The following is a 58,364-nucleotide window of genomic DNA, read 5'->3' as shown; positions in this document are numbered from 1 at the left end:
GGTGCATTCCCCGTGGCAGCCCTGCTCGGCCCCAGCCTTCCAGATAACCCCTCGGCGGCACACGGGGACACCCCGGCGTGGGACACGCCGCTCAGCTTGGGGTGACTGGCTGGGGACGTGGGGTGCAGTCATCCCCGTAGCCGCCAGGCTGGGGCACAGCGCCCGAATGCCCCGCACCCGCGCTAGGCTGCTGGCAGAGCACCAGACGCCCACCGCTGAGGCAGGCAGCAGCCTGGGCAAATCCGCTTCTACTTCTTCCCTACAAAGCGCTGCCGCCTCACAGACATGAGCAGCACTGGCGCTCCCCTTTCCCACTGTTGGCTTCTCCCGGGAGTTGCTTGCTGCTTTGTGGGCTTCAGCTTCGGCAGCAGCTGACGAGTGGGTCTACGCTGTCCATCTGGTGCAGTCTCCGTTTTGCTGCTAGGAGTTGGCTTTGGCTGCTTAGACACACTGTAAGATCACGCCAGAGCACCGAGATGGAGAAAAGCAAATAATAAAAAACCCTGCAAAAACGTGAGAGGGAGGGACGGTTTGTGCGTTGTATATGGGTCAGGCACACACTGAGTACACTTGGTCCTGCACTGGTTTTCCTGGCAGGCTAAAAAAAGAGCCTCCGTGCCCCAAGGGACGCCATCCCTCACCAACACGCTGTAAAGCCCCAAGTCTCTCAGCCCCCAGAGTGGTTATCACTGTTTGTCACTTGTTTGTGCATTTAGCTACGCTTCTCCATAGCAACCACCCAGATCCCAGCTTGGCTTGCTACCAGCCAGGAGCAGGGTGTGCAGAGCGTGTCGCACGCACCACTGTCAAGAGTCGTGTTAGTATGCTCACAGGCTGGGCGCTGACACCCTGTCTGCTCTCCTGAGGCAGGGACCCATAGTGCTGGCACGGCATGATGCCGTTGGCATAGGGCTCAAAGCTGCGCTGCACAGGGATCTAGGTGCTTTTCCATGCAGGTACAGTTGCTTGAGCTAAAGAATGGATGCCAGCCCCTGCCACAGGGTTTTAAATGTTGTAAAACCCCAAAGTTCTGCTGTTCTTGCCTGTTGAAGCACTTTTTGAGCTATTTTCATCATCCCAATCCCTTCTGCAGCCTTTTAGGTCACTGCCATGACCAACCCACCTCTGCTAACATCCCAAGATAAGGTGCCTCATGCTCCTTTAAGTTAAGCTATTTGTATTTTCCCTTTTTCTGCATCCTTTATGCCAACCACAGAAACAAACATGATTGCATGCAGAGTCCCATCCGTCCTCCCTACTGAAGCTCCTGCTCATCCCAAAATCAGCAGTCTTGCTTGTAAGAGCTTTGGTTCATTCTTCTGAGCTTTGTTTACCTGTTTCTCCCATTTCTGCATACAATTCTGACCCCCTCATCTCAGAAAAGGTAAATGAGAACAGAAGAAAGTTCAAAGGCAGGTAGTAAGGATGTTCAGAGGTATGGGAACTGTGAACAACTGTGTAGGCTGGGACCCTTCAGCTTGGAAGAAAGACCTAAGGTGCAGGAAGAGGTCTACAAAGCTATGAGCAGCCCAGAGAACACGGGGAGGATCAGCTGTTAACTGTTTATTCCGATACAAACCTGTCAACTGCTTTTGCCTTGATTGGAACCTCAACACAAAACCACTGTGCTGCAGATATATGACCAAAGGTTTAGCGCTGTTTTTAGCCCACGCTTCTTGCAACACTGGGGACTAAGTTCATGGCAAGCCTTTGAGAGGCGTGCTTAGGAGAGTGCTGCCTCGGAAACATTTTGTAATTGTGTTTTCACGTGGAGAGCTCGTCCATAGCCAAGTGGACCTTTACCAAACTGTTCAACACAAAAATATTCAGAGCTGGGAGGAGAATAAGCTGGGCATATCCCAGCCCAGAGGGAGAGTCAGTCCTCCAGAAGGTTGTATCTTGTAGCAATGCAGAGAGAAAGCTTGCCACCGAGATTACTTTTGCTGCCACCAAGATTAATATTGCTGCTGCGCTGCCAACCCCACAGCAGCTTGTGAAGGCGAGTGATGTGGCCTCCTGGGCTGTTTGTCCTATTTCAAAAGGAGAAGAAATCCCTCTCCTCTGACCGCTCTGGAAAGTGAGGGGAATTGAGATGTCTTACATTTCGTAGGGCCACAAGAGGGCAACAGGGGAGCACCCTGCAGCAGCGCGGCCTGTGGCGCTGCTGGAGCGCGGAGGCACGGCCAGCTCTGCGCAGGCTGAGCATCACCCTGTCCAAGGCTACTCCTTGGGAGTCCTTTCCTTGCTCTTAGCCTCATACACATCCTCAGACGTGAGCGGTCAGCTCAGCCAGCTGCTGGCCTCGGCCAGGGAAAGAGGTGTTAAAGCCCCCAGGAGTATGAGTTTCTCAGCATCACTGTCCTTTTCCACTTCCTTCCGCCACCAAAAGACAGAAAATTAGAGAATCTCAATTCAGCTTTGGTTGTGAATGTAGAACTGGCCAGTGTCTCCAGCCCACACTGGCCTCTGCAGGTTGAAATCGCTCACAGCCATAGTTATGTGCACTACCATTTCTGCACATTTTTGCAATAGCCTGAATAGATACCATCTGAGGGCCAGTCTGCTCTGCTCTGCCAAGAACAGGCATGACAGAGAAACAGCTTCTGTTAGCAGGGAGGACTTACAAGAGTGTGTGTGCTGCTGGGGCTGAAAATGCTACTAGCATCTTGTAGCAGTGACAGAGATGAGGGATGACGTGCAGAATATTGCCCATGCAGTAGGGTGGTAGAGGCTGCTCACAAGAGATGAAGAGATGTTTCCGAAAGAGGAGAAGCAAGGGGATGTCTAGTGGACACTTTCTGGATGGGCTTGAGACATGGAGAGGAACAGTGTGCAACAGAGGGCTTGATGGAGGAAATTGGGATGACTTGCACAACCATGCACTGGGGCACATGGGTGAGACTGTTTATTCCTCTGGAGTTATTTATTTTCTAAGAAAAATGCTAGAAAGGCTTTTCCTGCATAAGATATTTTTACCATGGAAATAACCAGCTTTGTTTCTACTTTCGCTTCCACTCCAGACCTGCCCAGACAGCCTGAGCAGCCTTTTAAGGACCTCACCTCACTGAACTGTGGATCACGTCTTCCCTAACCCAATTACAACTCACAAGGCTTGTGCTGTCCAGCACAACTGCTGTGGAGCACACTGGGCAGCACACCGCTGGCATCAGGCACCCACACTTCCCCTGCTGCACACTGACAGGACCAAACTTCAGGGAATTTGTCTCAAAGGAATATCAAATCACCTGTCTTGCATTCCTAACCATCACCGGTTGTCAGACCTCACCTAGTTGCTTCTGCACTCAGACTAATAGTTTGTGTTGGCTAGAGCAGACCCTTCAGTGAGCCATCTGGTTTGGATCTGAAGACATAAGGAGACAGGATAATCCTCTGCTTTTGCCAGTATCGCTGCAGCCTGTCTGACTACAAATACTCTGAGTCAGTTATCAGAAAGTCCCATCTGCACATCAATGTAAATGTGACATCACTAGCCAGATGACCACCACCCCCCAGTGCTGCATTCCTACTTGTGGTGTTGCCAACCAGTGACAGCTGTGCTGTGTGGGACAAAATGGACACATCACGGACTGCTTTAAAACTGACCTCCCTCTAACTTGAGGGTCTAGAGGCAGCAACCATCCTTACCTGAGGGAGAAGCATGGCACTCTCACCCAGAGGACTAGTGCCAGGATCCAGATACCCAGCGTGTGAGTGCAGCAGGCACAGTTCAGGGCCTGGATTCATTCTCCCTGGTATGCAACAGTGTCTGGGCATCTCATATGAGCTGTGGCAACTAAGTCCAGGAATAAATGGTGCAGAGCTCTTCTGGATGGAGTGAGTGCAGGAGAAGAGCTCAGCAACTACAGACACACTTCCTGGGGAACCGCAGCCCAGACGCATTATGTTGTGAATGACTTCACGATTTGCTCAGGGATTAAATACTTCCTTGTTTTAATACCCTAATAATCTGGGCTAGTTTCATGCTGGACTGTTGGAAAGTTCACTGGCCGGAGTCGTCAGCCAGGCCTCATATCAACGGTTTCTCCCAGCTCTCAGCCAAGTGAGCTGTCCTCATCTTTGGGTCCCGCGACGAGTGGCTCTTGGCACTACCTTCTTCTGAAGGGCTTTGTTGTTTGTGCGTGTGCCTGAGGCTTTACGCTCAGGGGGCTTCCTCACCACATCTTGTTTGAGCTGGAAATGCACCTGGAGAAAGAACAAAAATAACTGTGTAACGTCCCATGGGTGCTCTGCTGGTGCAGGGGTCTGCAGGACCTGCCTCTGCTGCTAGCCTTCAAAGCTGGTTCTTGGGCCAAGACAAGCAATAAGGGGCCTCAGCCAGTGTCACGATACGATGGGAACTCAGTGCTTAAATCAGCTGGAAATATTTTTTTTTCCTATGGAAAATTTTGTATCAACAACCAGCTACATTTCTTATGCACAGAGTGGTTCCTGCAGCAATGTCATGTCCTAGGAGAGTTTGGAAGATGAGCTGTGAAAGGCAGGGGACGGAGCTATGTTCTTTCTTCATCTTTTCTTCCTAGAGATTAAAGAAGTAGTCTTCCTTTGCATCTCTGTGAATATTTAATACACAGCATACTTTAGGACAGTCTTTTTTCAGTTGCATTCTGTTAGCTGAACCCTGCATTCAGTAATGGTTGTTTACAGGAGAGCCAGGGAAAAAAATCACGCAAGAAAATTCCATCCAGTACCACCATGTGAGAGGAGAAGGGGACATGGAGCATGCATGACACAGCATCAGATAAACAGGGCATGGGGAGACCATACAGAAAGGTGAAACTGGAATGGGGCTGTGTGGGTGTCCTGGGGGAGGGATGGGGTGAATGGTGGCTCTGGGACGTGCTTCAGGGGCAGAGGAGATAGGGACAGGAGGACTTCTGTGAGGGGAGATCTGCAAAGATCAGGCCATCAGAGAACGGACCAGTCTTCTACAGTAACACGGTGAAAGCAAAATTTGTTTTACAAAGGAAAGCCAAAGAGCTGGGTCTTTAACCTAGCAAAATGAAGGCAAGAACTGGGCTTGACAGCCCTCTATAAATAAATCAGGGAATAAATACCAAGGCAGAAGAGGAGCTATTTAAAGCACAACGTTGGCATAAGAACAAATAGGGATAAACTGACCATAAATAAACTTAGGATGAAAATTAGAAGGTTTCTAATCTTGAGAAAAGGGCAGTTCTGGAAGAACTTCAGAGGCTGGGTAGGGTGGGACGAAGACTCAGAGAGTGGGAGAACAACCGCAGTGTATTTACAGCAGAGGCTGGCCAGTACCATGCACTGAAGCAAATGATGTGCCAGGATGCTGCAACTGGGGGATTCTTGGCTGTCCTTGGAGAAGGCAATCCTACCAGGTTCATAAAGCAACCACAGGGGCAGGAATCACCACCCACTGATTTTATAACTGATTTCCAGTTGCCCAGCCTGCCCTCAGATGGGTGTTGTAGGGGCCACACTGGTGTCAAGAGCACCTGGTTTCACTTCATTGCCCAAAGGTGCTTGGCTGTTCTTTGTTGGCACCCAGTTTCCATCTGTCTTGTGTGATCTCAGCAGAAAGAAAGGCAAACCTCACCCTCTTGCTAAGAGGCTGATGCATGTTTGGTCCCAGGCAGGATGCAGGCAATAGCGGAGCACTGGAACCCACAGAGCCAAGAGGATAACAGAGCCCCAGGGAACAGATGCTGTCCCCATATCATCATATCCTGGAGAATGGGGATGATGGAGGGAGAGCTGAAGAGCAGCAGTCCCAGCCAGCCAGGGGCTCTTCCAGTGGCCAAGAGGAGCTGGCGTGGCAGCCCAGTGCAGCTGCAAGTCCCTCAGTAAGGAACTGAGAGGCATGTGGAGTTGCCTTTGCTGTGTCTCTCTCTGCAACCTGTGGGGAACCCCATGTCTGCCAAAGCAGACAGCCTGTAGTCTCTGGTAATGCTTTGTGTCCCATCTCCTTTCTCTACTGCTCTCTAGACACCCCTCACTGTGTTTCTCCCTCCATGGAGTGAAGATATTTGGAGACACGCTTGTGACGATACAGCCTGACTCACCAGCGAAGGTGCAGCTGGGCCCACTGTTGTTGTCACTGTCTGGGGCTGGTACCCCTCTGCAGAGGCTGTGACAGTGTAAGTGCCAGGCAGCAGCAGACGGAAATAATCCCCCGTATCACCTGGAACACAAGGTGGGAAAGAGAAAGCACTCAGGATGCACAGGGAGCAGAGCAAAAGACATTCCAGTAGGTCTCACTGAGTGTACTTCCTCAAGGATGTGTAGCCTTCAAAACCCAGGCAATTTTTGGCCTGCCTTCCAAATCTGCTGGCTACTGTGATGCTGGATTCATGCTGGTAGACTGCAAAAGTGATGTTTCATTAGTGCCACAGGGCAGAGGCCAGTCTGCAAGTAAACACCAAACGAAAGGGGATGGTACAGCAGCGGTGGCTGGGTCTGTGCAGGCAGACTGCAAATCTGAGCGCTTGCCTGTCAGATGACAGCAGACGTGAGGGCAGCCGGTCTGACTCCTTATGTGTAAAGCAATGTCTAATTCCTGTCACATACAATTTTACCATGTTTGGGTTATTAGCAGGGTTTTAATCGCTCACCAGCTCAGCCAGTCCCCTGCCAGATTCTCCCTACATAAGGAAGCCCCAGGAACACGTCTGTGTACTGGTGTTGTGAGGGACAGGGGTCAGCCAACAGTGAGGAACCAGCACATTACGCTTGACTTCAACAATTTGAGTATATTCCCATCTATGGAACTTTTGGCTTCAGTGGGGCTAATTGGTATGAGTGAGACACGAGTCAGGGGCTTCTAAGAGAAAATAGGGAAGGTGACCAACAGGTCAAAGGGATAATTTTCTCCTTCTGTTCAGTCCGAAGGAGGCTGTACTTGGATACCATGCCCAGTTTTGGTGCTCCCAGGTCAAAAGGGAGATCAGAGAACCAGAGCAGCCAGCAGCTACTCGTAGCTGGCAGCTACAAAGGTGATGAAGCCAAATTCCTCTGAGCAGTGCAAGACAATACAACAAAGGAGTGGCCACATATGGCAGCTTGGGAGCTTCGTGGCCATCAGGGAGCACAACTTCATCTCCAAAGTAGTGCAGCCCTGGCACAGGTCAGCAGAGAGAACTGGCTGAAGGGAGCAGTGGCCAGTCAGAGCCAACTCTGGAAATAATACTGGTCCAGACAGGAGGCTGAACAAGAGACCTCAGAGGGCTCTTGGAGCCAGCACATCTGCGGTTTGGTGATCTCTTGTACACTCCCCTTTCCTATGCAGGTTGGCATATGAAGTGCCAAACAGGAGAGTGTTACTGACTCACAGAGCTAGGGCGGTGAGTTTTTATGGTTTCAATAGTTTGAGCTCTGAAAAGCTGAATATTGCCTATTTTCTGCAGCCAGTGTAATGTCTGGTCAGGTTGGAGAAGGGTATTTATGAAAAGGTTAAAATCAGCCAGTAAAGGAGAAACCACAACTTGGAGAAACTAAAGTGCCAGTTCATTCTCAGTCTAAATTTGTCTGTTTTGAGCTTTAAGTCTCTCATCTTGTTCTGCCATCATGTCCTTTGCTATCAGCTATTTCAGCTCTGTGTAGATACTTGGATGCTTGGGTAGGTTACTCCCTTCATTTTCCCTTTGGTTATATACAAATATATTTTCTTCTCTCAGATAAAATAGGAGCTGACTTTCTGAAGTCTGTAAAATAATGTTTGCATTCAGTTCTCACATTTCCTTCCTAAGCACTCCCTGGTCCAGCATGCACAGGCATAGTTCTCACAGTCAGTGTTTTCTGGAAGCAGAACAAGCTGGCCACAGATATTATAGCCTTGCCTGCTAACGCTCTCCCACATACCGAGATAGCCTTTGAGAGGCTGTATCCAAAAGGGACAGCACGCAAGGGGACCGACAACCCACCAGAGGTGATGTCATGGCTGATTCCCTGGACAGAAATCACTGCTCCTGCGATGCCATTGTTGTTCTCGTCGGAGACCACCCCTTTGATGCCCTGATGAACCTGTAGGGAGGGAGACAGGCTGCTGAGTCAAGGACCCTCCTTTTCTCAAGAGGGTATTGCTGGGCACTGGAAGAGGGCAGAGTTCTGGGGACACTCCCATCTTGCCTCATATCCTTGGCTGTCCTTATTCTCCCTAGCAGAAACACACTGGGACATAACAGCCCTTCCTGCAACTAGAGCACCCGGTGAGCTCCACGACCATCTCCCTTCCACCCCAGCGCTCCCAGGTCCTACTCGTCCCCTGCCATCAGGGGTGGGGCCCATGGGGCCCTGTAAAAGAAGGGTGTAGGTCCCAGGTCGTTAAGCTTAGCATAACGGCTGGCATAACTAGCTCAGCATAAGTAGCTAAATTTGTTGAAACCTTAGGCCACAAGCGAAGCCCCAGGTCTGTCCCCTTACCTCTTCGATGAAAGCAACAAGGGCCTCCCGGTTGGCCATCCACTGTCGCTCCAGGTCCTCCTCAGGGGGGAACTTATTGCAGCTCAGTTCCAGGGTGATTTCAAAGCAGTTGGTGTAGAGGTAATTGAAGTCCTGCATACCTGGAAGAGAAGAGCCCATGGCCAAGGGAATGCAAGGCCCTCTTCCCTCCCTGCTCCCATGTCCCAGGCATCCTGGCCCCTGTCTATCTTCTATCAGAACTCTCCCACTATCCTTCTTTGCTCTGCTGATGCATCCTCCTCTTTCCCTCCATCCAGCGTGACCAGAGCCTTCACCCCCCGGTGCAGCCCCCTGCCTTTGTGTCTGTCAACTCCCTCCTTCAGCCAGATCATTCACCACTCTGCCCTCAGAAGCTCAGGGTAGTACCACAGGGACTGTATGTCCCTTTCCAGTTTCTAGCCTAATTTGCTGATTTTTCAATTTATTCCTTGTGCCTTTTCTAATCTGATTTTTCAAGAGTCAGCACCTACAAGGAACATCTTCCCTTTGGTCAGTTTTGGATCTTGATGGAGTTACACTGTAGTGTGTTCCAATACAGTACCAGATTAATGCTCCTGTTGCCCAGCAGCACACAACAGGCTCCCAAGCCACTTCCAGTCTTCCCAAGCTACTTCCCAGTCTGAGATGGAGACATCAGAATGGTGTCTAGTAATGGGCACAGTGCTATTGCATTCACCAGCCCATCCTGTCCTGAGGTTTCTCCTCTGTAACTTCACCTCTCTTCAGCTCAACATCTAGCTGCAAGTGGCTCTCCCCTGCCCAGGCCTTACCTTTGCTGAGCGAGTACCATGATGCCCCATTTGTGATGCCATCAGCAAAATAGTCCCCGCAGTTCCAGCCACGGTGCATCCATCCATGGGCATATGAGTAGGTTTTGGCCAGCTAGAGAGAGCACAGCAATCAGTCACTGCTCCAGCACCATGCAGCTGGGGACCCTGCAAGGCTCCGGGCAACAGTCTCCCCTCTTCCACAGGCTTTGCTGGGGACCATGGGAGGGAAGTCAGACAGGAGACTGCTGTGAAACACAACATGAGGTAGCCAGGACCCCTACAACATGTAGGCAGGTGAAGGCAGAAGAGGAAGAGCAGAAATCTGGCAAGCTGGAGGCTTGCTCATGGCACAGGTGACTCCTGCCCTGCTCCTGCTCAGACAAGGGGGAGCAGAGGGTGCTGGGCCCATACAGGGGCACCCACCCCATCGGTGCTGGTCCCCACACAGCAAATGGCACTAACAGAGGGAGAAGATATGTGAGAAAAACTAACTGGTATCAGTCCTGATGCAAATATCATATATATCAGGACAATCTGAATTAGGAAAGAGCTTGGGTAATTTCTGGTTCTAGCAACCACTTGTTTATTGCCCTTATTAAGGTTACAGCTTATTTTTAGATGTGAAGGCAGGACTAAAATTGGGCCACTGCATCCAAAGCCTGTCCTTTGTGTAAGACACAGTTTACAAGAGATTGGTGTTCACAGTTTCTAAGGCAAACCCTGTACCCTTTTGTTGTGGTTCAGATACTGGTGTAATTTTGTGTTTTTTTCAGCAGGAAAACAGTTACTTCACTACATTTCTGACTTCTGAGGCTATAGGGGTATTGTTAGCCTACGCCCTAGACTGCATCCTCTCTACATCTGGGTCCGAGCACAGCCCTGATCCCAGCAGGTCCTGGCAAGCCCCCACACAGCCTCTGCTCCCAGAGAAGGCTGAACTCCAGCTCAGACTTATTTTTCTCATTAACTGTTCTAACGCAGGCATGCTTTTTCTTGTGTATTTCCTAATGGAAGCAGTGACTGAAGGCACTGTTTTCTGGGACATTTTAACAATGGAGGAAAAAAACCCCACAGGCTTCAGCTAGTGCTTGCAGGATCAGCAGCACATACTGATACATTCCCTGCAGTCTGCCTATGCTTGTGCTGCTCTTCCCATTGTATTCCTTACTCTTCACCATCCGCAAGCCCCTGCTGGGCACCCACCTACCTTATCCTGCTCTCGGCAGATCCCAGCCAGACTCTGCCACCTCTCTAGGGAAAAACCCATATATACATGCTGTGATGGTGAAGCAAGGCTGGAGGCAGGCTCCAGGTCCGGAAGAACAGGGTTGTATTGAAGACACTGGTGATACTGGGGCTACGGGGAACCCAAGAACAGCACAGACAAGGAAGGGGTTCTTAAGGGTAAAGATTGACCTCTCTGTGTGGTGGGATCAGCTCACAATGGGACTGTCCTGATCTGGCTCCTGAGCCTGTGGCTGGCAGAAATGCCATAGTCTGCTAACAGTTATTTCCAGCATGTTTCTTGTCTCAGCTCCTGGATGAAGCAGTGACCCAGAGACTCCCAGAAGAGCTCTCTTACACTGCACCCTGCCAGGGCTGTGGGAATGCCCTCACCTGCCTGGGCTGTGCTCACCTTCTGAAACAACTTGTCATCAGGGGTAGGTGTGTTGACCGTGCGCCAGTGGCTCCTGAACCGCTGGTCTTGGGACTTGTCATAGGGGTAATTTGCCACCACTGCTCCACCGTGCAGATTGGCTGAGAGCACAAAGTTGTAGCTGCTGATCCACTGGATCACAGCCAATGTCTCTGGCTCCACCTGTGAGGAGAAGACAGCCAGGGACAGGTCAAAGAGCTCAGTCACCTCTAGGCCAGTTGTTGCTTCATGCCAAGCTGCAGTGTGAACAGTCACAGCAGACTTTTGCAGCTTTCTCCATTCCCCACCACCCACCCTGGAGCACAGAGCTGGCTCCTCTGGTGCACACCCTGCTACAGCTTCCCAGCACAGCACCAAAACCTGAGGCACAGGCAACAAGCCAGCCCTCTGCCCTGTGCATTGCAACCTTCTCCCCACACTGGCTGGGATGCCAGCCTCTGCCCCTCATGGAGGTGGAAGCTGTGACACAGAACAGGATTACACTGTTTCTCTGCATGCAGAAGACATGGAGAAGACAAGCACTGAGCAAGCCAAAGGACAGCATATTTGCTTGCCTGAGTAGCTGAGCCACTCTAGGAAGATGTTGTAGCCGTCACAGCATCCCAGAGCAGTACCTGGCTTTTCCAGTTGTCGGGCAGTGGGATGTGGTGATTTGGCCCGCTGATTTCCCCGCTGTAGTACATGAAGGTGTTGAGGTCAGGGAAGTTGCGGTTCAAGTCCACTCCGTTGGCATTGTTCCTCCCTGTCAAGTACCCGTTGCTGTCTGGGCCCTGGGGAGTAAAGGTGCGTCATGGGGGTCAGTATAGGGTGGGTGTGGGCAGGCTGAGTGTCAGGGCAGCAGGGACTGGCCATCACAACATGCATGTTATTACCCTCCTGTGCCAAATAAGTTCTGGGAAGGGTAAGGCAGGTGTAGGAAGCCTCCTCCATCACCTGGCAGGGCCACCTTGGGCAAAACACACAGCACAAGCCTTTGGCAAGAGAGGTGAGAGCAGCGGCACCAGTTGAGTGGGACAAATTTGGCAGGGCATGGAAAGGAAGGATGCTCCCTCCCCATAGCTGTGGTGAAGAGGATCCCTCAGGGATCTGAAGGGCTTTCTGCCCCTACCCATCTGGAGGAAGCGATTGCTGCCTGGTACCTGCTTGGCAGCCACTTCGTACCCGTCGGGGTTCATGGAGGGCATGATGTGGATGCGCGTGTCGTGGATGAGGCGTGTGATGCGCTCGTTGCCCCGGCGATACTCCTCGCACAGGAACTCGGAGAGCTGCAGCAGCAGCTCACGGCCCAGCACCTCGTTCCCGTGCATGTTCCCAACATACTTGAACTCTGGCTCCACTGGAGAGAGCAAGAGAGTAATACCATCAGCCAGGGCTGGTACAGAGAGGAGGAGACACTTCCTACTGCAGGCAGCCTGGGCTGCCTGGTCCCTGCCAAGGGACCCCCAATAAATGGTGTGAAATGGCCCTTTCCCTTGGAAAATGCAAACCTTGGTGAGGGAGAATGGCACAGTTCTTGTATGGGGTCCCCTCCATTTTGCCACAGCATCCTTGAGACCAGATCAGGCTCTCCCCTGGGCTGCTACTTGCCTTTAGAGTACAGAAGAGGACATATTTGCAGGTGGTTTGGTCTCAGGCTGGGGACAGGCAGTACAGGGGACTGGGAAGTACGAGCAGGATCACTGGGCTCTCCTGTCTCTGCAATGAATGGAAATGGAGGGGACAGGCCATTTCTCCTGCCTCTTCCCTTCACAGTTTGCTCTCAGTGCCTCTCACCAGCACAGCACATTCCTGGCTCTGCATGCTTTAAGGAGCTTTTCACTGTTCTGCAGGATAAAATAGTCCCTGGCTTGGGGCAAGCTCTGCTCTTCACTGGAAGGGCATGGTCGCTTCTGGCTGTTGCCTGTCAGCCCCTGATCCCTGTGCTGGTGGGAGACATGAGTGGTTTCTCCTCTCCCTCCCCTTCACTTGCCTCCAAAGAAAAGGTTTAGGGGCTTTCTCACTCCCAAGAGATAGAGAAGAGCCTGGAGAAACCCTCAGTGGCTGAGCTGAATATGGATCAAACCATCCCTCCAGTGGCTTCATTAGGAGCAAAAGGGTCTTTTGCCACTGACTTTCCTAAAATGATGTCTTGGAATACAGATTTAGAGACTGCAGGCAGACAGTGCCTGGAGCAGGACTCACTGCTTTGCTGAAGGAGAGGCAGCACACATGAGGGATGGGCTCCATTTTCTCATAGAGGCTTTAAAAGCGGTTGCTTGTGGGAAAATAAAAACTCTCATTGCAGGCTGAAGTCAGCACTGGTAGGATGAGAGATACCAGAGGAATTCAGACAGAAAGGGAGGCTGGCTTTCACATGAAAGGGTCAGGGAAAAACAGGGTGTCATTACAAATTTTGGATTGCCAGAGCTTGTGATTCCCATTGCACTGTGAATTTTCCAGCCACCAGCAGCGGTCACTCACAGTGACATGCATGGTGTCAGGAGGATCCTTGGGACAAAAGCACCGAAGCCCCATGCATCAGACGTCTGCTGCTGCCAAAATCCCCCATGCCTTTGCCACGCAGGGAGGAGACATCTCTTCTGGATGTGCTAAAGACAGTTTCTTAAAAAAAATAAAATTTTGGCAAAAGATTTTGCTTTTCTGTATCTTTTGATCACTGTGCCTCAGCACAGCACACCACAGGTGGGCAATGTCTTTTGACTTGGTCAGATTTCAGTAGACATGAGAACTGATTTAATTAGGTAATCCAGTTATAAAAAGTATAAAAATGTCCTGGGGATATGTGCAGCTTTTATTTAAAAAAATAAGGTCTCAGCAGGGATTCTCCTTCTCTGCTTTGTTCAAGTCTGTGGCAGGACTTGTCAGCCTTTTCCAGTATGCTGACCCCTAAGCATTATCTGCGTGGCCATAAAAGCCCCAGGTACTGCATGGGAGCCCATTAGCTCTAGGCTTTCTTTTTGGATCTACTTTCCATGGCGTTCAAGGGAGTCAGTCTACAGATTCTCAAAGTCCTCATGCTACATGCTAAAAAGTGCCAGCCTGAGGGCTGCTACAAACAGGACCACTGGCCATGCTGCCTGTCTGGAGCAGGGGAGATCTCAGTCATCTCCTGTGGCCTTTCCAGCCGCTGTCCTGTAGTTCTGCAGGTATAAAATCCACTGGTGCATTGCCAGTGCCCTTTGGTCGCTCTTTGCTTTGTATCAGCCCCCAATGTACTGTGGAGGTGCCAAGGTGTTCCCAGCACCATGCAGGATTCCCCGTACTAAATGGGGCTGGCACAGAGGACGTCAGGGTAGGAAGCCTCCCATCCTGCCTCTGACAGCAGTGCTCTGGGCTGCAGGAGGGGAGCAGTGGGGTGTTTTGGGGGGGAGGGGGGGAATGCTGCTCTGCTTGGTGAGTACAGGTTTGGGTCCCGTTCACCCCTGCAGCACTGTCAGCTTTTTTCACATAACTAGGTAGCCTGGACTTGTCAGCCCCTGTGTTTAACCACACCAGCAAGCGAGCCAGGGTTTGGAAAGGCAAAAGATCCTGCAAAAAGTAGGCAGAGCCCTGTCTGCATCCATGGCCTAGGGACACAAGGCGGGAGCCCTCTGTGCACACTTCCAGCCTGGACAGCCAGCTGGGCCCCTCAGCCCCCCAGGGGCACCTGGCTGCCTGCAACGTCCGGCTAGGCAGCATCTCCATGCTGCACAGGCAGCAGCTCAGGGGCTGCCGCTGCCAAGGCTCTGCAGGCCACGTGGCAGCAGGTTGAGATCCCTGAGTCTTGCCTGTCTCAGGGGCTGCACAGCCTGCGGGGCCGGTGGGGCTGCAGGAGCCCAGCGCCCACTCTGACGGGGTCCCTCGCTCGCTGCCCCCCTTGTTTTGGGGTCTGGAGAAGGAAGGGCTGAACTCTTCCCTCCAGCCACTATTCAGGAGCAAAGGGTGGAGGGTGGGATCAGTATGTCCCTGCCTGTGCAGTGCTGTGTTTTGGGAAAGAGCGGGTGGCAGGGCAGGTGGGGTGCTGGGGTGTACTCATCTTAGTTCTCACGTTAACTGGCGCTGAAAAATCAGAGCTCTATCCAAAGTACGTGCCCGGGTGATGCTGCAGCCCATGCAAACATGGAGCACGCATGTGGGTTTTGCACGTGTGTCCCTGTGCTGGCTGTGAGGCCCCTTACCGAGCCAGCACTGCCTGACACCTGGGCATTGTTCGGAGTCCTACCTGGAGATACCCCCCACCCCGTGCCCCGACGGTGCTGCGTGGCAGTGAGAGCAGTGACGAAGCCCGGTCTCTCCAAACCGCTGTCCCCGTCCCCGGGTACTTACAGGACTCATGGATGCCGGGGTAGTCGCTGAACTCCAGCACGTAGAGGTGTCGACCCTCGACGCTGCGGCCGATGCTGTAGATGCGAGTGACGTAGGGACACTGGCTCTGCACGCGGAACAGGGCCTGCACCATCTCCTCGTAGCGATGGTGGAGAAAGCTGAGGGCGGCCGCCACCTCGAGCAGGAGCAGCGCTCCCACGAGGGGCCGCAGCCACCGAGACATCCTCCCGCGGCGCTGGGCGCCCAGACCAGCTCCGAGCCCCCGGCTCCCTCCCTGCCGGGAGCTTAAAGTGCAAACTCCAACCAGCTCTTTCCAGTTCCCGAGTGCCAGCCCCCTGCACCTGCGGGCGGGGGGCGGCGGGGGGCGGCGGGAGCGGGGCGCGCCGGGGCCCCGCGGCAGAGGAATGCTCCCCCCGCCCGCCCGCCGCGGCCGCCGGCGAGCCCGCTCTCCGCCGTCGGAGAAGTTTTCCCCCTGCTCCAGCTCACTTATTAACCGGATAGTAAACAGGCCCCCGCAGCCACTGGCTGTCACTGCAGAAGAAGCACAGGGCTGGAAAACTGGCTGCGGAGGGCGTCGGGGCTGCCAAGCGCACGGCAAGCGGCGGGGCCGGGGAGAGGGGGGGGGGGGGCGGCGGGTGATGCCAGTCGCCGAGCCCTTCCGTGGGGCTAGAGCCGAGCGGGCTGGCGATGGGCCCACGGCGGTCCCGGTGCCCCGCACGACTGCAGGGCCCGGCCACCGCCCGCCCGGCACGGGCAGCTCCCGCCGTTCCCCCTTCCCCGGGTCCCGGCCGCCAGCTCGGAGCCGGAGCCGTGACTGCTCTCCTGCCCCATCTCCTGGGGAAGCAGAGGGAGATGTCGCCGCAAGCTCTGCCGTTCTGCCGGCCCCTTTTGCGCGGCCCCTGTTCACCCGGCAGTCCCGCTGCTCCCGGGATTAGGAGACAGGGATCGCATCGCCCTCCCCACAGCTGCCTGCCCAAGCAGCTCAGCAAGGGAGTCGCAGGTAGAGAACAGGGCGACGTGGGGTCTGACCGAGGACTTGTCTGCTGAGCTGCTGTGCGCTGGACTGGACAAGACAGTGATCTCCGACAGGCACCAGGAACTGGCAGCACAAGGGAGCTCAGCAGCCCAGAGGCAGATGAAAATGCCCTGCTCTCTGTTAATTGAGTTACAGACCATTTCTGGATTTGGGAGGAGCTGGTTCCTCTCCATCCCTCTATGTCATACACCCTTACCCCAGTGGGCAGCAGTCACCTCAGGGTCCCTGAGCTCTGCCCATGGATGGGTGCAGGTGTGGGAAGCAGCTTTGTTTTGCAGCCTTACCCCGTGGGGCTAAAGCTCCAGCACCATAGCGTCTCTGTCAAGAGATATTTATTAGCACAAAGAGCCCAAACACAAGCACAAACAGCAGAAAAATTTACCATGGCACCTGGCTGTCTCAGAAGGAAGGCTCCCTTTGCTAACCTTAGCGTGCCATACTGCTCTGTCCTGGCCACCCTGGAAATTAGCTCCTCCTGCCACCAGCAATAGACTTCTCAGAATACTAAACATCTGCCTTCCCTTCAGCCTTGAGGAGGTCCATGCTGCATTACTCGAATCCTTGTGACAAGGGGTGCTGTAGCTGCTTTTTCCCCTAGCAATGCATCCTCTACCAGTGCTGCCCTGCACCACTGCTTTCCTACCTCTCCTCCATATCCACCTGGCTTGCCTTTCCACCTCAGTTTCCAAGGAAGTGCAATGGTAAAACCAAGGGACTGCTCTTTATAGCCTCTAATGCAAACAGCGCAGTCTAATGGGCAAAGCACACAGCCTCTCTGCTCCTGGATTAGCTTTGACTTTCCCACTTCCAACTTTCTTCTGCCCCTGGTCCTTTCTCACTTCCCTGTGCCTTCTTGGCCTCCTGCCCCATCTGCACAGCATCCTCCTCTCAGTTATGGCCCTTTAAAAAAGAGAAGTGTTGTGAAAATTCTGGTTTTGAGCAAATATCTTTTGAAGACCTAACAAGAAAAAAAATATAAGTAAAGATAGCAGCAATCACATTAATACCTTCTCCCAGTTAAACTCCATCCCACCACATCGCCACTTGTCAGTCAGTCTCAGAGCAACACACATTCAGGAGCAGGAATGGCATTGCACCCATCTTTAATCAGGTAGCAGGAAACTCTGCTGGAGGTGCCAACTTCTCACAGCACTCGTAGGAAACCAAGGAAAGGTAGCTGAGGCAGCAGCAGGGCATGGCAAGCATGGGTATGGCAAACATGGGTATGGCAGGGTAGCTCGTATCTCTACAGTCAGCCACATCTGTTGGCATTTTCCAGAGCTGGCAGGCTCAGACCAGCGGGAAATGCCCTCACCACCTTCACATCGCTGCTCCCAGGACTGTCCGTTCCTGTGGAGCTGCTCTCTCCCCAGCTTTCAGCAACCAAGGCGATCTGAAGGAGGTGGGCAGATTTCCAGCGCTAGCCGGTGTTACTTGGCAGCCAGAGAGCGCTAGGCAGGGCTATAGTAAAATAGCACAAACCCCATGTTTGGTCTGTCTCCCCCCTCCCCTTTCCCTTCCCAGGCTGTTTCCAGTGGCCTGCGACAGCAGTGAGAGAGTTGGAGCTGCAGTGCTGCCAAGGGACGCATGAGAAAAGCACTTGCTTTCCTATGGAGACAAGGAACACTGATGTGAGAAACAAGAGAAAAAGCCTGAAATGCCAGATCGTTGCATCCTAAAAAGGAGCCATGAGCAAAATCTGCGGTGGGCGGAGAACGCATCACACGCATTGCTAGCTCTGGAGAATTAGTCAGCCTTATCCCTAACGTAGGGATGGAGGCAGCCTGTTATCAGGCAGCCGGTTATCAGGCAGCAGGTTTAAATAAAAAAGAAGGGAATAGTTTTGCACACAAGGCACAATGTAATTACCTCGTCAAAGCTGAAAGTTAAATGAGTGCAAAAGCGAATAGGATGAACTCAGAACTGGGACATCCACAGCTATTAATTATGCAGATCTAGAAGCAATTGCGTGATCACAAGTTTCCTACACACCTGATGGCTAGAAGAGAAGGATCATGCCCCATCCCTAACTGTCCATCATGCAGCTGGAGATGAGCACCAAGGCACTGCCTGTCTGATCTGACCTGGCGTGGCTCTTACTACATTCTAGGAAAATAACATGTAATGAAGCTTTAAGCCAATAGGAAGTTTGGACATGTTAAAAAACACTGATGAAAGCAGAAACAAACAATACAGGACATCAGCTCTTACAAACAGTACAGGAAGTAAACAAAGACTTAATTTGGAAAATGCAGCTAATACATCTGGGATGGATCATGCACACACATCCCCCCCAGATGTTCGAAGATGGAGAAACCTTGCAGCAGTGGGAGAAAGAGGACGAGCAGAAACGTGCCATCCACAGTGGTGAGAGTGAGAGGAATGAGAATGTCAGCCCCGTCTGCCACATCACTCTGCAGAGAGGGTCACAGGCAGGAAGGAGCTGATCCCTCCAGAGCCAGCTGTGGAAAGGCTCCACCTGATGCATTTATTTTCATTCTGGTCATATTGTTACCAGAGGAAGACTGGAAAAATTGAGGAAAGTTCAAGCTAAGAGCCATAAGAATGAGCAAACTAGGGAAAGCGTGAGCTGAAAGAAAAATGATGAGCCATGACAAGTATGTTTGCCTTGGCAGAGCTACAGCTGTGGCTGCACGCAGAGGCAGGCAGCCGCACGGCCCTGCAAACAAGGGGCACAGGCCCCCATCCTTCACCTGTCTTAAGAGGGTTGAAGGGCCAGTATGGTGACAGTGATGCTGACTAGGGCAGGGAGAGGGAAAACGAGGGCAGAGGACTGGAGCCATCCAGTGAGTAGCAGGGCAAAACAAGCTGCTTCGGGGAAGTCAGGGAGAAGCTAAAGCAAGATGGATTTTGGGTGCTAGCAGCTTTCATGGGAGTGAGGTCACCCATGTGAGGTGCCTGGAGCCTGGGAAGGACCCCAGTGCCTTTCCTTGCAGGAAGGGATGCTGCCCATCCGCTGGGAACTTCAGTTCTGACGCAGGAGAACAGCAGGGAACTGTCCAGAGAGGAAATCCCATCTCAGGACTTTTCCATGTTTTGCGCCAGAACCTCTATTCCACTATTGGAGAGTTCCTATCTCCTGGAAAACAGTGCAAAAACGTTTCTGGCATCAGTTCAGAAGTCTTTATTGAGATAATGATACAGAGACTTGTGCGTGCATCAAAGCGAAGATCCATTTCTTCAGAGCTCAGCTGCAGAAACAAAGTGCATGGCCTGGGTGGCAGGGGATGTTGTCCTCTGTGTGTGTGTTGCCCAGCCCCTCCTGAACAGGCTCTTGAGCCCTGTGATACAGCTGTCAGCCCCACAGAGCCTGCACATTCCCCTGCCACAGAGCACAAGAGGAATTGGGACAGATGAGAAGGGGGCACGTGTCCAGCTGAGAGCTGCTCTTGGAGAAGCTGGGCTCAGCCAGCACCAACACTGCAAATCAGCCTCTCACTACAGAGGTGGTGGCCCCACTTCTGAGAGCTTTCTTCCAAGGGGAAGCTCCACTGCGCTTTGCTGGGTCAGAGAAATCAGCTGGAGCCTGTGCAGTGGAGAGCTGTCTGTACTGGGGAGGAGAGCAAAGGGTACTTATAGCCTGTGGTGGGGACCAGTTGTTTTCTGCAAGAGGTGAGCACGCTGCAGGCACTCAGGCTTTCTCTTCTGACACCTGAAAATGTCAGCCTCACCTTAGACCTGACACTTGGGTGAACATGAGAGCTCATGGAAGTCATCAGTCCCAAAGAGACCAGGCTGCTCCTGCACCCTGCAAAGCTCTCAAATCCCCCTGCAAGGAACCTTGACAAAAATTTGAACCCAAACCAGAGACACTCATCCCACGTTGCTGCAGCACATCGCAGGGCTTCCTGTGGCAAAACAGCAGACACCAAGGTTTGGAGTCTCAGCAGCCCAGCAGAGCTGATCAGTGAATAAATATTTGCAAGACAAGTACATGTGGTGTTACAAGATGCTTTAACCCAGAAGAGCAAAACTGTACAGGAGCTAGTGGCTGGAAATTAAAGCCAGAAGCTACCAAATTAGAAATAAGGCACAGATAATTATCAGTGAGGCAGATCAACTGCATTAACAAGAAGAGTGATACCACACTATACTGGCATATTTGGAAATTCCTATTGTCAATGGTCTTCACATAGGCATTTCAGCTTGAGCTGAATACAGCTGGGTCAGATACAGCACAGAAGCAAAGAAATGAATGTTCATTAAACTTGAACTCATTGACCAAAGATTTTAGGTAGCCTTTTAGGGGTTAAGTCCAGCAACAGCAGGAGAAATGGGGAGGAAAAAAGTCATGTGCTTTCTGGGAAGGTTCAAGCACAGCCAGTGATATGCAAGGGCCTCATCCTGATAGGATGCTTTCAGTCAACAAATTCCTGGAGCCTCAGCCTGCTCAAGTGGTATGTAAATGGCACATCCGGTGTCACCTTAGAAATTCTTGTTCTGAAGAGACTGACTATAAACGTGGTCTAAAAGTCATGAGGTTTAAAGATAACTTATTTTGTATTTATCTGAGTTTGGGGCCTTCAGGTTGCACTCAAGTCACATTTACAGCTTAACCCCCCCTCCCTCCCCCAAACCAAACAAAAATAAAAACCCAAGAGAAGGAAGGCAAGAGGGAGTAAGCGTAGATACCAGCTGATCTCTAGAACTAAGAGCTGACAATATTAACACTGTGGGACTTGCAATAAAGATACAAAACATTGCTAAAGGTCCCAGGCTCTGTATTTGGCCCTTGCCTTTGGCATAAACCCTTGGCAGGGACCAGAAGAGCAGACTGACACAAGCTTTCTCTCCATACCAACTTCCACATGAAGTTTCTGCATCGATTTCTGAAATGTCCCAATGGATATGCCAGTTCCTGCATCACAGACACAGCTAAGCAGCTGTCACATCCCTGGAGGAGGTCTCAGGAGATTAATTACTGTTCTGCAGGTTTCCATGCTGATCGTGGGAAGGTGCACCAGCTCACCCTTGGACCTTCTGCATGGTATCTGCTCCGCTACGAAAACTCCATATGCAAGGAAGATGGCACAGCATGGGGTGTGCTGCAAGTGGGGCTGACTGGGGGCCCAAAGGAACTCTGATCACACATGCATGCCTTCCTGCCATGAGCAAAACTGACTCTTCTTCTCTCATCTACTTATCTTTGCGGAAAACAACAAACAAGAAGGAAGACTCCATCTCTAGCTGAATTCTAACATCTCCCTGTACTTGCAGCTTAAACAAAAACTGGTCAATGGACAAATAGCGTGGGGAAGTGTCATTTGCAGGTGGACCTGGATCACTTGCTTGGGGGAATGTTCTTTGAATAGCACGTGTTTCAGTGGAGCCACATGGAAGGCAAAGTGGCTCCTGTTAAGAGACAGTGATGTATGGTGTGAGGCAGCGGCTGCTCTGAAATATGTGACTGGAAAAAGGGCCAAGTTGCACTAGTCCAATTGGACAAAAAAGCCCTCAAATTTTCTTCAAAGTGAGCAGACCTTGCCCTGAGGTATGCAAATGGAGAACCAGAATATAGACCAAAACCAGAGGATATTATTTTTCTATACGCTATTAGGGAATCTTCCACCACTTGCTGCTGAAAAAATTGGTGTCCAAATTTCAGAAAGATGTAAAAGTTTTCAAAGAATTCTGGTCAAGTGGAGTCAAGAGCTACAAGTGAGATCAGCACAGAGCACTTTACAGATTGAAGATCAATCTATTTAATATGATACAACGATGATTTGCAAGCACCAACAAGGAGAAAGGGATTTTGATAGCAGAGAGTTACTCAGTCTTTGTGAAATGGGCAGAACAAGATCCAACAGAAGCTGAAGCCAGCTAATTTAGAGCAAAAAGATAACACAGATTTTTGGAAGAACAATGAACTGCCCAAAGATCTTACGACAAGACAGGGAAGATTTTTCCTTTACCTGTCCTTTGATGTTACAGCTCCTACTCCCAGGCATTAAGCAGAAATAACTGTGGCACATGATCCAGCCTGCACTATGCAGATGGACAGGCTGGGAGACCATGAAAATCCCGAGCTCTGTAGCTGTGCTTGCTAAAGGAGGCGGCTTTTTGGAGGTTGCATGTCCTGACCCCCACTCCACACCTTCTACAGCTTTGCTTGGGAAAACAGGTGAAGGTGTATGTTTGCCATACTTATCTGCTTTCTTTTGGCCTCCAGCACTTACAGGTCATTAGGAGAAGAGATTTCTGAGATTTTGTGGGAGGTAGACAGGCACCAGTGTTCCAAGTATTTTTATGAAAATGGTTTTCTGACTTACCTCTCCTTTTTTGGACCAAGGAATGGAAAATGAAAGAAATTTATTCTCAAACCTGATCAGAGGCATTAGCCTAGCTGCATGCAGGAAGATGGGCTTCAGTATGTGCACTCAGAAGCCCTGGGCCTTAGGGTCATGGGACAAGCCTAAGCCATGAGGGAAGGAAAGGCAAATGTTCGCTGATTTTGCTGGTGGAAAGAGTGGTTCAATCTGCGCATGCTCCTGCTCGTTAACTGCTGCCAGCAGTCTATTTATAAAAGAACATGACCTAATAGACATTTTCCCTAGATTGGAGGCTGCTGTATGATCAGCACAGTGACACTGGATTGCTTTAGTGGGTGTATACCTGTAGGCACACTAATCACACCAGAGTCCCTGTAGGCATAAGCACTCGCTACTGGTCAAAGATCCTTGGCCATTTTGAGCTGTTCCTAAAAAAAAATCAACAATGCCCGGCCAGCAACTTGTGTCTTGATGTACCCTAGGGACATGGGAAAGGCTCAGCCTAACAGTGAGCCAGCTTTGGTCCAGCAACAACATCAGGAAGACGTGGGAAAGAGGCTTCTTGCCACCTGCAAAAGGAGCTGCCAGACACATCAGCTAAGGGCTGATGACCACCAGCATGCTCAGTTTCTTCATCCTCATCCCTTTGTGTCCCAGAGTGGTGCCAATCTGGGAGCCTGGCCAGCCTTTGGGGATCAGCTGGGTGCAAGTGGCCGTACCCAGCTGTAGAGCTGCGAGGATTCAGGGCACGGGGAGGTGAGTGGAGGTGTGCTGGTGCAGTTTCCCCGTGGGAAGGGCTCTCGGGAACAGCTTCATCAGAGTAGCAGCAGGATCACCCTGTGCGTGATTGCTCCCAAAAGCTCAGTGGGATGTATGGCCCTGAGATTACCCTTGCAGGAGCACTGGCTCCCAAAGATTGCTGCTGCTTTTCTCTTTATAATGCTGTGTACAAGGCAAAAACCCAACAAGCAGCAAAGTTTCATTGAATGAAAGTACGACCCATTCAAGGAGGAGACACCCGCTTGTCTGTCCTTGGCAGGGAGAGGTGGAGAGCCTGATGTCCCAACGTCTGTCAGTGCAAGTGTGAGTCAGGAGAAATAAATGCCCTTCTTGTACACAGTCAGTAGCTTCAGTGAGAGGTGAGAGGGGCTCTGCAGTATGGCCTGCTCTGCTGGGGTCTCCTAGCTCTGAATGGATGGGGTGTCATGGCCCCTCTCCCCTCAAGGCTTTTCCTAAACAATCCCCTTCTGCAGGCACTTGGGCTTGTGGTAGAGAAGGCAGGCAAGCACGAGGCTGGACAGCAGTACGAGGGAGCACAGCACCATCAGCCCCACGTAGCTGCCATGGGAAAGAGGGGGCCCAGCAAGCTCCTCTGCTGGGATCATGTTGGTCAGGTTCAGCATGTAGCCCAGGGTCCAGCCCGCATCACTGCTGCCAATCTGAAATGGGAGAGGAGAGGGATCAGCGCTTCGAGGTGTGGGGGCTGCTTGCAGCATTGCAGGGGCATTGGCACCCCTGGAGAGAAAGGCTCAGGCTGTGTAGCAGAGGTGGCAGTTACCTGCTGGGGTAGAGCCCTCCCCACCATGAACACACACCTTTCCAAGGAAGTGGATCCTTTGCCAGTTCTTTTCAGTGAATTCATAGCCGTTTTCCAGCAGAGAGAGGATATAGACTCCAGAGAAGCAATATTCGCTCAGGTACTTCTCCTTTATTTGGCGATACGCTGTCTGCACCTAGGGAAGGAGGAGGTCACCAGTTAAACACAGCTTACCGCTGTTCCAGCTTGTGCCTGAACATCCCATGCAGGTGCAGGGGGGGATCACTCCCCTCTTGCCTTGGAAGCTACAGCCAAGGATTTATCCTACAGAAAAATACCGGCAGCTTTTGCCACCTGGCAGTGCCAGCCCACTGCCACTCACCTCATGCCAAGGCCGGGCACAGAAACTCTCAATGGCACTGGCCACTTTGTCCAGGGCAACGGGGCTTTGTTCATTGGTCAGGTTCAAAAAGTTCATCACAAAGTAGAAAGCAGAAAAAGCCTGAAGGAGAAAGAATATTTTAACCTGACTGGGCCTCAGCATGAATAGGGTGGTGAAAATCCTACAGAAGAAAATAGTTTTATTTACAGATAATGTAAATAAATGAAATATAAGAAGCAACATAGCAGAGACAAAAGTAGGTATTTTTGCAAGAGCAATGTCATTCTGAGACACACCTCTCAGAGCTGATGAGAGCTAAGGACCCCAAAAGGTAGGTGGAGACAGAAAAACTTTGCTTTGCACAGAGGAGAGGGATTTAGTGCAAAATCCCTCTTCTTTGTGCACCGGTACCAGAGTGGCACATGGTGAAAACTTTGCTTGCCACAACTGTGAAGCCATTTTGGCAATTGAGTAAGATGGGCATGCAGTCAATATTGCCACAAACAGCAGAGGTGATGGTCTGTAAGGAGTGCACACAGCCCCAGCATACAATCTGAAGTCCAGAAAACCCATCTCTGACCATGGTCAATAGCTGATAGGTAAGGGGTAATTTATGAATAGGGCAAGGGAGTATTAACAGTTGACCCAGAAAGCCTCACAGCCAATGAAGTCTTGCAGCTCTATGACTGATGTTGAGTGTGGTGTTACACATGACATGTTCAGAGCTTGCACTGCGTCCTCATCACATCTGGTGAGCTCACTGGTTTCAGTAGTGTTCACACACTTCTGGGTGAATTTCAGATCTGGAACCACCATTGACCCCATGAGACAAGGTTGGCAGGAGCAGTGTATTGGGCATGGCCTGCAGCAGGCTCTTGTGTCTCTGGCCCTGGCCCTCAGGAAGGGCTGCTTGAAAAAGGAATCAGTAAATGGAGCACCCCAAGGAGATGCCTGCAGGAGATGGGTTAGAATGGGAACAGTGCAGTACTGCTAGACTAGTATTTACTGGGTTAGCTCTTACATGTGCTCTCATCGCAGCAGGTGTAGCGCTACTTTTGTCATTACATGTCCAAAAAGCCACCTTGCAAATGATTCCTGCCCCAGCCATAGAGAATACACATTAGCATTACCCGGAGCTTCTGCTCTTCTGATATTCTGAAGAATGTGAAGGCTTACCCCAAAATCCCCTTGTAATGGAGGTAGGTATATGCCATTGAAGGAGCAACTGGAGTAAGGACAATTGGTTTTGTTAAAGAGTGTCTTGATGTTTCTTCGGCACTTTTGATAATCCCCCTCTCCCTTTAAGTACAGCTGGCTGAAAGGGAATTGCTTTTTCTTGGCTGATGTACAAGGGGTTTTGAAGATGTTACTTATATTTATAGTCTTTTGATACCCCTGGTGAAAGCATGGATCAAGGAGGCTGTTGTTGTACACGGTCTGAAAGGAAAATCAAAGCAAACTGTTACAGTTCTACCCTGGGAAAGAGCCATTGGGAAGGATTGCCACAAGGCACTTGTCACAGAACATCACACCGACTTATGCACATCAGCTCAAAGGGATGAGGCACTGGCTGTGATGTGGGAGATGTGGGTACTGCCACAGCCTCCCTGTAGGACCCTGGGAATATTACTTCATCTACACCTCATGAAGCTACTGTTGATTTGGGATTCTCAGAGATAGTGAAACATCACCTCCCCTGAGTACTTGTCAAGCACAGTGTTCCTGCTATCCCATGTCCAAGAATCAAGACACCTTAAATTCTGAAATTGGTAGTACTTTTGAAAACATTGACTGTCATCTCTTTGGGCATCTGCCCAGTCTTTAGGGAGGATAATGACATTTGCCAAACTCAGACTAAGGGATGAGACGTTTAGCTGGGACACAGTAACTTTTACAGCACCGGTATGTCAGAGCTGGGAGGGTCTGGGATCTCCACCTGCAGATAGATGTACTTGCCTGTAGGTCCCTGGCCAGTTTCTGTTGCAGAGCCTGGTCCTTCCCATAGCAGAGGAAGCTGTGTGTGTACACTTGGTAATTCTTGCCATAGAGACGGAAGTAGAGGAGGTTCTCTGGGGACCCAGAAGAGAGTTCGTTTGGTACAAAGGTAATCTGTGTTGATGCTCCTCCGAGGTCTAGTGCTCCTGATGTCTCACTTACGAGTTTCAGGGAATGTAGAAATCTTTTCCATCCAGACTTTAAAAAAAACAGAATAACAAAACAAAGTCAAAAATAAACCAACTACATATCAAGGTATGGAGAAAATTTATTTGGGAGGAAAAAAAGAGAGAGACCTATGAGGAGAGAAGCAGAAGCACAGAACATAGGAAAGGTAGGAAGACCTGGAGGAGGACACAAAATGAGAGCTGGAACAAGACGCATGAAAGATGCAGGCTTGGAAAAGCAGAAGTCTGATTTTGCCTTAGCAGGAGGACTAAGAATATAAAATCTAATAAAATTGTTATGCAAAAAACCAGTCAACTTACTGTTTCAGCTCCCAGATGATTTGTAAGCTCAACAGAAAAGAATCATTGTCAAACTTTTCAGGCACAGAGGTGTTTTAGATAACGAAATGAGGATGCTGTACCCAAACAAAATTGGTCAAAGATGCTGATGTTTTATTTCAACGCTTTAAGCTTGACTACAGTGGTACATCCTGATACTTACTGGTATTAGGATGTACTCACAACAAATGCTGAGGCAAGATGTGCAACTTCCTGATGTCTGGTAAATGGCTTGCAAGGGAAGATAGTACCAGTGACACCCTCCTGCAAAGCACGATTTACAAGGTGCTACAAGCTGATGATTCAGATACAGACTTGCCATTGATACAGTACCTGCTTGAAATTGCCCAGCAGGTAGTTAATGGTGATCCATCCATAGGCTCCTTCTTCCTGACCACTGATGATTCTGGCACCCTGGAAGCTGAAGGGAGCTGAGAGTAGTGTCTTCTCTACTGAGGACAAGACTTTGTCAGCTGCACTTTTGTTCTCCAAGCTGGATGAATGGAAGAAAGAACAAAGTGACTCTGGCTGACAGTTGTCTGCAGCCTATGGACTTTATTCTGAGTAGATATGCTGCAACTCCCCACCAAATGTTAATTCTAAGAGAACAGTCATTCATATGGGTACATCCAACTCTAACTGGCTGCATCCACCCCGTTCGCACCTTGACAGCACAGGTGCCACCAGCTCTGACACTTACAGACCCTGCAGCTGAAAGTGGTACTTGGAGCAGAAACCAGAGCACTCTTGCTCTCCTGGAGCATGTGCTCTGGTAGAAATCTCCACAGTGCAATCCCTCTCACTCTTTGCTATCACCATTACAGAAGAAATCTACACCCTCTGGTATCCCCAGAGAGATTTCCCAAGCAATACATACAGAAGAACTCCCAGTCCCAGCCAGGTAAGAGGTCTGGAGCATCCTCATGAAAATCACAAATTGGAATTAAAGGAGGATGTGATTATAAAGTTACCCTAGCTCTGATGGTCTAAAGCTGAATCAAGGTATGCTGAGAGTTGCTCAAAAATCCTGGGCCAGGCGTAATACCAGACTATGGGGGATGTCTGAGTATCCCCCCCATGTGGGGGATGTCCCCCGAGCATAACAGGCACTGCTACCCTCCTAGTATCTCCGGGCTATGTGCAGGTGCTGGAGATAATGAAAGGTAGGAGTGAGTGGAAACGGACCTGCTGGGCTAGCAGGGGACGAGCCCAAGGAGACTCCGGTCTTAGAGGCCAGTGGCAGAAGACAGTGTCTGTGCAAAGTGTGAGCTGGCAGCATTTCCAAGGACTTTGCCCAAGAAGCCCCCACTGAGCATCCATGGTGGTCCCAGGCACAGTGCTGCAGGAGAAGGGGTCAAGCCCTGCAGTACCTGAGAAGCCGCATGCCGGCAGTTGCTCCGAGGTAGACAGGTGTCTCTTGGTGCTGCTTTGAGGGAATCACCTTTTCTGCTTGTCGTAGGCACTGCGCCAGAGAGGGTCCTGCCTTCTCTGTGGCATGGGAGTAACCTGAGATCCCAGGGCCTGCAAGAAATCAGGACACTTCACTGCTCAACCTGCAAGCATAACCCCACAGTGCTGTCACAAGCAATCATGTTAAACCATGTCACTATGACAGGCAGTGACATCAGATTCAACCAACCCATTTCTAAGGAGTTTTAGAAATCCTACAGCACCAACTAAACACACTGCACGTGGGGATGGCCACAGTGTGCAACACTTGCTACCTACTGTCCAGGAAGCAGGCTATGAACTAGCTATGAGGGCTGCAGTAAGACATGTTGTTTGCTTAGTGTTGTCCTGGACATCTGCAGACTCATGTCTGTTTCTGTACTCTGGATCTGTGCCTGAAAATCCCTCACCCTTCACTATGCTCTGTCCTCCAAGGGAAGATGCTGTCAGTTCTTTGTGTATTGTACTAGCACACTACATCACCAAGTGTTTTGCAGCCACCCCTTCCACACTAACTCAAAGAAAAATTCATTGTCTCTCCTGCCATGTGTTCCCCAATGAACAGACTGCCCCAGGACAGCATGAGCAGCAGTGAAGCTCACTCTGTGTTTGCTCCAGGTTGCCAGATGCTCAGAGTGTTACTTGTGGCATGGTGTGCTGCAGCATCAGGCAGCTACTGCAGCAGCTCACTGAGAGCATGGCTCTCCCCTAGCTTGCAGACGGGCCTGCAAAGACCCAGTCAGGCCCTGACAACCCCTCTCCTCCTGCCTCAGAGCACAGTGATCAACAATGGTCTGCTGCGTTCTCTGTCATGTGTGTCCTTGGGCTTCAATTTATGCCTTCCTAAACCATTCAATAACTACATACCATTAAGCAGAATAAAAAATAAACCATGACATGCACAACTTGTGCAACCTTTGTCCACAAGCCCAGTGCCTAGCTTGTACAGGGGCCTTGAAAAAGAGCAAACCATGCCCTCCCCTCTTGTTGCCTGAGGTTCATTGTCACTTCAGCAAGGGTGCATGAACACACTTTAATGTATTTAAGTTCACTTTGGTGTAGTCCTTTCCAAAAAGCACATAGTTCCAAACGCCCTAAAAACAAAGGGAAAAGGATCAACTTTCCTCCCAGGAATGTTAGGCACATATAGGTCCCAGTGGGAAGTGGTGGGATGTACATTAGCTCACAGATGTAACACTGTTTTCACTATTGGTCTCTTCCTCCAGATTTCTCCTCCCCCACCCTTTGCTTGCATTATCTGTTCTTCATCCCACACCCCTTCCACAGCTCCCTTTTCTCCTCTTACCTTCGACTTTACACACCTCCACCTGCTGCACCACCCCAGTGTCGTTCTCCTTCTCTGCTGGCCACTCATACACATACAGGTTAGTGTGGGAAGACCCCGCATCCAGCACAATCCCATACTGTGGGCAAAACATAAGGCATCATTGCACCTGAAGCACCAAACCAGACACAGCGTGCTCTGGTCTCTGCACACAGGGGGGAGTGGGAACAAACAGGCTATCTGCCAGTTGTGTATCATTACTCTCGATTTGGTGCAAAGCTTCCAACAAAGGGCTACAAGAGGAGAGAAGCAGTGAAACTGGGACTGTACTTAGGAGATGATCCCCTGCAAAGTTGTGTCTGTTTTTACATGAAGATGTAAAAGGGAATGCTTGAGGTGCATGAAGTCGGACAGATTAGCCAGACAAGGGCAGCAACGTATCCTGGAGCACCATGCATGCCTAACCCCCCAGCTTGGCTGGCTTTCCTTTAAGAGCCCCAGGGTAGAATACCTTAACATTCTTCGGAAGTGGCTTGTTTTGGGTCACTGCTACAGCAATTAAAGCAATTACAGCCAAAGTAGAGAAGAATCCCAGGATGAACAGAATCTTCCTTGTCCAGGACATCTTTGGTTTGGTACCTGTGACTAGAGCAGAAAAAGGACGTTAGAATCGCAGTAGCCCAATTTACGTCATCCAAAGGTCTTCAGGCACATTTCTGCAGCCCTTTCCCATCTCCACACCCATCTCCTTCTCCACATCCTTGTGTGGGATTTCTTAGAGGCAGAGCTCAGCCCTGGTGTCCTGCAGATTTGCTCTCACAGACTGTGTGCACATCTCCATGGGCTGCCTTGTGCCAAGTGCTGATGAAAGAGGACTTCAAGATGCTGCTTATGGTTTCTCTGTCCTTGAGATACCTGCAGCTGACTGAGCAACTGTATAGCAAAAGCATCTCTATGAGGCAAACACCAGCTTCTCCCATAGCTCCGTATCTGGTTTAATAATCACTGAGAAGCTGAAAAAACAGACTTTTGATATATAAACACCATGAACTTCTGGAACTCAAAAGCTTTAACCCCTGTGGCGTTTTGTCCTAGCATACTTCATGCTTCAGGTTTTTACACTGTTTATAACAATTTAAAACATTCTCATCACTGGTTACGCACATAGGAAGTCTTAACACTAACATTCCAGCTCGTGGCAGGCAGTTCACACAATCACAGAATCACAGAATTGTAGGGGTTGGAAGGGACCTCGGGAGATCATCGGGTCCAACCCCCCTGCCAGAGCAGCTCCCCAGCTCATATCGCACAGAAAGGCATCCCGACGGGTCTTGAATATATCCAGAGATGGAGACTCCAACACCTCCCTGGTGTCCTGTACCATGGTAATGCTATATAGAAAATACCACAGGGTATCCAAGACATCTATATAGAGATTTTTGATGTCACTTTTCAAAAGACCAGAAAATTATTAATAGTCTGTATTTGCAGAATTGGCATAACGTGGTTGAAACACACACACTTTGAAAATCTTGTACCAGTTGGATTCCTTAGCTGTTACTGATAAATTTGGTGACCTATCCAACAAATTAACATTTTTGTGGCTTAAAATCCATGATTAGCAGTAGGATTCTGTAAAAAAAAAAAGAGCCACTTATAGCTGATGGAAATAATTCACAACCCATATGGTATCTGAGTTTTGAAAACTTAAATACACACACCTGCGTGTGTTATTTGCTACCATGATGCTGTCTGTTGCATTTTCCTGCTTTGGATTCTCCTTCATATATCTCATGGTAGAAATTTCACTTCACAACACAGAATCAGCCAATTTAGGTATTGTTTAACAAGATACCATCGTATAACACACAAAGCTCTCAAAAGGGAATCAGCAGAAGTACTTTCCAGATTTATAACGTAGCTGTAAATTCAACAGTTTCAACTGACGACCAGCTTCGGCTCTAGAGGTCATACATGCTCTCACTACAACATGAAATCTGTTTCTACCTACACTGAACCCACTGATTGTTGGACTGCCTGCATGGGTACTAATTTCTCTTCTTATAGAAAAATACACCAGGAGATGCTTAGAAGTATGTTATGGGTCATACAGGGTGACAACACCTCTGTACAGGCAACCAGAACTATCTTCATGCTCCAAGAACATAAGGTAAATGCAACTCAGTGAAGCAGATTTATGTGCTCTGTGCCTCTGGTTTGCACATTTCTGGTCCTGTTAGAAATCAAAAAAATGATCTCCAGTGCAGGTAGAAAGGTTATTTGTGAGAATACACACATGAGAGATCGTAAAGATGGAATTTTTTAAAATCTGCTTTGCATGCCAGAACTTACATTCCCAAGGCCATTCTCCAGTCCTCAGGTGATACTGGATCAATGCTCCAAATCCATCCTGGCATCCCACATAAAATCTTAGAATGTGTTAGGTTGGAAGGGACCTTTAAATGTCACCTAGTCCGACCCTCCCCGCAGTAGGTAGGAACACCTTTAACTAGATCAGACGGCTCAGAGCTTCATCAACTCTGACCTTCAATGTCTCCAAAGATGGGGCCTCCACTACCTCTCACATCACACATGCAAGTATGAAAAGTATTCAAGTTCTGAACAGTCCTAACCACTCTGGTTTCACATGAAAGGAGCCCCAGGTACCAGAACAATACAAAATGTTACCCAACCTTACAAATGACCCAAAATCCCAGAGTTATTTTCAGAGGTTAGCCCAAGTAAAAGGAAGCAATGCAACTCTGGCAGTCTCTAACTGTAGACAAATAACATCTTCCCACCTACCTACAGAAAATGGATCCTAAAAGCTCCAAGAGAATTTGTTTTGAAGATCTCCCTGCAGGCAGGTCCATTGGAAACCTAATGTTGACCTGTAACTCTGTGCTCCCTCTCATCATGGTCAAGTGTAAATCTGCTGAGGCTAACTCTGAAATTTGGAAGCTAGTTATGCTTGCATTTTGCAAGTGCCTGTTAAAGGCTCAGCATGCTTGCCAATATTGCCAAGAATGCAGCTTAAAAAATAGTCTAGTGCACATACCAGACAGCAGGAGGTAAGCATGCATTTCATACAGCTTTATTCAAAAAGGCCCCTAAACTCATGGCTAGAAGTGATTAGAAACAGCAGAGCATGACAGCTGGGAGAGTTTTGTTCTTATTGGAGAGAGCAGTTGGCTCAGGTTATAACACTGAGCACGTCTGTTGAAAAAAAAAATCATTTTAACACTAGAAGAATGAATAAAAACAGATGCTATAATGCAAAATCTGCTGCTCAGCATAGATATGAAGCTAGCATGCCTGAAAACTGAAACTGCTGCTGACAGTTGTGCAACACATCCATGTAATTATTGTCACCCTTACTCTCAGATCTTGCCTAGATGCAGCCACTAACAGCTTTGTTGGGTGTTTACTGTCATAGAAGCAAAGGATGGGAAACACTGCATCCTTTCTAAAAGTTTCAAACTTCCTGTTGTGATGGGTTCTGTCCATCTGCTGTAACTTTTCAGCAGGCATGCTGAAAGCAGCAGCATTAGCAGCAAAGTGGGAACAATTTTCTCACTCTAATGGACCACTCCAACAAACAGCTGTAGAAATCCCTCATCTGTAGGCAGAGGCATAATGATAATTGTCTGCATCCCACCTGCAACCTGAGATTAGTCATTTTTTTCCAAGGTACTTTATTTCCTTAACCCTGAACATGACTTTTGCCTGCTGAATTTCAGCTCACTACTGTCAGCATTTTTCAGGACTCTGGGGGTTATAAATACATGATCTCATTGCCGTATCCCACACCAGAACATCCATCTGTGTGAACTCTAATGATATCAAGCAGAATTTTGTTGAAACATTTCATACAAGTACAAAGTGATAAGCACAATCCAGGAGGTATCTTATCAAAACAATACCCTTCCAAGCAGCACTCAAAGAGCACAGACTTGAATACTTGATTATCAAAAAAACTAAACCACAATCACAACACGACAAATCTAGATAAAGAATTCAATGAAATTAAACTAAAGCTTACCTCCCATTTGCTCAGAAAGATGTGGTGTTTAAACAAGTTGCCTTTTCTGTACACTTGGTTACCTCCATCAGTTAGTTCTAGAGATAACTGCAGGTTTTGCAGTGGCTAAATAATTAACTTATTCCTTAGACTCTTCCAGCTCTTTTGCAGACCACATTCACGTCAGAATGCCAGCCAAACACTTCTCAGTCTCCAAGTGGGTCAGTATCTGATCTTCTCACACCTCTGACTGCCAGGCCCTAGAACTTTTCTTCTACTAGCAGTAGAAGTAGCCTCAGCTAAAGACGAAACAGGCACGTGCCCAGCCAGAACCCAGCCAGAGGCAGATTTCTGCTTTCTCCCATACCACCTGCTGTAAGTGGTGATAAAATCATAAAGTAAGGCCATAAGAAGGCATAAAAATTACACTGCTTTTCTCCTTCCCCACCCCAAAGCTCTGACCAAGCATCCTGGTGCTGGAGCCCTGCCTGGCTGCAAAGGCTTTAAGCACTCTCCAGATGTTGGAGCACAGCCCAGCTGCTCAGGCGTCGCAGTCTGTATCTAATTTTGGTCTCTTTGGTTTTTTTGTAGGGGCTACCATGGACTCCATCCAGCAATCGGTGCAGGTCCTGTAGCACAAACAGCTCTAACAGCCTTGCTGTCACGGAGTTAGCTATCAGCCGCGACTGACGCTGGCAGCTGCCCCAGCTAACCGCAGTTTTGCTGTGGAAACCCTGCTGCTCTCGGTGAATAACCCTGGAAGGACCACACCAGCGTGGGAGGCCGCTCTGTGTCAAGGCAAGGAAGCAGGATGTCCCTGGCAAATAGGAAACCGCTCCTCCAGCTGAAATCACGGTAAATCACTGGCAGCTCTGCGGGCCAGAAGATGTCACTCACAGCCAAGGCTGCCCACTACCCCACTCTTCTCACCAAACAAGACTTGGGAACAAATGTTAAAAGAAATCAGGCAAACTGCTGCCTTTAGAGATGCCGTAAGGAGAGGCTAAGGCTGGGTTAACGACTGTCAAGCAGAAAAGGAGAGAAGCTGTGTGTAGTCCAAAGCCACACTCAGTTCAGATAACCTCACTGTGACTCATTGCTAATAAATACAAATACAGATCTGGTTTATGCACAGCAGCTGAAGTTTTTCGCTCTTCCCCTTGGATGCTCATGCTCAGCCTCTTACAGAAGGGATCACAAGAGGCTGTGCTCCAAGTCCATCACAATTCCACCATGCAGGTGCCACACTGACAAGAGTTTCCCTTCTTCACCTTTATGCTCTCAGCACACCTCTGCACAGTCAGAAACATTCTCATTTTCAGCTTTAATTTATTTATTGCCAGTTTATCCCCTCTGTCTTTGTTCCACCTTGGCATCAAAGCCTCCACAACTCTCAATTCTTCTGGAATTAATTTTCATAACTAATTTATAAACAACGATCCTTTCTGGATTTTCAACTTTCCAGCCTTCTGCATCTACCTGAACAATCCAGCATCTCCTCCTTGTGTAGAGAATGATCTGCTTTTATATTGCTTAAGCATTCCTTAATGCAAAGACACTGCCCTTGCACACCAGTGTACCCATTTCACCAGGAGATGTTGTGGTCCCCACTTAAACAAAGTTTAGCATCACAGCCAGTGCTAAATCAACCCAGCGCCTCTCCTGTGCAACCCCATCAACTCCACATTTGATGACATTCAGTTAAATAAGCTGCACCTCATGTTGCAAGCAAAGGGATACACTGCCGGCTGCCCACGAGGCTTGGAGTGACAAGAGAAAACCTGGCCGTCAGCTGGCAGCTACCTTTACTGCTGCTGATCACCCACATTGCTGTGGCAGCCTGTTGGGAGTCTCTCCAATTAGAGGTTTCCTGAGCACATGTCCAGGCTTTGGGGGAGAGCTTTGGGTGTTCATGCTCCTTACTAAGGAGAGCAAACAGGCAGGCGCCAATCTCCAGTTTGGTGACCAGTGATAGAACCCGAGGGAACAGCATGAAGCTGCTACAGGGCAGGTTTAGGTTGCATGTTAGGAAGAGGCTCTTTACTGAGAGGGCTCCCCAGGGAACTGGTCACAGCACAAGATGGGCTGAGTTCAAGAAGTGTCTGGACAATGCACTCAGTCACATGCTCTGGCTAGTCTGGCTCTGTGTGGAGCCAGGAGTTGGACTCTATGATCCTTACCGGTCTCTTCCAACTCAGGATACTCTACGATTCTATGAATCACAGCCCAGCAAATAGGAATATAGTCTGCTGAGCTCCTGGACCTAAACGTATCAGAGACACAGTGTGGTGCTGAGAAGCATTACGACCCATCACAAACCGACACAGGCAGACTTGAAGACTGAGAAATGAGAAGAATATGGATTGAAATGAGTCTGCTGCCGCTGTATTTTTAAAGTGGGAGTTCATGCCTATGAGTTCTGCCGATGGCGATGGCAGGGAAAGGAGATGGAAGCAGTCAGTGCTGCTGTTCTTCAGGGTGGGTGGGTGGGGGTACGCACATTATCCACCTTCTGAGGGAAAAGAGCATTTCAGTAGTCATGACATTTACCAGGCTCAATTGCATGCTTGTTGAGGTTGCTGAAATTACATCAGGTTTGAGGCACACTTAACTAAAAGGCACTCCTGTCTTCAAACTCACCACAACCAAGCATCTGAGTCCACAAACACTTAGAAGAGCCCTACTGCTTCCTTTATCAGTCCTTTTCTGAAATGTTGGCTGTCTCCATCTGACATCTTAGCCATTCTTCATCTGCCTTTTTCATTCAAAGATGCTCTTGTCCAAGTTATTTAGCAAGATTTTGCTGCAAGAAAATGTAAGCCATTTGTTTCAGGCCAACATATTAGAAAAGTCTTAGGCTGGCTAGAGGCTCAGGTTTGTCTTAAAATATATATGCAAACACGTACAGTAAATGAATTACTTTGGTTTAAGAGGTTTTATTTCAAAATATCAGGGCAAGGCACAGAATATGTTGCAATTGGAATTCAAGCTCCAGATAATGATTTCACATCACTTTTTACAGCTGTTATTTGGAACAGCATGGGAGGCTCTGCTCCAACTTTTAATTATTCATACGGCAAAGACCGTGGTCTAAATACTGATGTGATCTCTGCCCCTCCATGCGGTGTTATGTACAGTTATAAATACACACTTACTGCATAATGTTTTTCCAGATTAAATACTTAAAAGTGCTGAAGTACAAACACTGAAATATCAGTGAAGCTGATAATACAAACAATGTAATATGGGTTTTCTTGGATGGTGTCTTTCAGAGACATTTGATACTGTGAAATCACACAGCCCTACAAGTCTCAAATCTCAGCAGACTCGTCTGGATCTAGGCTGCGCAGCCAGGCAGGGTGCTTGTACAAGGCTGTGCCATGTGCTGCGGAGCTGGAAGATGGAGCAAAGAACGTGCCTGTTACAGCTGTGATAATGCCAAGCTAGGAGCAAAAGCACACGGACATACAGGACTGGAATTCAAAATAAGTTTGATAAATAGAGGAGAGCCTGGGGAAAACATCCAACTCACTTTAGCAAGGGCAAGAACAAATTTAGAAAACAGCTGCTGCCCAAAGTCAGTGTGGTGAGTAACTGGTTAAGTAGCACTTCCAGAGAAAACATTCTTACAGCTATGGCAGCCTGCAGTAATAACTTCCCTCCATCTAACACTGGTAAAGCCTCCTATGAAGTTCTATGCCCAATTTTGGACACTGCTTTTCAAGAAAGATGTAGACCACTTGGAGAAATTCCAGAAGAGAACAAGAAGAAGGATCAAAAGTCTAAAAACTTGACCTGTGGGGAAAGATTGAAGGAATTGTGTTTAGTTTAAAAGGAGAAGAGCAAGGGAGACATGTTAACTGTCTTCAGACAAATGAAGTCTCTATTTACCAGTGCTGTTGTAGCTGATCCTGCCTCAGAGCAGGGTTGGCTTCCAGACTTTCTTCTAGCTCTCCTTCCGCTGTTCAGAAACCAGGGAGTTAGCAAAAAAAACACGTGATACACTCATAAGCCATGCTGTTAGCAAAGGCCAATGCAATGTATATGCTCTCCTCATGGTATACAGCTGCATTTGAATAAATCTGTTCTCTCTTTCCCCCAGCAAAGCGTCAGGGTGCATCCAGACCTAATTCAGCCATGGCAACCACCATGCTATATGCTATCCGTATGTAAAACATTGCTTAAGAGTGGGAGCACCGCATCCTTTGGTTCCCTTTAGAATTCTAACTGGGATATGACCCTGGGAAATGGCACAGGGCACATTAGGAGCCCGGTTTTCCTGGAAAAAAGAAAAGCACACAGCAATCCTGGAGAGCTGGCGGGTGCTAGAGGCTGCAAGAGCTGAGCAGCAGCAGCAAGACACAGGCATACACAAAGGAGCGGACAGCACACAGGCCCCTTCTCTCCCTCTCTCCACAGCCGCCCGCACAGTCGGAAGTGGCACAGAGGGGCTTTGTGCTCAGGGCAGTCCCACGGCCCTGCTTACATTGGCCCTGCGGCATGGGTTTACTGCTGGGGGGGTGATGCTCAGGGGGTTCTGGACAGGATCCCCTGTGACCCAGGCTGCCCCACTGACAAATTCCCCTTTCAACCTGTGCACAAAGCAGATTTCCCCTCTGGAGACCTTCCCACAGCACTGGGCTCCCAGCTGCTCTGCAAGGCCCTTGCCTTACCTTCTGTCCCCACCAAAGCTTTCCCTATGCCTGTTCATTAAATAGTCTCTCTACAGGAGGATACTCTTCTGGCTTACATCCTATCAGTCAGACAGAGATAATATTCACAAATACAACCAACAAGCAGCAGGATATCGCTGACATGGTGACCTTTAGACAGTTAATTTTCACATTTATATGATGTTTCCTGGGCTTCTAAGCCTGTTCCCTGTTTCTGCTTAGTTCCTTAGGACTCGCACATCAAAGGTTTTCAAATCAGAAGAAACAAATGTTATGTTACATCAGTCTCCTTCCAGGCAACTTCTGGTGTTCATTTGCCATCAGCCCCTCAAAGCTATTTTAACTGGAGAAGATTTAGTGACATTACCCACAAAGCTTGAAGTTTCATCAGAAAATATTCAGTGAGTTCAAGACAGCTTCCTCCCAACCAGTTTATCACCCAAGTCATTTATTGAACATACTTGGTTATCACATGTTGTGAAGACATTTGTTTTTCTTTCAGGGAAAGAAGAAGCATCAAGCACTGACACCTTTTCAGTTTTGTTATTATTGATAGTTCTAATATGCTGACTTGCAATGGGCCAGTGGTGCTGCTAGGCTTCTCTTTGTGCTCAATACATTAAATTCTTCTTTGTTCATCTTAAATTTCTGGCCACAATTTCCCCCCTGTGCTTCTTTAGACCATCCTCTGTGCTTTCCAACTTGAAATTTACATTAATTACAACTTCCCCTCCCCACCCCCCAAATGTGCATCTTTTAGATACGCTATTATTTTTCCAATTAGCATAACTTTCAATTGTTGGGTTAAGGCTTTTGGGGAAGAGAATAAGAAGTGAACAAGCTGCTTCTGATTTGCATCTCTATTGGCTATTTTAAATACTTCACTGATTCAACTCAAGTATTTTTAAATTGTGGAAATAAATTCTCTTAAGAGCTACTAGATTATATTTGTTGAGACAGAATCAGCATGCATTACTTGTACAATAATTTCTAACTCAATGTTTCTTTCTCTATATTGGAGCCAACATACACTTCCCCTGTGCTGGAAGTAACACATTGCAAATTATGAGATGGTCACCCTCTGTTTTGAGAAATTACTGTGTCATCCACTAAAATCCACCATTTTATCAGCTTTCCTCATTCCTACAGACAGTCATGCCCTTCTCTGCCTCCAGCATCCTGGCTGGTAACAGGCCCCAAACTTTACCCAATCTGGTCACTTATTTCCAGTTCAGACCCAGACAGCTATTGTATACAACTATTTAATTATTGCTGTTGCTGTTAAAGACAGCAGGGCCACTTTAATAGGAAGATTGGTGATGCGTGAGTCACATCTCCAACCCAGAACAGCCCACCCTTCCCTGTGCCCCATCAGCCACCCACGCCAGGGGGATGTAGAAGTTGCCATGGCAAAAGAAAGGAAACAGCCTTCAGAACAACCGTTCCCCCGCTTCAATGCCCACGTTGGGCCAGCAAGTTCAGAAACTTCCTGGAAAACACAAAGTCCTGAGCACTGTAAATACTGTTATCCTGATGGGAGGTTCTGGCAGGGAAAACAACCACACACACATGCAGACCCCGTGCCATGCCACAGCTCTGTGCTCAGGTGATTACAGAGCTGTCAAAATACACCCTCCCAGTAGGGACCAGTTTCCTTGTATGCTCTCTCCACTGACCTTCCCTGCCTTGAAGGGGCTGAGACTGCCAAGCCCCTGGTCACGTCTCAAGGATGTTTTTCTTTGAATCAGATTTCTGTGACTGCATTGAGCAACACTACCGCTTTCAGGGGCTCACTTCCCCAGCTTCCAAAAAACAACGTGGCTGCCCAAAGTGCTCCATGTGATTGAACAGAGTTGCCACCAGCACTGCTGCGGCCATCAGGACCCTGAGCTTCCCGAGTATTGCTGCACAACAAAGCAACCAGCTTTTCTCCTGAAGTTTCACTTCCCACTCAGGACTGAAAACCATTGGAGACCAACTGCAGAAGCACAAACTGTTCCAGGCTGGTGCAGCATCAGCAAAGCCACTGGCAAAACCCTTTTATGATAAGGCCACATATGTGGAAGAACAGATCATGCACATCTCCCCGCAGGTCCACATGTGGGGACATATGCTGGGGATGGCCTGTGCTCATCTATGCATGGGATATTGCCCACACACAGATTTTGCACGTCTTGTAGGTGTGACTTCCAGCCCAGGCATTTGCACTTTTAGATTAGCATCTCTCAGGCCTGCAAGATGCCAGGTGAGTTCCTCCTCCCTTAACATGCACTTGCAGCAGGGAAAACTGTAAGGACCTTCCCTTTGCAGCTAATTCTAGCAGATGAAGTGAAAGGCCTCTTGCTATCCAGGCAGGGCAGCAGCCTGCTGCCTCCTTTCAGTAAGCCAAGATTAAAGCTGCATGCATTTTTAAAAAAAGATATCTCTCATTAAACACTTCCACATTTGCCCCCTTATCTCCAGCTGTCAACACTGGTATCTTCCTTCCTCATTACACAGGACAGGGAACAGCTGGGATAGTTTTCATCTCCTACTGAGGAGCACATCCACTGCCTAGGCTTTTCGGAAAAATATACTGACTTCTCAGAGGTCAGCTTTAATAACTAGGATTCCCACAAACCATGAGGAGAATTCAGCTCATGATATTTGGCATGAATATCACGCTCTGTTCCTCATGCTGCTACAATTTCCATTTCAAATAGCAGGAAACAAATTACCCTGTGGTATTTTTCAGGACAACCAATGGGAAGAACATGGGACTAAAGCCTGTTGCAGGGCACAGACCCTGACAAAGTGCCAGAGTATAAGAAGAAATACTTTTAAAAGAGGTTGCAAAGGTAATCAAAAGTAGGAGTTAAATATGAATCTTAAGTTTTCATGGTCGGAAGAGCAACCTTACAAGTGCTGGAGCCTCACAGACATGGAACAAAACAGCAAAGGGGTTTTGCAGGATGAATGACCTGGCACGGGATGTTAAGTCTCCAAAGTTCAAATTACTTCTTACTTGTACACGTAGTGAATCCCAGGGAGAATTAGCCTCAGGAAAGAAAACACATTTATAATCAAACTGTAGTTTGGCCTTCAATTTACATGTCTTCATTATCCCACCACTCCTCCAAAGCCATTGCCTCAAATAGTTCAAAATGCAACCGTGAAATATTTTGGATAAGGCAGCACAGGGCACACTGTGGTAACAAGGACAGGGGGCTGTCACAGCAATGCATCTTTCTGACAAGTGCCCGAGCTGCCCTGTCAGTGTTATTTACAGGGGCTGCTGCAGAGGCACTAACCAACCCCATTTCTGGGTGACTGAGCAGTCCCCAGCCATCTCCAGAGACTGGGCCCAGGAAAGGGATGTTACAGCTCTGACTTCATGCTCTAGCCTGTGTATCCGAAGATCCTTACTGGGACAGAGAAATCACTCTCCACTGCTGAAAGCCAACAAAACAGAGGTTGCTTCAGCAGAAGTAGCAACAAGCTTGTGATGTAGCCTGTCCAAAGGGGACAGATTTGTAGCATGGCAAAGAGCTGCCAGTTGGCTCTGTCAAGATGAACACAGCAGCAGGAACATAAGCCTGGGCTTATGTAAAAAGCAGCTCCAGGTCGGCTGCTTCCCTACCACCACTGCATTTCCCACCCTCTCGCAGTGCGTTTCTCTCTCTGGGTATGGGAGGTCCCAAGCTCAAGCCAGAGCCCATCTTCCAGCCACAGGATCCTCCACCCAGCTGCAGCCCTTGAAGTGTGTTCACATGAGCACAGGCTTCTTTCCTCATGTTTCCTGCAGGAGCAGGGACATTGAAAAGGTTATTTATTAACATCTCAGGGACAAAGAAGGAAGGAAGAAAACAAATCCATTTATAAATCAACTCAAGAGGAAACTTGTGACTCTAACGGTCTCCTTTGTAGTTCTTTCAGTGTGGCCTGGAGCTGCCCTGGCATCACTTCTTGTGATGCTGAGTCAGCAGAACAGCCCGACTTGTGAGGTAAATAGCCTGATAAGAGCAGATTAGCCCAGAAGAAGAGAGCACTAACTTATGCTGCATCCAGATTTTTCTTGGTTTCTGCTAGAATTTGGGAAGACTGACAGTGCTCAACTTTATCACCACAGAATGCCAAGCAGTGACACACAGCGCTGTCCACCTCTGCGATCCAGGACATGCTTTCCTCTGGGACAAGGTAGAAACAGGATAAAGAGAGAAAAACCGTGAGTGTTGTCTCAAACAATACCAGTCAGTGATAGCTGAGTTCTCAGATAAGACCATGCCAATCCTGAATACTTTACCAGACTTTTTCCTTTGATAACATTTCTCAAGGGCGGGGGGGGTTGGGTGGGAAGTAGAACAAAAATAACAAAACACTGTTCTGTTTAACAGTTACCCATAGCAGAGAAAAGCTGAGCTAAAGTTTCCAACAATTATCAGTACAAAAATCCCCAAACAGATCTGTGATGTACAATTTTTTAATTTAAAACTGGCTGGGATAGGCATTCTATCAAGTGGATTGAAAGCTGTGTAAAAGAGCACAAGGCGACATACCAAGATGACTCAAGATGTTAGAACAGCAGCATTGAAATGTTCAGTATAAGGCTGGTGTGGATGAAGGAACAAAGGCCTCAAGCAGCAGCGACAAACTGCATTGTAATTCCTTGGGAGGAACCACACAGCCAGGGAGGACAGATAAATAATGTCCAAGGTATCTAGGAAAACCACCACCCTACACAGGAAATAATAAAACTTGGAAAAAGATAAACATGAGAAAAATAACACGAGCTTCAGATGCTAACCAGGCCAATAATGGTAATTGAAAGCAGGAGACGGGGAGTCGCAAAGAGATGCAAAGTATGGAAATGAGGGCTTGCAGGCTGAAAGAAAAATAGGAGGGGCACAGGAACTCTGCAAAGAGAAATCTATGGTGCTGTCTCCTCAGAGCAGATGTGGGAGCCCAAGCTTTCAAATCTGTTTATAAACTGGCTGGGCGTCCACACCACTCTTGTTCAGATAATTCTCAGCAGTGGGTCTGCTCCTGGGCCATGACCTGCTCACCCTTTACATAGATATGTGGAAGGTCAGTGTACTTTGGGCGGGAATGGTGAAAGCAAAAGTCTGGCAAGTAGTTTCAATTTCACACTTTCCATCACTGAAAGCATCTGACAACTTTCTTCACCCTCCTGTTTTGTCTGATATTTTTTCCCCAGTAATTTTCAGCCCTCAGAACCTCTCACATCTCAGTTTGGACCTGATTATGTTTTTGTACCACTCATCACACTAAACCAGAAGCTTAAATTCTGCTGAGCTTACCAGTTTTGAAGAAAGGGTTCACGTCTCTCGTTTAAGAATGGAGCAGATTTTAATGTAGGTCTGATACATTAATGTAGCAACAGTGCAAGACCTTATGGAACAGGAAGATGGCACGCATTTCTAAAAATTGTTTCAGCTACACTCCTTTTCTCACCACACTCACTCCCCTGTACTCACCGTCATTGAGCTTGCTCTGACAGAATCCTCTGTGAGATGGGACCAAGGGTGCTAGATGCCACCAAGGGTGCCAGATGCCAAAGTCCTCACTGCATCTCTTGGATTCCTCTTCGCTGGCAATCTACAACTTTTTGCACAGGTCTTTTGCCATCTTTAGTAGCTAGCAGTTACTACAGTGTAATCCCTTTGCCTCAATCTCTCTCACTTCATCCCCTGAGAGCCCTAGGACAGGTGGCAGCTCAGTGCCTTCCTGCTCCATTCCAGGAACCTTAGTTTCACAGTCTACCTTCCTTCTGTGGGAGGAACACACAGGATGTGCTGTCACTCTGTCGTCAGCCTTCTACTATCAGGGCATGTTTGTTTTTTTTTTTTTTTTCCAAGTCATTGTCTGCATGGGAGCTTTATCAGTACCCATCCCTTCTGCTGTCAACCATCCAGTGAGGCTTATCAGAGTGCAGGCTGCTGGGCTCGCTGCAAACACCACATTTGTCAGCATTTACCCAGTTTCACTGCAGTCGTTTACATTTGTACAGACCATTCTTTTAATCATTGCCCATCTGCTTCTTCTAGTCCTCTCTCTCACACACACACACTTGATTAGTGTTTCCTTCAGGCCAGTTGTAGTATTTGTGCTTCTGCAAATGCATGCCTGCCTTATGCATGGTGTGCCAGGACCTTCATTTCACAGACCATCATTGAGGCTGTGAAAAGGTCTCCTTGGCTTGGCTAGGTAACGTGTGATGCTAACAACAGCAAAGAAAGCAGATTTTAGGGCTGGTCTGGGGTGTGCTCCTGCATGCTCGGATGCACCAGCAGGAGTCTGTGGGAAATTAGGGGATGCTGAAATCCAAGAGAGGAACAGTGCAGCCTGTCCCTGGGTGTCACTACCACCCTCATCACAAAAGATTTTAAACAGTTTACACCCAAGGTCTCACTAACAACATTAGAGCTGGAACTGTTTCCAGCCTGTCCTGTGCAGGGCAGCTCCCTGTGATGGCTTTGGGTGCGGCCACTGTCACCAGTGTAACTGTGCGGACCTGATGGTGTTCCTATATCCAGACCCACCAGGAAGCTGGCAATAACCGTAGTTTCCCCATAAATCCTCTCCTGGTGAGACAGGATAAGTGCACTTATCCCATAGCAGAGCCACAAGGCTCACAAGGAAGCTTTTGTGTGCACGCATTTTCTCATGCTTGTCTCACAGTCTCATGAGTTCAGCCTTCTCTCAGCACATAGACACCAAGCAAGGCCAGGACGTCCCACTACTTTCCCACTGTTCCCAGGCTCCCCTTGACTCTGGCTTTCACAGCTGACTCCAGCTCTCAGTGCTGTCCACCCAGAATACACACACAGGTAATGCTGGAACCGATGACCCTATTTTTCAGTCTGTTGAACCTCAGCCTTTCCCTGCCAACATACTGTAACACTGAAACATCTAAATTTGTCATCGTGCTTTCCACCCATACACTGCCAAGCAGCTCAGAGATGTCAGCACCATTAAATCCATTTCCCCAGTTGATGAAAAAGCACAAGACAGCAACAAAACCCCAGCCTGATGATGTGTGCCCTTGACTACCTGATCTGCTTGTGCAGGGAGCTCACACAAACCAGGACTTACATACAGTGCACTCCCTCCAGCAGAGAGGCAGAGTTCCCAGGGCCCAGGGGAAGGAGCAGCACACTTCAGCTACACCTACTCTTAAGTTCGTCTTCCATAATTTTGATACATTATCTCCTGCCAGAATAACAACAACTTGAAGATTAAAAGATTATTGGTCTAGTAAAGTACACACATGACTCATACTACAAGATCTATGTAGCTCTGCTACAAGTTTAAAAATGGGGGGGGGGGGGGGGGGGGGAGAGAAATTGTCATTTAGGTTAGGAAAAAAACATGCTACAAATGAGAAACACAGGCAGCAGAGCCCCATAGCAGGAAAGAAGGCATTCCCAGCATTTCCTTCCTGCAGCAGGACTTCAGTGGCAGAGGTAGGAGAAACCAGTAGAGTTATTACTTTAGAAAAGCGTTGGGGACTACCCAACTGCAGTCCTGCTGTGCTATATATAATATATATAATCTCTATGAATTGCTAGTAAACCTGAAGACTAACCACTACACCACAACAAAAAAGTCCAGAGATGCGATTTGCAGTAGATTACAGAGTTAAGTTTACAGTTACAATCTCCTGAGAAGTAAATGGGCAGAAGAGACTCTCCAAGATCCCTGTTTACAGAAGAACATCTATTCCCAGCAAGGTTTATGGATCTAGTTGGCATTCTCACAGACACCAAGTGCCCACAACACTGTAAGGACCTTAAATCAGTAATTACTAGACTCTGGAGCTGAGACACGCTCTGTAACCAAAAAAGCAACTGTAAAATTACTGTCTTTAACAAGGAGTTCATAGCATGGTGTCAGGTTCTGTTGTAAAACACTGTTTTTAAGATGAAGTGCAAAGGCTCAATTTCCCAGTGCAGATTCCTTTTCTAATGTGTGTATATATATATAATATATATATATATATTACCAGGCTACTTTTCAGATGTCTTTAAGTTCTCTGTCAGAGTGAGAAAGTGGGAAAGCGCAATGGTCTGACTGTCCTTTTCACCAGGTAGGGTAGACAGCTCAACCCAACTGCATGTGTTAAAATACCTGCTAAACTCCTTTTTAAACTTGAAGCCAATTAGTTTCAAGATAAGGTCTTAGCTCTCTCTGCTAAAAGACAGAATAAAAGCTAAACACTACTGCTGGAACATTATTTCATTCCTTTCTTGGCAATTTGCATGCTTTATGCCACAACAGTATTTCTAAGTAGCAAACAAGATCCTGACCACTGGCTTTACCAGAATAAAGCTCATTTCAGCTTCAACTGGTTTCGTGTTTACTGTGATCTCAAAGCTGAAAACCAGTAAACTTCCTGTACTATTTCAGAAAAGCAAGACTAAATATATAGAAGCTGTAGATCAACTTATTGGGCACATTCAAGGCAAAATTGCAGATTTCCAGTGCATTTCCCACAAAGCAGTTGGAACCAGAAGCTATGGGCTGATCTTGGCCAAGAGCCTTCCCCCTGGCAAGATCTGCTTCTGCCATTTTGGCACAGAGCAGGTAGGAGGGAAGAACAGTTTTCAGCAGAGGAACAAATCCAATTCCATTACCTGTCCTCTCCACCAATGAGCTCAAGCTCCAAGTAGAAGCTCCATCTTCCCAGCTACTAAGTGCCTGCTCCATGGGCTTTACCATGTACCACAGATGCTTCCACCTCATCAGCTGTGCTGCAGGTCCTCTGAATTCTCTCCATCCCTCACTTTTGGAGGAGTCTCCCCGCGGGCTCTACTGCAAAGGGGGGGGGAACATGCAGAGGCTGCTACCTCCCTGCCCCAGCTGCAGTGTCACTATTAGTTAATGGTAGAAACCACAGCAGTTCCTGCCACAGCACTGCATCGGGTACCCCATAAGCCAAGCATTAAAGCCGTGTGAACTGAGGGGTTAAGTGGTTTGTACGTCCTGAGCCGCTGACTCACCTTCTCCAGGCAGCACACAGAGCTCAAAGGCCAGTTACGGTTTGAGTTTTGGCTGAGAGAATGAAGATAGTTCATGAAAAAACAAGTTAATTCTCATTCCATTGTTAAAATAGGGTCCTTTTCATTCTCTTTCCTAAGAACAATCTGGCATTCACCAGGGCAAAGATTCTCAGGAAGATCACAAACAAAGGGGAAAATACAAACAGCTTTTAACTTCCACTTACACAAACTAAAAACTCAGAGGTACAGCTCCCAGCCTGTAAACACCATCCAGCCTCCCCCATAAGGGTTTTTCTTTGGTCAGAAGAGCTGTAGTGTACAGCTGGATGAAGGTCACAAGAGAGCATGGGACAGTGTGGGGCAGACCAGTGGGTTCATGTATTCTCATACCAGAAGCTTAATCACAGCCTGCAAAGTATGTTGACATTGCTAGGGGAATTTGAAAGGCAATGTGAAGGCAGACAGTGAAGCAGCTCTGCAGATCCTCACAGAAAGCTCTACCCAAGGTGGAAGGGCCCAGTAAGAGCCCAAAAGAGTTCAGACAAGAACTGTAACAGGCAGAGTTGTGGCACTGCTGGCAGTGGCTGAGTACTGACACAGTAGTAACAGCAGTGACTGTTACACAGCTTGCATCACCCTTGAATGAGAACAGGCAGTACAGCACAAGGGACAGAGGGACGAAGAGCCCTAAGAGCAGGCTGGGAAACTGATCTTTCCAGCCACATTTGGGGGGAGTGAATGCATGAGAGGACGTGAGCAGATGAATTTGTTCAGTGTGCACTTAGACGACTCTGTTCCCTTCCATCTGGTCTCTCACACTTTTTCCCCTTAACTCATTTCTTAATTTGTACTGCTAATGCAGCACTGTTTCAGAGCACAGGGCTGTTCTTGTCTCTCCTTGTCTCACATTGAAGCCCCCCCCCCCCACTCTTTAATCTGAGTGACTTTTACCCTTGCCTCCTTCTGTTCTCTCACTAGAGTTGGTGTTGGCTTTCAAGCCAGACAAGCTGAAAGTTATTGCAGAGAAAAAGAACGAGGCTAGGGACAAGGACAGGCGCCTTTCCTCTTCTCTTTCAGCAACACAGATTTATGTCAAATTAGGCCGGCTGCAGAAGTGCACCCTTAAGCTCTGCTGTTCCCCCTGCAAGCATACTGGCACCAGCTCCACGCCTCGGAAATGCGCATGGAAGCGCCTGCGATAAAACTTCAGCTCTGCTCAGGGAGGAGAAGTTTCCACTGAGCTGAGAGTTCTCACATCTAGCTGACAAAACCATAATAAAATACCACTTAAGAAACAGTCCCATCTAACTAAGCCTTCAGAAAACCAACTGGGGTGCTGCTCTTGTGAAGATGATCCAGAATTTTACAATTTACATTTGATTGCTCTCAAGCAATCCGAATCCCTTATGACTTTGGGGAGCCAACCCATCTCAGTATCATTCACCCTACCCCAAAGTACAGCCTAGACACTGCTGTGCTTAACCACATCCTAGTCACCTTGAATGGATCATTTCCAAGCTGAGAACCTGGCCCCTATCTCAACCCAGTTCAAACCGGCTCCCAGGAACATTGTCATTGAACACTGAGCTAGGAAAAAGGTACAAAATAGCTACCCAGTGGATGTCAACCCCAAAGTTGGGTTTGGTAGTTACTCCCAACCCCACAGGTGCCAAAGCCAAAGCTGCAAAGATGTCTTAGGGAAAGAAGCAATGTGACTGGGCTTGATATGTTTGCACCATACTAAATCACTTATATAACTTAGGAAAGGACAAAAGGACTATCAATTATTACAGCTTTTGCATCCCTTCCTTTTTCAGGTGACCAGCCTCCTCAATTTATTCTTTCTCCTGAAGAAATTCCGTATTTCTGGCAGTTATAAGTCAAGAGGCAAACACAGGTTGCAGTGGTCATAGTGAGGTTGACTATAGGACAACTTCCTCCCAAACAAACATAAAAGCTTTATAAAGCAAATGAACTGTGATTTATAGCTGTCACATACATACACCTCTGCATTTTTCTTTCTGGACAACTTTGTCTGAAAATCTTTCTACTCTATTCAGGATTTGAATGTCCAATTTTCCTCCCAAAGTTGCATTAGCTGTGCTTTTACAAGCTTGGCTTGAAGCCTATTATTTGCTCTTTATGTTTCCAACCACTCTTGGCTTCCTTAGACTTTTTCCTCTGACTTAATTGGTATTTGTACTGGTCCTCCTAGCACTGACAAACTCCATCTGTAAATCAGCAATGATTTTATACTTTTTAGATCATTATTGAAAATGTCTAATGCCATCAGGCCTCTTGCAGAATACCTCTGAAAACACAGCTGTTTAATGATGATTTCCTTTGATAACTATTTTTGAGGTCTGTTGTTATCCATTAGTTCATTCTTTGCTGGAGAGTCATAGGGAGACTTTTGTAATCAGAACCAACATCAGAAATGCTTCTATTGCTGTGGAGAAGTTTAAACATGGGACACATTTGTATTTACTGTTTTCAGTCACATTTGCCATCTCTGAAAAATAAATCAAGCACAAATAATTAGTTGGAAAACAGATCAGATAAAGGATGTGTTGCCTTCCCAGTCCTACACTCATCATCCATCCCGTGGCTATCAAATACGAACCAGGGAGATTAGTTCTTCCAGTTCCCATTTTGTGAGGTGGTTCCTAACCATCAGGGAAGTCAGGCTTTAGAGGTCCCTTTACTTGCAGCCCAGATTTAATCAGTATTAAGAATACTTTTTCCCTCTAAAACTTCAATGAGCCTCCAGCCTCATTTGAAGAAATAAGTGAAGACGAGGATGTTATTAGTGATAACACACATAAGACAAAATACAGCTTGTGTTGGGTATTTTTTCCCCGAAGAAGAATCCTGACAGGCTTTTTTGACTTTTATTCTGTTAAGTGGTCTGACTTGGTAAACAAAAAAGCCTTCAAGAAAGCAAGGACAAATGAAAAGGTCTATCAGTACTTGAAATACTCTCCCCCGCCCCTCCCTTGTAAATGCATTCTCCAGCCGAGTTACAAAACGAGAAGGAAAATAGTCCTTGAAGTTCTATCTGCAGACTCTTGTAGGTGGACTGACTCCCTTCTAGGATGCAGATTAACATGCTCACTTGAGGGGACCACATGAACTCACAGGTTTGCTTCCATCTGGGATGAGCAACTTAATTTTCGATGCATTTATTACTGTTACCCATTTTGACAGTGCCATCCATTTCTATAACATTATTCTGAGAGCTACTTTGGTAAGTCTTATCCTCTACAAAATACCAAATGAATAAGATCAAACCTATAAAAAATTGATTACTGGGGTGATATATCCAGTAATCTAGATTGAACTGATGGCAGACTAAATTGGCAATAATTCTCTAGGCTACCCACCATCACACCACTGTGTTGACAATAGCATCCTTTCCATTTCCTGGGATATCCCTAGTGTTTCACTCTGTTGAAAATTAACATAATTGAACACAGATCCCCTCAGTAACTATTTGGCACATTTAATTTCAAGTTGCTATAAAACTATTACCCCCTCCCCCAAACATTAATATACAAACCAGGCTATTTATAGTAGAACACAGAACACCCCCTTTGAATTGGGCTTTGTCTTGCTAACTTTAGATTTTCTCCTGACATCTTTACTTTCTCTAAATAATCTTCCACAGTTCACTGCCTGTGAATGTGCTCCATTTCCTCTTTCTCCACTTCCTTTCAATTAACTTGTGTTAACTTCTTTGTCGCCTTCACTGCCTGATTGAACTAGCCAAAGTCAACCTCATTCTTGTTTTTACAGTGTATGTATACACTCCAATGTGGGCATATGTGTATATATACACAAAAACATGCTGACCAGTGTGTGTATATATATCCATAAATTTATACTGATCTGTATATATTCTTTAAATTTGCAATCTTCATTCGTATTCCCTTTTTCTCATCAGGTTTTGCTGTTCCATGCTGGAACAATCACTGTTCCATAGAGAGAAGTCATCCAACAGTGGTGATTAGTTCATCATGTATATAAAGCTCCAAACCAGAATTACTACCTCTTGTTCAGTGCAGTACCTTCTATGTTAAAATCTATATATTTCAGAAAGTTTGCTGTTTTTTTTCTACTGTGTGAGATCAATATCATGATTTCCCCAGTCTGAAGCCCCCCACGTACAGTCTGAAAAGCACATCACACTTCTGCCCAAGAAGGTATTCTTACTGATCACTGATATAATCTCTTGCTCTGTAGCATCCTGAGCAGAATTTCTTCCTTCTCCTTATCAGCACTTTCATCCAAATTTCAAGGGAGATCTGACAGTATCAGTATTTAAAATACGGATGTCCTGAAACCGAGAAGCATTTCAAACCTGTTTCTTACAGTCCCTGGGGACAATAGACCTAGGAAACAGGTCTCTCACCGAAACAATCCCTAGTGATTCTTTCCTGATGACAGGATGTGCCCTCTGTGTGCCTTTGTGCCTCATTTCAAGGTGGAAGCTTTACTACTAGCTGATAGATGCTGCCAGTCCTGGGCTCTCCCCTGTTGAACTTATTGGTTGCCACCTCTGGAAGACATAAGGCAAGAGGTGTTTTCAAAAACACTGCCTTGTGTTTTCTTCTCTTCCCCCTCACTCCCCCTCCCCCCCCCCCCCCATGTGGTTTCTTGCTATTCATTACACCAGTTTTCATTAGGCTCTTGCAAGACCACTTGCATTTTCTGCAGGTTGGCCCATTCTGACACCATCACCAGCTCTTCTGCAATGAGCTCCAGCACTGTAATTTTTCTTCAGTTTCCTCCTGTCTCTTTAAAATCCTAGTTTCTAAAAGAAGGCCCTTTTGGTCCTCTTTGCTAAATCAGTTCTCAGCATGTAAGTTTCTTCCCTGTGATTCCTCACCTCGCTAGAAAAGGCATCTCCATTCAAGCATTACATTTCATTTTTGGAATGTAACTTTTAAAAGACTGTTTTCAAAGCTATTCTTATCTCCCTCCTCAGCAGAGGCAAATTATCTTTAAATTTCCAGCTTCACATGACTGCAAAAACTAATGAGTTAACCTTCTCCTTCTGCCAGACTTCGCTTTAAATTTTGATATACGTCAAACTGAGAAAAATGCTTCTTCCAATCAGCTGCTGTTCATTACATCCTATGAAGTTAAAATCTTGGAGAGCTCTAGTTTACCATTTTATTTCATTTCCAGGGGGAAAAAGAAAAAAATCAGATTTTGATTCCCTGTTGTCATAACAATGATAAATGAGAGACTTCCACGTGGTACTGAACGAGAAACTGTCAAAACAATGGAAACTATTATCACTAAGCATCTTGCTCAATTTAAAGGCTAAGTTTCTGCCCAGGTCTTTTTCCAATTTGCTGCTTACAATCATAGAATCACTTAGGTTGGAAGAGACCTTTAAGATCATCGAGTCCAACCACAGCCTGACCCTGTCTAGTCCACCTCTAGACCATGTCCTCAGGCACAAAAATTCTTTCCTATTTGTCTGAGTTCCTGCTTTGTGTTTAAAAGCCCCACGCAGAGCCCAGAACTGTCAGCAGCAGATAGATGGACCATATCGCAGAAGTTGCTGTAAACAGAGGGCAAGACACCCAGATAGACAAAAGGCTGATACTAAACTAGGAAATGTTTCTGCCCAGCGTTAAGCGTGACTGGTGCTGCTGCGTGCACCATGCCAGCTGATCGCAAAAGGCGAACCCGAGGACGGTCTCGTAGAAAAACTACTGTGCAGCAACCATCTCCAGCCACGGCGGGTGCCCTCCCCGGTGCCCAGGACCACGGTTAAGGCCAGGGTGCTAGGTGGGGAATCCCCCGCTCCCTTGCTCTCTTCTCCTGAGCCGGTCCTGGCCCCCAGCCCACGCAGTGAGAGCCCCTCGTACCCAGCACAGCGATTCTTCCACGCTCAGAGCTGCCGTTTTGCACCGCGCCAGTGCTCCCAACGAGTTTTTAACCCACACACCGCCACCCCCACCCCCACCTCCCCGCCTCCCACGTTGTCCTTCTTTGAGCTCAGTTCTCAGAGCCGCGGGAGCTCGGCACCGGCGCTGCGGGCTGCAGCCGGGGAGTCACCGCCGGTTCTTCCCCTGCGCGGCGAGGGAGGGAATCCCTCGCACTGACGCGGCCAAACTTCTGCCAGACGCCGGCGCGGAGCCTCCTGCCCGCCCGCCCCGCTGCAGCGCCGCGGCACCCGGGGACCCGCCGGAGCGTGGCCACCTCCAGCTTCCCCCGAGCAGCCGCGGCACCCCTCCTGGGCACCCTGGGTACAAGTTGACATTGTCCCTTCAGAAACGGTCGTGAGTCCAAAGGCTTGAAGCTGACGTTAGGCGGGGGAGGACTGCGGCAAGGCTGCACCCACCCAGGCGAGCGAGCCCCCCGCCGCGGAGCCTTCGCCCACCGCCGGCGGCGCTCCGCGGGCGCGGAGGGAGGGACGCGCCGCCCGGGGATGCCGCAGCTCCCTCCCGAATCTGGAGGTGGCAAATCTGGAGGAGCTCCTCATGAATATGCACAGACTCCCCCGAGTGCCGGCCGCGGGATGCCGCCACCCGGGGTGCGCCCCGCCGAGCCCTGCCCCCCCACCCCTGCGCCCCTCTCGCCGGGGTCAGAGCTGCTTTTGGAGATCAGCGGTTCGCTTCTGTCCTTACCCTTTGGCTCGTCCATCACTGCCGGCGCTCGCTCGCTCGTTCCCTCCTCCCTCTCTCTCTCCCCCTCTCAGCCTCTGCCGGCTCTCAGCCGCCTTAGCGAGAGGTGCTCATGAAAATGATCTTTCAGTGGTCCATGGCTGTGGGAGGGGTTAAACTACATGACTCAATCCATCTAACTTGCAGACTGAGTCCTGCTTTCTTTAAAGCACACGTTACCTCAGACTTGCCGCGTTACCAGCACTTTGGACTCTGCCGCCGGGTCGGGGGTCCCACACAGCTGAGAGGATCAGTGGGCACCCAGGGGGTTTCCAGAGGGAAAAGCCACCGCTGGCTCTGCTGGGGCCGTTGTCTGCAGCTGGATTGCATTGCTGGTTCTAGGGAGGAGATGTCATCTTGGCTGCAGAAAGAAAGTATTTCGTTATTATTTATTTTAAAGTTGCGAAAGGCTGAACAGATAACCTTTGCATCAGTAAGGTACTCGAAGAACTGCCCTGAGAAATCATCTTAGTTTTCATATAGGAGGGTAAAACCCACAGGAAAACAACGAAACAAAAACCCATGAAAGGAAATAAGTTTACAATAGCTGCTGCTAAGTCACCTCCTACATCTACTTGCCCCACAGAATGAGCTCACACCTCTGACTGCATCCGCTGGGGAACGTCAGGAAAAGGCCGTTTTTTGACTATTTTTCAGGAAGGTCTGAAGTGAACGCTTCCCTCTGCCTTTCATCCCTGCTCAGCCCCTGTGCACCTCCTAGGTTGACTCCATGCAAATAAGTACAGGACAGTGCTGGAGGGGGCTCAGCAACTTTTCTGTATAGTCTCCGACATGCAAGCGCTTTCCAGGCACCACACGTCTCCCACTACCGCCTAAGGATCCATCAGCCTCACACTTTAAAGGAAGCTGCCAACCACCCTGGTTTGTTTACTTCCTTCTCAGAGCAATGGCCACCAGCTTCCTAGGCGCTGAGGCTCTTCCCCCTCCCCACGTGCTTTTCATGCTGGTCACCCAGAGAGTGAAAGTCACTGCAACACAGGCCATCACCACCACCACCACCGCTTGCAGCCAGCTGCCATGCCCAGCCTGTGTTAAAGCCTGATCTGTTCTCAAAGGCGTCTCTTATCAGCTCACCCTACTGCTCCTGGACCTTCTCTTTGTGACCAAGCAACTGGACATGCTGCCCTGCAGGTAGGCACTGTCCTGCTCTGTGCTCGTGACCAGTACCCAGAGATCTTGCCCTGAGGAAAGGCAGGAAAAACAGGGTCCTGATGAGGGCCTGGAGAACCACATCTGGACATAGGGTTTCAAATGCCTTCCATCACTGCAGCCCCATTGCAAACAAAACCCAGTTTTCTCCTTCAAAAATGAACATTGACCTCCCCTGTATTACTGCAATCCGATAAAACACCACCACTTTTTATAATCTAAGAACAGGAAAATAGAAATCTAAAGAATAAAAGTATCTACAAAATTAAAGAGTTGGTGAATGAAATGATTTGTGAATTATTGTCAGCTTTGGTTCAAGAGCTCAGGGAGCAGTGGCAGACAAAGCTGAAGGTGGACTGTGTAATCTTGATCAGGACCACTGGCTTGGGCAGCTCAAGCAAGGGAGAACTAACTTTGCCTGCAGTGATAACAGGCCAACATTTTAAAAAATGTTTAGCTTGACAGAAGTAATTGTGTTGGTCACCTTGATACCAGTTCTTGTAAAAATAAGAATGCAGTTGATAACAATGCTCACTTGATAAATATAACTTTAAGAGTGTTCAGTTTAAGACATAGGAACTACACAGATTCATCAATAAGAAATACTACTAGACTTCAAAAAACTCAAGACTGATAAAAGTACAAACACTTATGTATCAGTCACACACTGACTTCTGCAAAGACGACTTGCTGGTAGAGTGTTAACACAGGAAACAAACCAGTTACCAAAAAATGACACACCTAAAATGAATGAAATGTAACTGACAAGTAGCTTTTAAAATGAAGTTGGAATTTGGGAACAATTTTCAGATGGCTCTGTTTAGACCCACTGTCTCTACAACTAAAAAAAAAATAATCAAGCAACTCAGTCAGCTGAGGTTATCAAAGGGCTCACCTAAAGACTGAGGAGTCTATATTTAACAAATGGAATATAGCTACAAGCCCCCTCAGAGACCAACAAACATGACTCCAAGCCATGTCTTGCACCTCTTATGGATAATCAGACCTGTTTCATACCCTTGAAAATTGTGCATGTACCTGACAAGCTACAATAAACTCTTTTATACAAGTCTGCCGGTGTCTTTTTCTGAGGAAATTCAGCTTTAAACTGAGACAAATGAAATCTTCATGGGGAAGGATGGGACATCATTAGTCAGTGACCATGAAACACACAGCAATGCTTTCACACAAGAGGAAGTTGTCACCTGACACATAAATGCTGGATGGGCAAGGGTTGCTGTGAACTGACAGACAGTTATGGTTTTTTACACCTAAACACCTCTAGGTCCTTCACAGAGGTGCAGAAACATTTCTGAGTTGAGGATAATCCACTTTAAGCAATGGACTGACAAACACATGTATGATAGCTTTTGCAGCTACAGGAGCAGAGGATGATCTTGCACACTATTTTGCAGCCAGTTTAGGTGTAAGAAACAGCAATAAATCAAACTCTCCCCCTTTTACTGTGACAAAGGAGAGGAGGAATGGACTTTGTAGCCTCATGTGACATGAGATGCATAGTTCCTCTTCTACTGAGGGTCAGATCAGGATTTGCAAGAGCAGTCTGGTTCTGCCTATTGATCCTCCTTGCCTTTGGGCCAACCTCTGACTACAATCCACAAACCAGCAAAAAGGCAACAGAGGATTCTGTCCAGTCATTGCCATAAGAAAAAAAAACAACAACAAAAAAACCCAAGGAAAAAAGAGCAGCCCCAGAGGCAGGCATTTGTACTCAGATAAGGCTCCAGACAGAGTGAGGAGGAAGCTTAAATACACAGAAATAAAGAAAGAGGAAACCAGAGAGTTCAGGATGTAGTTTCCACAGATATTGAGCAGGGTGTAAGAACAGCAAAACAGAGTAGTGCCACTCTTCTACTCCTCAGGCAAAACCAAGCATTCTGTGCCACAAAATGTATCTTAGACATACACCTTCTTCCCTACCATAGTAAAAGCTTAGTCCCAACCATTCACTATTAGTTGACAAGTGTGTTTGCATGTGTCTAAACCCATGAAACTTCAAAGACACCTAGAATTTGCTGTTTTCCAGACAGCGCATGCTGTCTTTGGGACTCCGAAAAGGAGCACAACTGAGCACCAGGACATGTTAGTTCAGCATCCAGTGAACAGGAGACAGAAGGAACCAAAGATAACTCTGGAGTCCGGGGCCAAAAGATTTTGACTTTAAGATGAGTGATGGAAGAGAGTCAGGCAGCCTGGGAACAAACCTACAGGCATTAGAAACATAAGTAGTTTGTTTCTACCAAAAGAACTGGTATGAAAACATCTAAAATATTTTAAACAGAAACAGGCCATCCCATCACCAATCTCAAGAATAATATCAAAGTCATCCATGTCTGTGTTTGCTTAGGGGCATGGCCTGGGAGCATGTATTTAGATGAGACACATCACTCCCTGTGTTTAAGCAACAGAGTGGAATGGCAGCTTCAAGAAACTTTGTGTGTAAACATTAGCCCTAGTGGAGATAGGCTGAACATTTCTCAGGCTTTCCTAGACATTTATGTGCTGGTTCATATCACTACCTACCAGCCAGCAGCCATGGGGAGGGAGGGGCAGCAGGTACCCAGTCCTCCATCCCCAGCATCTCTGTAGCAGATCATAAAGAGTGAAGGTCTCCAGACAGACAGTGAACACATTAAATTGCTGGGACCAGAGGGAACAGAATTCCCTACAAAAGAAGGTCTATCCAAGCCACTAGGATGGCTTCCTTCTGGAAAGGAAGGCAGAGAAGAGGGATAGGGCATTAGAAAAAAACAAATAATCAAAAGCATTAATGGTGCCAGAATTTTTTTTTCCCAGTTTTCAGCTCCTTGGCCCACTCATCCCACACTGCAATCACTTCAGACTCCACAGTCTTCACAACACAGTAGGCCAAGTCCTCCCCACATCTCCTGGTTCCTCTGCAATAGCTGAAGTGTAAATGCTCAATTTAGATACCCAAAACATTTCCTTTGTAAAACCCAAATGTCCTGGATGACTCCTGAAGAAACAGGCAAATAAGCAACAAGCAATACAATATTTGCCTGTCTGCACTGAGCATTATTTTTCAAGAATGTAATTCTCTGAAAAAGTTAACATTATTTAGGTAAAAAGAATAGATGACCTTCAGCTTCATCTTGCTGTAAACAAGTATTGTTTCTTAG

At 48.0% G+C, this 58,364-nt stretch overlaps 2 protein-coding genes across 3 annotated transcripts; both read right to left on the bottom strand.

The window, feature by feature from the left end:
• Positions 1–3,934: 3,934 nt before the first annotated feature.
• On the bottom strand, positions 3,935–15,407 carry CPN1 (carboxypeptidase N subunit 1). Of its 2 annotated transcripts, none has more exons than XM_084264701.1 (9): positions 15,181–15,407; positions 12,015–12,211; positions 11,490–11,645; positions 10,855–11,037; positions 9,219–9,330; positions 8,410–8,549; positions 7,911–8,010; positions 6,054–6,172; positions 3,935–4,203 (listed from the first exon to the last, which is right to left on the bottom strand). In XM_084264701.1, exons 1-9 carry the CDS (start codon positions 15,401–15,403, stop codon positions 4,072–4,074), a joined length of 1,362 nt encoding a protein of 453 aa, XP_084120827.1. In that variant the 5' UTR covers positions 15,404–15,407; the 3' UTR covers positions 3,935–4,071. The 2 variants fall into 2 exon arrangements, with proteins under 2 accessions (XP_084120827.1, XP_084120828.1); XM_084264702.1 differs by having other exon boundaries at positions 4,065–4,203; positions 7,849–8,010.
• Positions 15,408–23,484: 8,077 nt separating this feature from the next.
• Positions 23,485–54,041, bottom strand: ENTPD1 (ectonucleoside triphosphate diphosphohydrolase 1). The gene is made up of 10 exons (XM_084265255.1): positions 53,998–54,041; positions 30,172–30,305; positions 29,682–29,799; positions 28,297–28,447; positions 27,260–27,419; positions 26,382–26,618; positions 25,602–25,862; positions 24,426–24,545; positions 24,102–24,239; positions 23,485–23,945 (listed from the first exon to the last, which is right to left on the bottom strand). Exons 1-10 carry the CDS (start codon positions 54,011–54,013, stop codon positions 23,739–23,741), a joined length of 1,542 nt encoding a protein of 513 aa, XP_084121381.1. The 5' UTR covers positions 54,014–54,041; the 3' UTR covers positions 23,485–23,738.
• Positions 54,042–58,364: the final 4,323 nt, after the last annotated feature.

The sequence above is a fragment of the Gallinula chloropus genome, assembly GCF_964237585.1.
Source record: "Gallinula chloropus genome assembly, chromosome: 5".
Taxonomy (NCBI): domain Eukaryota; kingdom Metazoa; phylum Chordata; class Aves; order Gruiformes; family Rallidae; genus Gallinula; species Gallinula chloropus.
This window is presented reverse-complemented; position numbering and strand designations above follow the sequence as displayed.

Coding starts and splice junctions, on each gene's coding strand:
- CPN1 (XM_084264701.1), bottom strand. CDS start 15,403: ATGTCTCGGTGGCTGCGGCCCCTCGTGGGAGCGCTGCTCCTGCTCGAG. Junction 12,212..15,180: donor CCCCGGCATCCATGAGTCCT/GTAAGTACCCGG, acceptor TGCTCTCTCCAG/TGGAGCCAGAGTTCAAGTAT. Junction 11,646..12,014: donor ACGAAGTGGCTGCCAAGCAG/GTACCAGGCAGC, acceptor TTTACTCCCCAG/GGCCCAGACAGCAACGGGTA.
- ENTPD1 (XM_084265255.1), bottom strand. Junction 29,800..30,171: donor CACTTCCGAAGAATGTTAAG/GTATTCTACCCT, acceptor TTTTGCCCACAG/TATGGGATTGTGCTGGATGC. Junction 28,448..29,681: donor GGAGGTGTGTAAAGTCGAAG/GTAAGAGGAGAA, acceptor GATTTCTTGCAG/GCCCTGGGATCTCAGGTTAC.